Raw genomic sequence first — 60,948 nt, forward strand, 5'->3', positions numbered from 1 at the left:
CTGGCAGCGGAACCCAATCCTAAAATGATAAACAAAGCAAAGCACCCTTTCTGTGCTTAAAGTTCATGTCCCATAGGGTGGAACCCTACAGGGAATAAAGATCTTTTCCAGGTCCTTCCATAGTGTGATTATCCTTGTACTGCTCACTGGATCGTTAGGCTCTCTGTTGAGACCAGAGAATCTAATGGCATTGGGGTAGGGGCATTTTTTGCTGTGTAGGATCCCCAATTAAGGTCAATAGCAGACCTCTCCCCACCCCCATGAATCACTGTTTAAAAACAGACTTATAAACAGACGGATTATAATCATCAAACTTGCCAAGAGACTAAACTTCATTATTCCAATCACTAAAAAGAAATGATAATTACAAAACATGATAGAGGTGCTAAATATCGCTACAATGGCAATCATATTACAATATAGAAATACGTCAAATTAACATGTTATACGCCTTAAATTTACACAATGTTATATGTAAAATACAATTTAGAACAACAGAAAAAGTCTCTTCACATTTCCAAATGCTCCCTCGGTGCAGGATACCACCCTCAGCTGAGAACCACTGCTCCAGGCCAAGGGGACTGACCCACCCACTTTAGTTCTTTCTTTCTGAAGACGATTACTGGGCATGACCCATCCCATACCCACAAGGGTGTGATCTCACTATGTCACCCTAGGTGACACGAAGTAGTTCTTAACACAAGTTGTGAGAAGATCTTGCTGGGCGTGGGGGACTTGCCAGATTTGGTAAGATGGTCAGTCAGTGGAAACATAAGCAAAAGCTCGGACAGCAGAATCAGATGCATGTATTCTACTCCACAGTGCTCAACTATATACTTGCGTGAGAAAAAGAATCCACATCAAAACAAAGGGCAGAAACGACTGAAATACAATTGACATTTCAAACTGTATTTTCAAGAAATATCCTCCTTTCTCAAACATCACTGAAAAATAAGCCATAGTGGAAGAGTCGTTGAGCCAGGCAACTTCTCAAGTTTGTAAGTTTTCAAGTATTCTTACCTTTGCTGCAAAGTTAAAACAAACTGTGAATCCCTCATTCTAGATATACGTCTCAAGGTTAAAGAACTAATCTACCACAGAAGTCTTTTGAAGGGGCTTCTGAGAACAAAAGACATGCAAGCATTAGTAAAGTAGAAGAACCTTCTTTTCTTCAACACTGCATCTGGGTGCAAAAAATACACAACACTATTCCCGTATATCCTGGGCTGGGGTACTGTTTTATATATGCCAGACTTCATGCCGTCAGGCTGGTCTCCAGATTTCAGGATACCCTCGGCTTGGCCATTTTGTTTTTTCTCACCTGCTCAATGGTCATTGCCTGGCCCCCTCCTCTGCTCCTCCAGCTGGGTCTCCCATAATCCTTTGCATTTGGACCACACCCTAATGGGTATATCACACCAAGTAGAGGAAACTGTGAAAGCAGCTCTGGAAGAGCATCAGTTTTTTGTTTGTTTGTTTTTGGTTTGTTTTGTTTTTAAAATACTAGTTTCTTTCTTTCTTTCTTTCTTTCATTTAATTTTTTTTGCGGTATGCGGGCCTCTCACTGTTGTGGCCTCTCCTGTTGCGGAGCACAGGCTCTGGATGCGCAGGCTCAGCGGCCATGGCTCACGGGCCCAGCCGCTCCGCGGCATGTGGGATCTTCCCGGACCGGGGCACGAACCCGTGTCCCCTGCATCGGCAGGCAGACTCCTAACCACTGCGCCACCAGGGAAGCCCTATTTATTCATTTTTACATCTTTGTTGTAGGTGTCTCAACACATTCAGGCACCTTTCTACTGCTTTGCTCAGTATTGCTCAGGCTATTAAAAACTGATAATGTGTCCTTCTCAACTTCAAATCATATGAAGGTTCGTGACATTATGAGGCTATAATCACATTCTTTTACAGCCCCGGTCAATACAAGAAACTGAAAACAGTAATTCAAATGCCTAAAATTGTGAGGTATCTACTTAGAATAAAGATTATGTCTATCTTCCTTTGTACTACAACAACTGGTCTTTCAAAGGTTTCAGATGATCAATAAAAAACCTTCTTTCAACATAGGATTGCCAGACTTGGCAAAAGACAAAAACCCCCAAAACCGAGAAAACAGGATGCCAAGTTAAATTTGAATTTCAGTTAAACAACAATATATACACATATGGTATCAGACCCATGCAATATTTGGAACATACTTACACTAAAAATTTATTTGTTCTTTATCTACAATTCATATATATCTGACAACCCTATGCAGGTAACGAAAAGACTCTATGAGTTAGAATTCTTTGGGTTGCTTGTGACAGAAACCCAGCTCATAGTGGTTTAAGTAAAATGGGGAATTAATTGGCTGATGTAATTGAAAGTCCAGGGATAGGACTGGCTTTGGATATGGCTGGATACAGAAGATCAAATGATAGCAACATTAGATTTTGTCTTTGTCTTTTTCAACATGTTAAGCTGATGTCTCCACATGGAGGCCCCAAACAGCTCTAGGCTTATCTTTTCCTAGTATGGGTTGCCTTAGTGGCAAAAAGAGCTTCCCTTTCCCAGCAGCTCCAGCAAATGTCCTGTAATAGAGTCTCAATGCATTAACTGGGTCATGTGCCCATGTGTGAATCAATCACTACAACCCCTGGAATTGGACATTGTATTAATTTCCTGTGGCTGCCATAACAAATTACCAAAACTGGGTGGCTTACAACGACAGAAGTTTTATCCTGACATGGTAGTGAAGGTAAAGTTGTGCTCTCTCCAAAGACTCTAGGGAGGAGTCCATTGATTACCTCTTTCAGCTTCTGGTGGCTCCAGGCATTCCTTGGCTTGTGGCCACATCGTTCCAGTCTCTGCCTCGTGGTCACATAGCTTCCATCTCTCTTCTGTCCAAAACTCCCTCTGCCTTTCTCTTGTAAGGACACCTGTGACTGCATTTCGGACCCAGATGGATAATCCAGGATAAGCTCCTCCTCTCAAGATCTTTATTTAATCACATCCTTTGCCATATGGAGTAATATTCACAGATTATTGGGATTAGGACATTGAAATACATCTTTGGGGATAACTGCTCTGTTTACCACAGGCATTTAGGATTGAAAAGCCAGTGAGAAATACGTACCTGAGGAAGAGAAAAATGAATGCTACAAAGCACACACAGCAAGAGGTTTACAACAAGGACTTTCTGTTCTATTCCATTCCACTGATTTCATGTATTTAATACCTGGAGAGAGCCTCCAATGTCCTGGGCGCTGTGCTGCCCACAGGAGCTTGTAGTCCAGTCTGGAGTATTTATCTAGCACCTACTGTGTAAGTGCCAGGGAGGAAACCACGCTAACAAAGGACAGCCCCTCCCCTTGGGAACTTTACTGATTTTACATTGTGGGCAGACCGTGGTGGGTACTACGGGAGTTGGTTCTGACTGGGACTTTTGGGCTGAGTTGTGAGGAAAGGAAGGGGGAAGGGGGACCTTCTGGGCAGAATAGCAGAGCAAAGCTGGTCTGTGGCGAGCACAGGAGAGTGGCCTGGCTTGAGGAAGTTTGGACAGAGAGTCTAGGACGCTAAATTCTATATAGGCATGGAAAAGCCATGGAAAGTTATTAAGAGAGGAGTGATGTGACCAAAGTGGTATTTGGGGAAAATTACAATATTGTATAGAATGGTTTGTTGAGTCTGAGGTAGAACCCTTGGGTCTACCTTTCTATCTTACTGCATTTCTATCTTACCCTCCCATCTATAATGACTCCCCAATCCAAAGTAGTCCCCTTGCTGTTCTGTTTCACGCTTTTCTCTTTCTAGGCCTGTCATCATGCTGGTGTATTTCTCCACACTTCCAGGCCTGTGCCGAGCTCCTGCCGTGCACGCGGCTTCCCTAGCGCCCAGCTCTGCAGTGCCACGGTGACCGGCAGCAACCAGCAGCTTCTCCAGGCACCTGGAGCAGTTTTGTAAGAGAGCACCTCCCGTGAGAAACCAACCCATGAACAGCTTTCCTGGGCAGCTTAGAAGGTGATTTCTGGAAAGTTCTGGAGGGCAAATTTTCAGCAAGTTCTGCTGATGGCATAGCAACTTCTCTGCCACTCAGGGAGCCACAAGCCCTGTCCACGGAGGTCTCAATCTTATTCCTATGGCCTGTGGATAGAGAGGCAGCTCTTTCTCAGATGCTCTACCTCAGCCCCATGGGGTAGCAGCTGCTCAGAATACCTTCCGTTATTATATTCTTTAAGTTCTCTGCTTTTTACTAGCCAGGTGCTCATGAGTCCAATCTGCTGCTATGTTAACGATTCTTTGTATTTAAACTTACCCTGTTTAAATTACTGTGTGTTTTCTCTCTCTCTAGATTAGATCCAAGCAGATACACCATCCTTCTACACCTTTGTTGTTTAATGTTATAGCCACTAGCCACATGTGGCTATTGAGCATTTGAAATGTGGCTGGTGCCAAGAAGGAACTGAATTTTTAATTTAATTTAATTTTAAAAAACCTGGAGCAGTGTACTTTTTTTCTGTTAAATATTTTATTGCGTGTAAAATGTCCCATTCATATTTTATTAATAACATATTGAAATGATAATATATTACAGGGGTCCCCAACCCCCAGGCCATGGACCAGTACCGGTCTGTGTCCTGTTAGGAACCGGGCTGTACAGCAGGAGGTGAGTGGCGGGCGAGCGAGCGAGCGAAGCTTTATCTGTATTTACAGCCGCTCCCCATCACTCACAATACCACCTGAGCTCTGCCTCCTGTCAGCATTATGGTGAGATGTATAATTATTTCATTATATATTACAACGTAATAATAATAGAAATAAAGTGCACAATAAATGTAATGTGCTTGAATCATCTGGAAACCATCCCCACCCCCCAGTCCATGGAAAAATTGTCTTCCACGAAACCAGTCCCTGGTGCCAAAAAGATTGGGGACTACTGATATATTAGATATAGTGGGTTAAATAAAATACATTTACATTATTTTCACTTGTTTCTTTTTATTTTTATTTTTATTTTTTTTTGCTGTACGTGGGCCTCTCACTGTTGTGGCCTCTCCCGTTGCGGAGCACAGGCTCCGGACACGCAGGCTCAGCGGCCATGGCTCACGGGCCCAGCCGCTCCACGGCATGTGGGATCCTCCCAGACCGGGGCATGAACCCGCGTCCCCTGCATTGGCAGGTGGACTCTCAACCACTGCGCCACCAGGGAAGCCCTCTTTTTACTTTTTTAATGCAGTTACTGGAAATTTTTAAATTATATATGTGGCTTGAATTCTATTTCTATAGGACAGCCCTGTCCTACACCCATTTTCTGTTCAGTCTTTCCTGATTTTCCTAAACAGACATGACTTCTGCCTCCTCCACAGCTCTGTGAATTTCTCTTAGGATATTTGTGGGGGGCATTTGCTAGTTATTTGCCTCCTCTTTCTATAGGCATCTCAATCTCCTTTTGTGGAATTAGTGGCCACATCCAGCTACAGAAACCAGAGTTCTCCCTGCTAGCCTGGGAGATGGGCATAGAATCAAATTCCTCCAACTGGAAGCTCCCTCTGGACACTATGTATCTTGAGCAAGTGTTGCAAACAAGTGGGGTCAGTTGGAGGTCCAGTGATGCAGCAGTGTGGCATATATACTATACTCACTCTATCTGCTGTGTCACTTCTGCAGTGATTTCTGCTGCCTAGCCCTCTGCAGCATCTAGGTTTTCCAAATTGATTGGAATTCAATCAATATGATTTCGTGGATTCTCACCATTGACTCTCTGAGAACCTGACATTTGTCCAATCAATTCCTTTATTTCCTTAAGAGTTACAAAGGCTGTTTCTGTTGTTTGCAACCAAAAACTCTGATTGATTCTGTATTGTTGTTCTACTATGTATTACATTTATTTCTAGCAAGTTCTAGCTATGGGGAAAGTCTCAGAATTGCAGGATAAACTGAAAAGTCAGGCTTTGGGAAGCACAGGAACCAGCCCCACAGATCTACATGCCAAAAATGATGGGTGCCATCACTGAGATAAGTGCCCAATGATCTTTTTTAGTTCTTGGGTCATCACTTTGCTCATCCCAGAAATAGAGTGTAATGGATCAGCTGAGAGTAGGGGTCTGTAGTAGGCAGAATAATGGCCCCTCAAGATGTTCATGTCTTTTTTTTTTCTTTTCTTTATTTAGTTATTTGTTGGGTTTTCTTTTATTTATTTATTTATTTATTTTTGGCTGCATTGTGTCTTCGTTGCTGAGTGCAGGCTTTCTCTAGATGTGGTGAGCAGGGGCTACTCTTTGTTGCGGTGTGTGGACTTCTCATTGTGGTGGCTTCTCTTGTTGTGGAGCACGGGCTCTAGGGTGCGCAGGCTCAGTAGTTGTGGCTCGCAGGCTCTAGAGCACAGGCTCAGTAGTTGTAGTACATGGACTTAGTTGCTCCGCAACATATGGGATCTTCCCGGACCAGGGCTTGAACCCGTGTCCCCTGCATTGGCAGGTGGATTCTTACCCAATGCACCACCAGGGAAGTCCAAGATGTTCATGTCTTAATCCCTGAAACCTGTAAACATTACCTTAAGTGGCAAAAGGGACTTTGCAGATGTGAGTAAATTAAGGACCTTGAGCTCCAGAGATTATCTTGGATAACTGGGGTGGGATCAATGTAATCATAAGCATTCTTAGAAGTGAAGAAACTTTTCCAGCTGGATCTGAGAGATGTGACTATGGAAGCAGGATTAGAAAGATGTTACTGATTTTGAAGATTGCTGGTTTGGAACAGGAAGGAAGGGGGTTATGGGCTGAGGAATGCCAGCAGCCTTTAGAAGCTGGAAAAGGCAATGAAAGGGAACTTCTCGAGAGCCTCCAGAAAGGAATGCAGCCCTACTGACACCTTGGTTTTAGCCCAGTGAGATTTCTGACCAACAGAACTCTGTTGTTTTAACTCTAGGTTTGTGATAATTTGTTAGGGCAGCAAATAGAAAACTAATACAACAGTCTATCCCTTGAGCTGGAGAGGCCATCACTTTGATTGACAGTCTGACCAAGGCTGTATCCCTTGGAGAGTAGGAGGTAGGTTCCTGTATGAAAATCGGGTGCTATTACCTAGTGAGGGAAAGAATGCTGAACAGACAAAACCTGGGGGCCTGCTGCAACCAACCACCACAGCCCCTTGCACATTGTTTAATCAAAATCTATCCAGTTGAATTTTTAGGGCCAGCAACCGATTAGGTTAAATGTTCTGGGTGAGAAGCCTTGAGGAAACAGAAGAGAACTTTATAAGAAATGTAAACCCAAATTTACATATGCAACACTGCATATATAAATATTGCATCTTAAAAGAACTTTAAGAACTACATCTTAAAAATTCCAAATTTTGTCATAAAGATTCTTATGAAACTTGGAAAGGACTGATTCCCCCCTCAATAAAAATGTAGTTAACTCAGCAAGCTTCCCTAGTACCTAGACATATGGACCTCTTATATAAAGTGTTTAAGAATCACTGGCTTAGTCACTGACTAATTAGCTGTTGATAAATCACAGACACTAATGGGAACATACTTAGAGGCAAATGAGGTGGAAGTTATGGTCCACAGCCTAAGAAGGCAAAACATTGCTAGGAGAGCCAAAAGGAGCAATAAGGGAAGTTACCGTGCCTGTCCTAAAACCCTGACTGTGGTCACTGAAGGTGGGGAGAAGGTCAGAGCCAAGGGATACAAGTCAAGTCTATGGAAAAGCCAGGGCTGACAGCCAACACACGCTCAGCTTTTGAACACTTAGTCTGACCAGCTGGCAGTCTAACAATGGGTAATGAAAACAACATTTTGGAATATACTCCAATATCACTCTAAAGGGGTCATTATTGTCAGCTCATGATTCAGATAAAAGGTTTTGGCTCATGAAGATACTTTTCCTGCAGTTAACAAGATCCATGCTCAGGTGGTAGTAAGACATCTTGGTCACCTTTGTGAAGGGGAGTCTGTTCTGGTTGAAAACAGTTTTGGCTGTGAGCGTTCCCTCAGGAGTTTGCGTGTGTATCTGCTTGTTTTTTGGTGTTGCGGTTTGGGAGGGGTGAGCCAAGGGACTCTTTCCCCAGACACTAGAGCCAGGTAGGTTCAAAAAGAGATGGTTCTAGGAAAACTGTTCTCAATCCTGGCCACGTTACAACTATCTGGGAAGCTTTAAAACAAAAATACCAATGTTCGGGCTCAGAACTCCAGAGGTGGGACCGTGGTATCTGAATACTCTAAAAGCTCCCAGAGAATTCCAATGTCTGGCCAATACTGTCAGGGTTAAGAACCACTGTTTTAGAATTTCCTAGTATGGTTATCCTATAAGTCGCTAGTTTTGTGGCTTCTCAGGCAGGTGTGGCTCAACAGTGCTTCTCAAACTTCCATGTGCCCGAAGGCCACCTGGGCGCTGTTTAAAATTCAAATTCCCAAGCCCCATCCTTAGAAAGTCCTAGAGGATCCTGCTTGCGCAACACCCAGGAGTCTTCGTTTTCTGTTGCACGCCGCCCCAGGGTCGCAACCCGACAAATTAGCGGTGAGAGATAACAGCTGTGGGGAGATCAGGACCAACTGCGAAGGGCTGGTGGAAGAAAAAGGACAAATTCGTGAGCACAGATCCCGGGACTACTGCGAAGGAGACGTGAGTATGACCAGGAGTGTGGCGCCGGGTGTGGTCAGCTCTGGGTTCCGGAAAATTCCCTCGGGGCGGGGGCGGGGGTGCTGGGGGGCGTGTCCCGTGTCTCCCCGGGCCCCTTCGCTCCGCCGCTACTTCCCACCTTACGCGCCTCCTCCGAAAGCCTCTGGACCGCTCTGCTCTGCTCTCTGAGCCGCGACCAGAAGGCGCGCCGGGAGCCGCAGTGGGGAGGGGAGGGGCTGCTGGCGGCGGGGAGGGGGCGCGACGGGGGCTTCCCGGATCCAGCCACAGGTCGGCCGCGGGCCAGGGCGCGCGCACCGTGGGGCCGGGTGTCCGGGCGCGGCCACGGCCTCGCCTCCTCGCGCTCGCGAGGCCGCCTCCTCACCGCGCCGCCGGCGCTGCCCGGGGGCGGGGACTCGCCGCTGCTGAGGCCGCAGACGAGGCGGCGTTGGAGGCTGCGCGGGGCGCGGAGCCGGTGGGAGCGCGAGGCCGGCGGCGGTGGGAGAACGGCCCGGGCGGCCTGGGAGCCGGGCCTCGCAGCACCGAGCGGCCACCGGAGCCGCTGCAGGAGGTGAGTGGGCGGCGCGCGTGCTCGGCGCGCCCTCCGGCCGCTCTGGCCGCCTTACTTCTCCTTGTCCCTCCTCGGCCCCGGGCCCGCGCCCAGGGACCCCGCGCCGGGTCCCGGAAACACCCCCCGGTTTGCGCCCGGGCCTCAGCCTTTTATCGGAGTCGGCTCGGGGCCGGCCCCGCACCTCCCCGCGCCGTAGCCTCCTTCCCGGGGCCGCCCCGACCCGCCGGGTTCCGTCTCCCGGGCTGGGCTCCCCTGCGGAGGCCGGTCTGGGGCGATGCGGGGCCTTTCTTTTTGTTCTTAGCTGTGTCACGCGCGTCGGCATCCAAAGTCAAAAGCGAGCATTCTCCAAAGTCGCGCTAGTGCCAGCCGTGCGGGCGTGATTGGCACGCGGGGAGGGCGGGCTGGCCGCGCCGCTCATCTCTTTCCCCTCAGCCCCGCGCGCTCTCGGGCCGCCGCGGTGCCCAAGTTGGCAGCGGTCGCGTCCTGGCAGGTGACCGGGAGCTTGACGCCGGGTTCTCGGTCTGCGAGCCGCCAGAGCTCCTCTGTAGCCCGTCTCAGGGATGCTCCGGGTTCCCTCCTGTACCTGTATTTCCCATCTTTGGTGGCGTGGAGGATCCACAGAACTTTTGCTCTGCTGTAAAAATAGTCTCCTGGGTTTCCATACTCTTTATATGTCACACCCTATGTAGTATTTTTAATGATTGTTTTTTTGTAAAACAGAACAGGCAAAATGCCTATTTTGATGAGTGTTCTTTTTAGCGGAATTTAAGAATCATTGTATTCGGCAAGTAATGGTGGTGCTTAAGATACCCCGTTTACAAATTTGCAAAACCAGACTCGTGTGGCTTTCACGGTTTTGAGATTTCTTTTGTCTGGTTTGTGGTCTTCAAGGCCCAGTTGCCCTAAATTATGCAAATATTGAGGGACATTGCTAGGAGCAGAGTAAGATGTCCAGTAGCCTGCTTAAATATTTAACAGCTCTAGAGTGACTCTGTTTGATTCATGGCCATGAGATTGACTCATATTTGGCAGTTTTAGTATTTCTGAATTTTTTGTAACGTGAGACATGAGAAGTGGAATCTCTTGTTGGTCCTTGTGGGTCTCCTAGGGCATCCCTAGCTCCTTCTACTTGTGTTAGAGAAGATTAAGCCAAGCTCATGCTATCGTGAAGAATAGTTTTACCTTTATTTGTAAATAGAAACCAGTAACTTGCTAAGGCTTGCTGTTCTTAGGTCAGAATTCAATTTTTAAGGGGTCAGTGGTGAAAACATTGAGTTCATAGGATGTTTAAAGAAAACAGGTTAACTCTTCAAGACGTATTTTGTTCTCCTGTGAAGATACCACTTTTTTTTTTTTTTTTTTTGGTTTTTCTAAAAAATGAAAGACCAACGATGAGAGGAAGGAATGCTGGGGGCAGGGTGTCAGATTTTGGGGACGTTGCCATTAGGAGCTAAGGATGCCATCTGCTTTCTAATTGCTGGCCCTAGGTCCAGTTATTGATAGGGGAATGAAAAGATTTTTGCATTTATATAGTTGTTTTTTGAGGGGTGCGGCTGAAACAGCAGTGAGGATGGTTGACCATGTTAGGCCCAGGGCTGCCTTCAGTCCATTTATGTGGCGACCTTCCCCCAGCAGGGAGGGAATTGCTGACTGTGCTGAAGATCCTGTGAATGTTGCAAGCTGGCTTTCTGCATCTGAAGCACAAAGGATAGCCAGGCAGAGCCTGGGGAAACTGCCTCTGCCGGGAAGAGTTAGAAGGTGGCTGTCGCTTCAAGCCAGCTGTGCTGCGTGGGGAACAGGATCCCATCACGGGCAGTTTAGTGAAAGGGAGCTTGAAGGTAGTGTGGTCCCTGAAGACCAGCCCTACTTCTGAACAGGCTTGGGGTGGCCGGGAGAGAGGGAAGCAGGGACAGGGATGAGAGGCCCTGTGCCTGGGGCTTTAATTCAGTTGTATTATTGATGTTTTTATTTTTCTTTAGAAGAAAATAAGGTGCCTTAGGAAAAGATTAATTTCTTTTTTAATGACCTGGGAAATGGGAAATAACATCTGTAATTGGGATAAGAAAAAAAAAAGCACTTTTTTTTTTGTTAAAAAAAAAAAACTTGGGGGCTTCCCTGGTGGCGCAGTGGTTGAGAGTCTGCCTGCCGATGCAGGGGACACGGGTTCGTGCCCCGGTCTGGGAAGATCCCACATGCCGCGGAGCGACTGGGCCCGTGAGCCAAAATTACTGAGCCTGCGCGTCTGGAGCCTGTGCTCCGCAACAGGAGAGGTCGCGATAGTGAGAGGCCCGCGCACCGCGATGAAGAGTGGCCCCCGCTCGCCACAACTAGAGAAAGCCCTCGCACAGAAACGAAGACCCAACACAGCCAAAAATAAATAAATAAATAAAGCAAACTGTCAACAAGTAAAAATAAACACTATTAAAAAAAAAAAACTTGGTTAAAATTATTTTCTAAAAATTCACAGGAGTAAAAGGAATGGTCTTGATATGCTCTTGGCGTTCACCTTAACAAAGTGTGAATGTGATTTCACTTGCTCCCCCAAGATGGTCCTAGATTGTGGTTATTTTCTTTTCTAGACTTTTTCAAGTTACTGATGAAATTACATTGAAAGAGAGACTTGGCTTGAAGTTTAAGGATTATTTCCAAAATTCCCAGAGAGCCTACTTTGCTTCACAAAGAAATTTCCCCCATTTTCAGGAAAAAAAATGTATACCTTCTCAGATTTTTACAACATTTTGATCTTATTTTCCTTCAAGGCTGCATTAATAGAGCTTCCTCTCACTAAGGTTTTGAAGATTAATTAGTGCCTGACAGGAAGAATATATATGTAAAAATACTATATAATATGATTATAGTGATATATATTGTAGTTTGCTGTGGTTTCCAAGCTTTTTTGCTCATTCCTGTTAGTAAAAAAATTTTATTTAACACCTAAAACGAATACAGTGTAATATGTCAATTATATCTCAATTCAGACCAATTTTTAGCACTCCTCTTATGTGTGTTTGTTACTTAATTATAAATTATATACATGTGCTGTCATTGTTTTCTTGTATCTCAAGATTCAGTGTACACTTAGGGATGGATTCACTGTTAATCACAGTGGAGGTAAAACCCTTTTTCTTTTTTTTTTTTAAATTGGGATCTTCCCGGACGGGGGCACAAACCCGTGTCCCCCGCATCGGCAGGCGGACTCCCAACCACTGCACCACCAGGGAAGCCCAAACCATTTCTCGTATACTCCTTGAATTTTGAGTATTTTTGGCCTGGGTCTTGTCAGATCTGAGTACATCATCATTGTTTTTACTTTGTGATGTGGCTCAGGTGAAGCTGACTCAGGGCGGGAAGTGTGTTCCCAGCCTTGGGTTTGTGTTCACCTCTGCTTGCGTTTATTAGTGTAGCTTTAATTTGTGCTTTTTGTAGGAATCTTAAAGCTATTCATATCCTCTGTGGGGTTTAGTTTAGTTATAATTTGTCCATCTACCTCATTGTGTGCTTGTCCAAGTCAAAGGAGTGCTTCAGGCATCTCAGAGGGCTAGTGACAGGTGACCCTCAACAGAGGGTCTTTGTGAGGATGCAGTCAGTTCCTGCTTTTATTAGCACTATTAGTATTTCATGGTAGTATAATTAGTACGGTGTAACATAGTGTAAAATAATTAGTATATACATAATATATTTAACTTGTTTTATGTAATATTTATATTACTAAAACATAGTTGCTATTCTACTTTTTGGATAAAAAATAAATGTAACTTCTAGGATTTTTTCCCCAGCCAGGTGGAGCATCTTTTATACCTTCTGGGATGCATGCACCCTGCTGGTAGACAGTTGGTTCTCTCACTTAAGCCACACTCTCAATACCACAGCAGTTCCTTTCAGTGAAGTATTTACTTGGTGGCAAGTAAATGCTCCCATTTAATTTTCACACCAGCCTTAGAAGACGGACCCCAAGGTTATCCCTTTACAGATGAGCCCAGGAGGTTGGGAGGAGAAGAGGAACTGCCCCGTCACCAAGTCAGAAATGGGTCCTCACGCTGCCCTGCGTCTCCTCTCAGTTACCTGCCCAGGCTCAAGACAGGGACCTGGGTCTTCTTAGTGTCCCTGGTGGTGGGTTCCAGCACAGAAGGGAGCCTTGGAATGTATTTGAATGAGTTCAGTGTATTTCTCTACTTCATAATACATATGTATGTTGTCATTGTTTTGTTTTAGAAGAAGCTGTAAAATCCTGTGATTTAATCTGGGAATGCTACAAATACAGCTTCAAAACTTGCTAATGTTACCATTATACATCTTCCTAACATCTCAATTTTTTATTGTTACTGTTTGGCTTTTGTATTAAAGATATGCTCATTGATGGAAAAAAAATGGTATAAAGCAAAAAAATGAAAGCTTCATTCCTCTATACATTCTGCTCCCTTACTACAACTTGTATATATCCTTCCTTATAAACGTTCGCTATACATTTTCTATGGTGGAAAAATATATTGATTTATTGAGTGTAGTTTAAAAATTTTTTCAACAAAAGTAGGATATGATAATTACTATTTTGTAACTTTTTTCATGTAACAGTTTGTATTTTGATCATCCGTTGCTCCATAACAAATCATCTCCAAGCTTAAAACCATCATTTTATTATTGCTCCTGATTCTGTGGGTTGACTGGGCTGCAGTCTTTTGAGGCCCAGTTGGGCTGGAACTTCAAGATGGCTCATTCGCTATTACCAGTTTTTAAAGTATTGCCTTGGTGAATTCTTGGACAGAATTTTAATATACTAATGATTGATTTAGAAATTTTTTTTTAACTATTTCTCTGATTTCAGTGCTGTCAGAACTGGAGGGTCTAACCCATCAAAATGCTCTCTGTCATTTATATTTGTGTAGCAGATAGACGATTCCTTATCTTTCCTCTGTGTTTTCTGTATCAGTGAGGGAGGTCCTGTAGAAGCCATGTTGCTCTGGAATTAGTGATCACTTCATTCTGATTAAAGAAGAGGTACCTTGGGGCTTCCCTGGTGGCGCAGTGGTTGAGAGTCCGCCTGCCGATGCAGGGGACAAGGGTTAGTGCCCCGGTCTGGGAGGATCCCACATGCCGCGGAGTGGCTGGGCCCGTGAGCCATGGCTGCTGAGCCTGCGCGTCTGGAGCCTGTGCTCCGCAACGGGAGAGGCCACGACAGTGAGAGGCCTGCGTACCGCAAAAAAAAAAAAAAAAAAAAAAAAGAGGTACCTTTATCCACAGGTGAACAGTGACTTTGAGATGGCCAAAGGGAGAAAAGACCCTCGACGGAGAAGTTACTTTAAATGGAGTCCATTTGGGGTTACTCTTTACCTCTTAGGGAGGTAAACAGAAACCTTATTTCTCTAGGGCACACAGTAGTAGATAGGTTTAGGGACAGTGTTTGCAACTGCAGATGGGAGGTGTGAGAAGATAGTAGAATAAAATGGAAGGCCAAAGGCCATGAAAGAGCTGGGAGGAAAAAACTCAAACTCAACCTTTAAACAGTAGGGAAGTACAAGTATTTCTCCAAAGATAAACAACACACCCCCTCCAACATGTCTTTCCGCGTTTTGAAAATAAATGAGTGCAGCCAGAACAAGATTCACTTGTCAGACTTGTCCAGTGAGCTCTGGAGAGGACAGTGGTTCTCAACCTTGACCTGCATCAGCATCACGTGGAGGGCTTTTAAACACAGACCCCAAGTTGCTGACTTGGTAGGTCTGGGGTGGGCCAGAACATTTAAATTTCTAACATTCCAACATGATGCTGATGCTGCTGGTCCAGGGAACACACTTTGAGAACCACTGAACTACAGCAGGTGTCTAAAGGTACAGCAAACCTTTTCTGTAAAGGGCCAGATGGTATTTTAGGTTCTGCAGGCCCTGTGGGCTGTGTCACAGCTACTCACTTCTTGTAGCCTGACAGCGATAGACAATACGTAAATGAATGGGCATCGTTGTATCCCAATAAAACTTCATTTAGGGACACTGAAGTTTTAATTTCATATATTTCAGTACTTTTCATGTCATGAAATATTATTCTGATTTTTTCACTTAAAAAACTTAAAATCTGAGCTTTCAGGCAGTGTACAGAAACAGGTGGCTGGCAGGATTCGGCCCTTAGGCTGAAGTTTGCCAACTCCTGAACTAGACTAGGAGGAATTTGGGAACGCCTGCCAACGTGTAGTCTTGGCATCTCTAGGGAAGGTGGCCCTACTTCAGAAAATCAAGTGCTGGAAGAAGCACAGTGGAATTTGGTTCTCCTCATTCATTTTCACTCATTCACTTCAGTTTTTGGTATTTTCACTGCATAGTGCTAAACATGCACATTAATTTTTAGTTGTTCTTTTTAAAACATTTTATTGAGGATAATTGACATAGCATTAGTTTCAGGCCTACAACAAAATGATTCAGTATTTGTATATATTGTGAAATGCTCACCATGATGAGTCTAGTTAACATCTGTAACCACATAGTTACGAATTTTTTTTCTTGTGATGAGAACTTTTAAGATCTACTCTCTTAGCAGCTTTCAGATATGCAATACAGTATTATTAACTACATTTACCATGCTATTAAAGATTTTTCTTTCTAAACTGTTAGCTTCTAGAATTGGGGAAAAATTGGAGGTTGGGAAAGTGAGAGGAGGAGAATCTGTGCACTTCCTAGTAAGTTTTTTTTTTTTTTTTTTAGAAGATGTTGGGGGTAGGAGTTTAGTAATTTATTTATTTATTTTTGCTGTGTTGGGTCTTCGTTTCTGTGCAAGGGCTTTCTCTAGTTGCGGCGAGCGGGGGCCACTCTTCATCGCAGTGCGCGGGCCTCTCACTATCGCGGCCTCTCTTGTTGCAGAGCACAGGCTCCAGGCGCGCAGGCTCAGTAGTTGTGGCTCACGGGCCCAGTTGCTCCGCGGCATGTGGGATCCTCCCAGACCAGGGCTCGAACCCGTGTCCCCTGCATTAGCAGGCAGATTCTCAACGACTGCGCCACCAGGGAAGCCCCTAGTAAGTTTTTAAAGCAATTTAAGGAGAATACAATGGACTTGTCATTTAACCCTAATGGTTTAGAGCAGGAGTTGGCAAAGTTTCCAGAAGGGAGAGATAATAACCCTATGAGTAGATCCCCATCTCAACTTTTCAACTCTGCCTTGTAGCTAGAAAGCAGCTGTGGGCAGTACTTCAAGGGCTGGGCATGGCTGTGTTCAGCAAACCCTTATTTACAAAATGGGCCACCAATGGCCTGTGGGCCTTGGTATGCTAACCCCTGCCTTGGAGACATTCTTGGGTCAGAGTAGAATATCTCTAAACCCTCCAAAAGAATGCTGAGTGGGGCGTCCTCCAGTCTGTTTGCTTCACTATGGTGACTTCTGAACTCCGTGCAGGGCACCTCCGGCTCTGGCCCTCTGCCATCCCGGTGAAGCCATTTCTTCTGAAAAGTAATAAAGGTGCGGCTCCCCTGCTGTTTGGAGAAGCTGTGTTGTTTCTGCAGTGATGACATTGGTCAAACAAGCCAATCCGATTTGATTGCTCCCATATATTTGCCTATATGATTAAAAACCTCTGTGAAAATGAGGAAATGAAAAAATTATTTAACTAGGAGTTTCAAGGGGGTCATGCATTTGGCCAGTTGCCCATTTTCTTATGCTTTTTCTTTTTCTGAAAAAGGATTCAGAGGTCTCTGTTGGCTTATAAAAATTTTTCTTACAAGCAAACAATAATTTTAACCAGTAGATTGAATTTTTTAAATTAAGCCAGTAGAAAGAATCTGCAGGGTTTTTTTTTTTTTTAATGACTCTTTCAACTTACCAAGAAACTTTTAGTGCAGACACACACCACTTTCTTTCATTCCAGGGAAACCTGGAATTTCACAGAGTTCGGCTGATTTAGGTTAATCTTTTTCAGTATGTCAGGTGACTGTAATCAAATATGAGACAAAACACATTCTGAAGCCTAAATTATAACTATTAATCTGTCTGACACAGTCTGTCTCCCACCCACTTCCATCACCCTCCAGTCTACATAAATTCTAAGGTGGAGAGAGGAAGGCGTTTGAAATGTTTGACAGCTGTAAACTCGGGCTCTGAGTTCCTGCCCTCAGTCTTCATCAGGCTTTGTCATTTACCACCTGTGTTTGTCCCTTTGTCTTCAGCAGCAGGGTTCCTGCAGTCCTGGAAGTCCATGGTGAGGCATGTTGCAGGCCCAAAGGCTCACTGTTGGCCGTCCCTTCCTCATGGTCATCTTACCTGGGCAGCCCTGTGTCCATTGGGAAGTGCAGGGCTCTCCTAACCGTCCCTCTGGGTGGCTGCACACCGTCCGGCTGGCCAAGTGCTGGGTCACAGTGACGGGCTTCTGAGACTGTACTCAACTTCCTGGAATCTCTCTTTTACATAATGTGGTCCTGGTCTGGGATGTCTACTGCTGCAGCGGCATCCGGAGTCAGTCCCAGGAGATGGCAGTTACTGCTGCTTCAGTTGACAGCAGAGTCAAGGGAAGAATGCAGATGGCTGGTTTCTTATAAAACAAGAAAAAGACCAGATCTGGAAATGATTTGTTATTCATCTTTCCATCTCTAATAATGATAGTCAGCATTTATCGAGCAATTGACACTATGTGCCAGTTGTGGTTCTAAGCAATTCTCATATCTTTACTCATCTGTTACTCATTTAACCCTCTGAGGAAGACGATGAGGCACAGATGGGTCCTGTGACTCCGAAGAGGTGGAACCAGGATCCGACTCTGGCCATCAGGTTCCAGAGTTTGTTCTCTTAACACTGCCCTGAGCTTCCTGGTGCTAGCACAGCACCTGTCTCCTAGTAGTTGCTCATAAAATTTTTTACTGACTGGCTAAAGGAAGGAGAATGTTAAATGATCATCTGTACACTTCCTTGAAGTGAGAGTTGAGTTATATTGTTTTCAGAGTTATAGTATACCCACCCTGACTTACATCTGCAGGAATAACGAAAGGTCAAGTGAGTGTCCCAGCTAAAAGTTTATTTTTAGGGAATTAAGCATATGACAAAGATGGCCTTTCAAAGAACTAAGTAAAAATAGTTTATTCTATAAAAGATGCCCAAGGAACTGGCCAGCCATTACAAAAAAAAAAAAAAGAGTTGTTTTCTTTGTATTTCTTTACTCCTTACATCAAAAAGGAATTCCAAGTGGATGAAACATTTACATATAAATATGACAACGTAGATATGTTGAGAGGAGATATGGGTAAATGTATATATAAACTTAAAGTAGGAAATGTCTTTCTAAACATAAGCAAGATCTAGAAGCAATAAAAGAAAAGAGTGATAAGATTAGGTTATTTTAAAAACACCACCAACAACCAAAAATTCTGGGCAAAAAATTTTACGGAGAAAGGAGGAGTGGGCCCAGTTGTTGGTAATTTAAGAAGCGTCCCAGGCAATTCTGATGCTCTCTGAGGGTTAAGAGCAGCTGGAATAGAAGGATACAGCCAGTGGAGTGGGAAGAGGAGGACTTTTAATTTTACACTTCGTGTGATTTTTCTCCCCAATTGTATTTGTCTTCTTATATTTTAAAAACTTAATGAGTAAAAAAAAAAAACGAACAAAAAACTGTGCTCAAAATCAAACAGGATGAGGCAGTGGAGACATTTTTAGCAGATCTATAAAATTTTCTAGAACTTTAGTATTTCTGAGCATTAGTCTCTGTTAGTATGTACAATGTTTGCTGATATCAGCTGTCAGTTGAATTTAAAACTTTTTTCCCTCTTTTGTCCCAAGAGACCAGAAGCTGGTGAATAAGCCATCAGCCAGTGGAGGCTGGACTCAGCCCTCAATTCATGGGAATTCTGGGGGTGCTTTGTTTTAGGTGATTCAACTAGATTGCTCATTCAGAGAGAGAGGATGTCTCCCAGGGACACACTTAGCTACAGGTACCACGGGGGAGAGCCAGCTTTGTCAGCTCTTCTGTGTTCTCACCTGCAGGAACTTCACCTCAAAGCTGAGTCCCTGGTCGTCTCCCTTCCCCCTCCTCCCTCACCTCCTTTTCCTCTTCCTCCGTTGCTGGCCACACCTGGCATAAAAGCATATCTGTTCTGAGGGAGGCTGTTTATTGTGTGTGCTGCCCTCCCTCTGATGAGGTCCTTTGATCTGGCTCAGCGAAAGCCATTTGGAAAAGTCAGTTTCCCTTGTCCTTGCTGACCAGGACCAGGATCCAGCCAGACCTGGCTTGGGGTTGAAGCCCGTGAGTGAAACATAGCTCCTTTCTTCTCAGCTGTATTTGTGTTCCTTTTAAGAAGATCCATGCTCCCTGCAGCCCTTGAAGTCTCCTAACTCAGCTGTGCTGCACAGATACGGCTTCAAAGGGAGAGAGAACAGTGCTCAAAGGAAGCAGAGCATAAATGCCTGTTTCTGCTGCAGGCGGGGCACCTCCGGTCCTGGCTTCACACACCTCTAGAAGGCTTTCCGGCTTTGCTCAGGAAACACTTTAACTGGGTATCTTTGGCAATTCTGTCACAGGGTAAGAAACCCTCCCTGGTTAGGAATCAGATCAAAAAGGCTTTGGGGAATAATGAGAAATGGAGTCTTTCTAGTGTGACGCAGAAGCACTAATATTTGCTATTGCTGCTTAAAGAAATGATGATTTCTCAGATTGTACTGGGAGGTAGGAACTATAATTATAGATGAGAAAACTGAAGCGTAAGAGAAATTGTTACCTGCCCGAGGTGTTGAGCCCGTGTGTGATGGGTTTCTAGGACGGTGCTTGCTCCCACAAGCCTGTCCCAGGGGTCTGGCCGCACTGCCCAGGGCACACACCACTGGCTCTGGGTGGGCTACTTACACGGTCTTCTCCACCGACAGCTTTGCATTTCAAGGAGAAGATGCCGCCAGCCCGTGTTTCGGGGCAGGACACCTTCGTGTTGGTTGTGATGACGGATGTGGCGTGCCTGGGGCATGGTAATACTGGTACTGAGGCCTGTGTATTTGTTTTAATTTGGCAGATTCTCAGCCTGGTCTGTGAGATGATGGGATTGGGAAACGGGCGTCGGAGCATGAAGTCGCCGCCCCTCGTGCTAGCTGCCCTGGTGGCCTGTATCATTGTCCTGGGCTTCAACTACTGGATTGCGAGCTCCCGGAGCGTGGATCTCCAGGTGTTCTGTTTGTGTGGATGTCATAGAGTATTTAAAGCTGCTGGGCGGTGGGGTCCCAGGGGTTTGCTGTTTATCACCACCTAAGGTGTTGCATGCTGTAATGCTCGCTGGGGGGCCCTGCATGTCCCCCCACCCAGCCCCCGGGCCTGACTCCACGCCAGCTCTGCTCTTGGGTGGGAGAGGACCCCCTTGTGACTTCTTAGGATTGCTGCCAGGACATGCCTCTCTGCTTTTCCTGTGACTTAACAATTTTCAGTCAAGCCTTTTGGGCTGGTTCTGGGAAGACAACTTACGTTAAGTACCCTGCCCACAGCCCGTTCTGGTCCTCCAGTCCACAGTCAGAATCTAAGAGTGGTGTTGGTAACGCACGTGGAGAACAGGCATGAGAAATATGTTTTTAGAGGTACCAGTCTTTATCAGCATCATTTACTGATAACAATAACTTTATCTTTCCCATTCATTGCTGCCCATCGTGGGTCAGGCAGTGCTGAGCAGTGACAGAGACTCTCATTGACTGCAGTTTAGTCAACCTCTGAGGAGCCCCCTTCGTGACTAGGCCTCCATCTTGGTCCCCCATCCTGTTTTTGGCCTGCCCAGCCCAGGCTTAGCAAAGAATCCCGCTAACTCATCCCTCCACCCCTGGTACCTGAGCAAGGTCCCCATCCCTTATCTTTGATGTCTAGCCCTGGGCCTGCCTTTAGCAATACTCCTGTTAGGCCAGTTTAGCAAGAATCTCCCCACCCTTTTAGTGCTTTTCCACCCACTGACCCCCTCACTCTGTTCGTTGGCTATAAATCCTCTGCTGTCCTTGCTGTGCTCAGCGTCGAGAACAATTTCTCTCCTGGCTGCAATAGTCATGACCCCTGTTGCAGTAGCCTTGAACAAAGTTTCCCTTATCATTTTAGCAAGCGTCAGAATAATTTTTCTTTAAGGATATATTGCATACATTGCCTTCTTTTGTACACAGACTCTCTCAGGTTGGGATTTTATGTTCCCCATTTCACAGGTGGGCAAACTAAGGCTCGGAGAGGTTAAGGACAAGGGGAGCCAGGATGCCAACCCAGTCTTTCTGATGGCAGAGCTTGAGTTCTTAGCCATGGAAATTCATCCCATGGGGTGTTTTGTCCTCCTCTCATGCTTACCTCCCCACGGTTGTAGTGCTTTTGTCTGAGCTTCCACTGGACCCCTGTTCTCTGGGTAGATGGGGTCTTGGTGTCCAGAGAATTGAATCTGTTTTCAGAGATTGTGTATTATAAAGAGTGTTTAAATGCTCTGTTTAGTGAGGAAAAGGAACTAAATATTTGAGCACCAGCTCACGCCAGGTAAAGCATAAGCCATTTTATGTACAGGCAGACCTTGGCAATATCCCGAATTCAGTTCCAGACTGCCACAATAAAGCCAATAGCACAATAAAACAAGTCATGTGAGTTTTTGTTTTCCCAGTGCATAAAGAGTTATATTTATACTATATGGTAGTCTGTTAAGTGTTCAATAGTGTTATGTCTAAAAAAAGTACATACTTAATTTAAAAATACTGCTGGGACTTCCCTGGCAGTCCAGTGGTTAAGACTTCTCGCTTCCAATGCATGGGGTGTGGGTTCGATTCCTGGTCAGGGAACTAAGATCCCACATGCTTCGAGGCACGGCCAAAAAATAAAAAAATAAAAATACTTTACTGCTAAAAAATGGTAACCATCATCTGAGCCTTCAGGGAGTCATAGTAGTAAGTTCAATGATCATGACTGCAGATCATCATAACAAATATAATGTCCTTGCAGACGCGCATCGTGGAGCTGGAAGGCAGGGTCCGCAGGGCGGCAGCGGAGCGAGGGGCCGTGGAGATGAAAAAGAACGAGTTCCAGGGGGAGCTGGAAAAGCAGCGGGAACAGCTGGACAAAATTCAGTCCAGCCACAACTTTCAGATGGAGAGCGTCAACAAGTTATACCAGGATGAAAAGGCAAGACCTGCTTGGTTTTCCTCTTAATTCTGTTCTAAGTACCATATATATATACCCTGTCGAATTCTCCTCAATGGGAGGATAAGCCGCTGTGTGTGTATGTAATGTAGTTATGTGGAATGAGCCTCTTGATCAAGCTTTGGGTGTCTCCTCATATCACCATTAGGCCCTGGGTGGGTTTGTTGGGAAAACTTTTACAATGCTGATAAATGAGAGAAATGCAAAAGAACTGTCTTAGCAGCACGTTCATCCTCCTGTTACCTTTTTTCCTTACTTTCTACAAGTATGCATTAAGTACCTGCTCTGTGCCAGGCCTGTGCCGGATGCTTGTATCTCACAGAGGAATAGCATTTGTGCCCTTGAGTATCTCACAGTGAGAGGAGATGTAGACCTCCTAATATATACTAACAGAGAAAGTAGGGGACCCAAGAGTGCTGGTTTTTAAATTTAAAAAATACCAGATCCTGCACAGATTAAAAAAGGGGCTTCCCATTAGTGAGCGTATCTAAGCTTTATGTGTCTTGCTTTTTCTGGTTTTCTTGGGACTGTGTGACTCCACTTTCCTGTTTGTTAAATTGTATAATGGTGTGAGTTACTAATATCTTCCTTTCTAAAGTGCATCAAACTCATGACTATTTATTTCCTCGCAAGATTTGACTATTTCCTACTAAAACCAAGTCCACATTCAAGATAATGGATCTCAGGATATGACCTCTTTCCAATAAATCAAGCATTTCACAGAGAGAGGCACACGGGTTAGTAAGAGCCAAATCTGTAAAGTGCTACTAGTTACCAGATAATGAATCATTTCTAGATGGGGCCTCAGACTTTTCCTATGTAACTGGTTTAAAAGGTGAGAAATGCTTTTTTTTTTTTTTTTTATTTGCGGAGTACTTTCTCATAGTCACAAATGTGTATTTCTTCCTTGGGAATTGTTCCAGTTTTAATGCTGTTATAGGAAAGTGCTCCCTATAACTTTATAATAAAGTGCTTTCCTATAGGAAAGGTCTCCCTTTTTCTCATGTGTGGGTGACGCTATTTGTGCTGAAATCCCCTTTAACTGAATAGAATGGGACCTTACCATTTCTCACAGTGTGTACACATGCTTAAGCTCCTGAAGCACACTTTGGGAGGCTGCAGAGTTTATTCTCAAGGGATAGAGTTGGCAGAAACTCCATCTGGGATTTGCAGGACGTGCCAAGAAGGTCTCTGGCACCCTGGCCCTCTGCCCAGTTAGGAAGGAGGCCTGTGATGGGACCTGGGGAGTGTTGGGCTGGGAAAGGGGACCCAGCAGAGACCAGCAGCCTTGCCCCATTAGGCCTGGGCTGGACAGGGCAAAGTGGGAAGGACCGTATGTGCTAAGGTCTGGGACCAGCCAGAGCAGGGTTTCCCCATCTGCAGGGAGGGAGGAAAAAGGAGGATGTTTTGTGTACCTGTCTGCCTGCCTCTCCACCCCTGTGTGTATGTGTGTCATTACCTGAAAATCTGACTCTTTCTTCTGTAGGAAGAATTGTCTTTTGTTGATACTCTGATTCTCTGGCCTTCTACATATTGTTTTTAACTTTTTTTTTTTTAAATGGTAGTGATAGAAGATAGAAGGGCTGTTCGTGTCTGCATGTGGTGTTTGGTTATTGCTTTTAACTGTCCTTGTTTTCTTAACTTCATCAGTCTCCCAAATGCCTCTGAAATTTTACTGTTTCATGAAATCCAAAATTCTGGGAATGACTAATCTCTCTTTTCATACTCCTCCACGCTTCTGGATATTTTTGTGCATTGCACAAAGTGTGGGTGCCTGTTTGGGGTGGGGAGAAGCAAGAACGATTGCAGGGTAATTTCTGCTCATGGGACCTTCTGCCTTGGCCTTGGTATGCCGAGGGGCTCCAGAGTCCTGTAAAACAGGTTGCAGGCAGCCGGGCTTTCCGTATTGTATGGGCGGAGTCCTCAGAGACTGCGCTGCCCAGAACCATTTGTTGTAGCGAATTCATAGTAACACAGTCAGTGAAGCTTCATCACCACAGGTAAGCCCTAGATAATAGAAATGCTGGTTTATTGAGTGTAAACTTTGGTGGGGATAAGACTTCATACTTGGAATTCTTTGAAATGTGATTGACCGACTGTTTCCTAAAAACATCTGCCTCTATAGGAGGAAATGAGAGGGAACGTCTCCCAGCCAGAAACCAGGTGACTGTTACACCTCGCTTCTGAACACTTCAGTTTTACGGCTTCTTTTTAAACAGGGGGACATAATGCGGGATCTTAGCACTCCTGCCCCACCCCCAAGTTCAAGAACTGTTTGAGCATCCAAGGGGAGGGAGGCTCTTGTAGCCACAGTAAACATCTAACAGTGGACATTGAAAGTCGAGGAGCCCCAGTACAGAAGGTAAAGTACACATGTGAGAGAGAGTCAGATAGCCGCTGGGAAAGGGTGAGAGTCTTTTCATTTGGAGTTTTAAGCTTTTAGGAGATGTGATACAAAGTTCTTTTCATTTTGGGGGTGGGGATGGGGGCTCGTTTCTTAGCTCCAGGAGGATTTTTACCATAGTTTGGGGTGGCGGTGAATGGCATGGGGCTCCCGGCCAGGCAGCCCTGGGTTCGAATCCTTGTTTTCCTTAACTGTATGATTTCAGGCAAGTCAGTTAAGTTCTCTGGACCTGTTTTCTCAGCCGCCAAGTGGAAATAACAGAATCCCTTTTGCAGCGTGGCTGCAATGATTCAGTGTAATATTTGTGAAGGGTTTATCACAGTGCCTGACATGGAGCAGAAGCCTGAAACGCGGTAGCTAGTAGTATTACAACTAGTCATCGTGGTAGTAATGGTGATAGCATAGGGGTAGAGGTAGTAGTAAACCACAGCATCTGGAGTGAGAATATTATTATTATTATTATTATTATTTTTTGGTATGGACTCTTCTTTTTTCTTCTAAATTAAAACCATGAAAACAGATTGTCCTGGCTTTCAGAAGAGATGAAGGAGGTGCTGGGGTGTCTGTTAGAGCCAAGCGCGAACAGCGCAGCTGAGCCGTGGAAAGAGCACCAACAACAGCTGTCACACCAGCGACCAGAGCGCGTGTTTTTCAGATCTCTGCCGAGCCAGGGTTACGTTCAGCATTACACAGGAATTGTCTACTGTCTTCCTCTCAGTAGCCTCATGAAGTTGGTGCTCAATGTACAGGGAGGGATCTGAGGTCCAAAGGGAGTTAGTAACTGTCACCTAGGATGTGACCTAGACCCTGGGTGGCCGCCAGAGGGGCCTCCATCTGTGCCCCTGGCCTCCTTCTGCTCTGTGTAGACCCCGCTTCTCTGGGCCACAGGGGCCTCTCCAGAGCTCTCCATCACCTAAATCATGCAGGGGGCCTGGGTGTGGCCACAGAAGAAACCAGGTTGGCCTGAGTTGATAGTTGTTAAAGCTGGGCGATGGGATCACTTTTCTGTCTCCTTGCTTCGAAAGACTACTGTATTCCCGCTAGTTCTCCTTTGTCCCCAATTCCAAATTCTGAGGTGAAAAATACCTGATTGTTTCAATCTGACTGGGAAGTCCCCAGAGAAGTTGGGCTGGTCTGTCACCCCCAGTACATGACTCTGTGTTATCTATATTTTTTAATCTTAGGAAGTTAGCACTCGTGCTTTGAATTGGAATGAGGCTCTTTTTCAGAATTTTCAAGACCCTACTGGTAGACTAATAGTGATTCTCAGCTGTGGGAGGAGTTGGCTTGCTGGCACGTATGGGTGCAAATCTTATGTGACCTAGGGAGTTCCAACCTTGGCCAGCATCCCTGCCTCAGGCTGGCATTGCTATTCTGCATGGGCATAAAAGTCCCCACGTGGGGGGCTGGGTAGAAGCTTGACAGCCGAACCTGTCAGGGACAGTGTGGTAATGAAATTCATGCCTCGTTCGGGTCAACACTGTCTAACAGAATTCCCTGTGACGGTGGAAATGTTCCCTTTTTTTGCTCTGTGGTACAGTAGCAGCTGGCCCCATGTAGCTGTTGAATGCCTAAAATGTGGCTAGTGGGACTAAGGAACTGAATTTTGAATTTTATTTAATTTTAGCTAATTTAAAATTAGATAGCCATATATTGGGCAGCACAGGTTTGGACAGTAGAGACAGACCAAAAGCAAAACTAAACAAATGGGGCCGTCTCAAACTAAAAAAGCTTTTGCACAGCAAAGGAAATTATCAACAAGACCAAAGGCTGCCAGATGAATGGGAAAAGATATTTGCAAACTATGTATCTGATACATGTTAGTATCTAAAATATGCAGAGAACTCATACAACTCGACATCAGAAAAACAAAGAACCCGATTAAAAAATGGGCAGAGGATCCGAATAGACTTTTTTTTTCAAGGAAGACATACAGATGGCCAACAGGCACATGAAAAGGTGCTCAACATCACTAATCATCAGGGAAATGGAAATCAAAACCACAGTGAAATATCACCTCACACCTGTCAAAATGGCTATTATCAATAAGACAACAAATAACAAGTGTTGGCAAGGATGTGGAGAAAAGGGAACCCTCTTGCACTGTTGGTGGGAATGTAAATTGGTGCAGCCGCTATGGAGAACAGTATGGAGGTTCCTCAAAAAAATTAAAAATAGAACTACCATGTGATCCAGCAGTTCCACTCCTGGGTGTTTATCCTAAGAAAACAAAACCACTGATTTGAAAAGATATATGCACCCCTGTGTTCATTGCAGCATTATTCACAATAGTCAAGATATGGAAGCAACCTAAGTGCCCATCAGTAGATGAATGGATAATGAAGATGTGGTGTATACATACAGTGGAATACTATTCAGCCGTAAAAAAGAATGAAGTCGGGCTTCCCTGGTGGCGCGGTAGTTGAGAGTCCGCCTGCCGATGCAGAGGACACGGGTTCCTGCCCTGACATGGGCACGAGCCCGTGTCCCCTGCATTGGCAGGAGGACTCTCAACCACTGCGCCACCAGGGAAGCCCCTTGAGGGGATATTTTTAAACCACCACGTTTGTGTGGGTACAAATAATCCTCACATAAGCACCCAGTGAAATACTATTTTCTTTGTACAGGTGTATAGGTATATACCTATAAAACAGGTTTTTAAGAGTCCTCAGTGGAAACAGAGCCCCAGGTTGTTGTTAGTTTTGGCAAAAGCGAATGGAGGGTCTCTTGTACAGGTCTACATCGACTCCTGAGGATCGCACAGAGTGGTTGAATTCATTCTTTTACTCTTGGCAGAATGCCAGTTAATGTTTGTAGGTCTGAAGACTTACCAAGACCTTGGGTAGCCTCCTGACTAGTTGCTGCCCTGTAGCCACGTGGTGGCCCTAAAGGCATTTGACGGACTGATTACCTAATATCTGAGATGGTTGGGGGAGAAGACTGGGAGACCCTGAATTACTGAGTAGCACTTTGTCCAGGGAAGGCTGAACGTCCTGCTGTTGTGTTCATTTTCACTTGCCAGAAGTGAGAGTCAGAAATAGCTTCATTTGCCATAGTTTTGTTTGGGACATTCTTTCTAGGATGTTTTCTTGCAGCCATTTGTCTGCTCTGGCATATTGAGACTTCACTTATTTGTTAAAATATGTAAATTAACACTGAGTAGTACAAAGAAAATCGTTTAAGTAACATTTCATTTGTGGTGGAAATACGGTTCCTGTGTCGTTCCTGACCTAAAAGAAGAGAGATGGTGAAGCGGAAGGGTGGAAGAGGGGACGCTGGCGATACGTTAACTGTTTTGGGTCCAGGAAGAGGAAATCTTAAATAGAAGAGGCAGCTGGGAAGGTGGAGGGAGGACGGGCCCCCATTGCACTTGCCTCGGCCCCCCGCTGTCACTCACCTGTGTGACCTGCGCCCCCATCGAGGTGGCCTATCAGCTGCCGGTTTGTCCTCTCTTGCACGGTGACGCAGGGCACGAAGGGGCTCTGGAAGGCATTATTTCAGGTGTGTGGTGGGAAAATATCCTACGTTTCTGGGGCTTTCCTGTTAGTGACGGGTAGTGGTGGTGGGGGCCAGGAGAACCCCAGGTGTGTGCCTCCTGGTTCCTGTGTGGTGTTTGGACCTGGGCTGGGGCTGCTTCCCTCGGTCGCAGCAGTGTTGGTTCCTATGTGTGACTTCCTCTGTAAGATTCTGCCTCTTGAAAAGGAAACTACGAGCATTAAGAAGTCTGGCCATTTGTCCCGCTTTAGAGTTCCCCAAATGCTTTCACACATGTGAACACATGTCATTTCTCAACGTGCCAGCCTGGAAGACAGGCACTGTCACCTCTGAGATGGAGGTAAGCACTGACCCCCTGAGAGGTAACCCGGCTCGGGGGCCTGCAGAGCGGCCGGCGGGGGGCAGGGCTGGGCCTGGGCCTGGGCCTGGTTTTCTCCATCCCTTTGGCCTCACCACACTGAATTTTCAAACAGCAGAACACAGTTCTGAGTGTTCCAGTTTCTTCTTTCTGGGCCAGCCTTTCTTCCGTAGCTGGGAACAGTGATGATTTTCTTCCAGACAGTGGGTTTTCTTAGGGAATCAGAGTGGACTTGTGCAGATAAAAGTAGTTTTTTTGATTTTTATCACCTTTTACCCCTGTGGTTGACTGAAGAATCAAGGGTTCTAAAATAGCTTTTCTGTTTTTATTCCCATTAATTCTCCATGTCCATTTCTATCCATCTGTTTAGTATTTATTATGCCAGGTGCTGGCCTTGAACCCTGTGGTGGACCAGGCCGGGCCCTTTGTCTGTGCACTTCCTGTCGAATGCAGCAGAAAGACGAGTTAATAGGTCTATGGGGTCGATTTTTAAGCAGAAAGGATTTAGTACAGGGAAGCAGGTGACTATAGAAAGGTGGGAAGGTCTGGAGGAGCAGCCCCGGGCCAGGGACGGCTCCTGGGGCACCAGGCGGGACTGGCCCCAAAGGTGCGCTCTCCATGCCCGACCTAGAGCTGGACGGAAGGCTGCTGCTGCACCTCTAGCTCAGAGCCAGGGTCCCCATGCCTTGCTGCATTCTGCGCCTCCAGCCCCCTCACCCTGTTCAGCATTCCAGTCGCAAGTGAACACCTCTGATCTGAATATAAATCCTGCTGGGAACGAATCTGAAAAACGTGCATTAGCCTTTGCCATTCAGGAGGGCACAGTAAGTAAGAGCTGCATGCTTCAGACGTCTAGTGCATCTTCCACGAGGCAGGTGGAGCGGGGTGTCTGCACGCTGTGTGAGTCACTTTGCCAGGAGAGCCATCTCAGGTGTCACCTGGAAGCGACAGGTGAATGTGTCCCTCCCGGGGTGCGGGGACAGCACCTGGTGGCTGGGCATAGAGAGAGTGGGGTTGGACGCAGAGTAGAGAGGGGTGCAGGGGTCCTAAGAAGAGGATCTTTTTTAAATCACTAGGGTGTTTGGACTTGAGTTCGAGGACAGGGGAACCATAACAGGGTTCAAGCTGTAGATCAAGGCTGTCAGATCAGATCTGGGGGTTTAAAAGGCAGACCCAGGCCCCTGGGGATTGTGCTTAGGGTAGGGAGCTGGGCAGAGAGGCGGCAGACCACTCAGGCAGCTCTTGAAATATCTGAGTCAAACATGTTGCTGAGCTGAACTGAGGTAGGAGTGGAATGAATTCTGTAAAGTGAGCATGGTTGAGAGACGGCCAGGAGGAAGAGTGGACAGGCCTGGGTGGCAGGTGGCATGGTGAGAGGTGAGGGACAGGTCTGTATAGAGGCAGAAAGGGGAAGCAGGTAAAAGCAATCCACCAAAAATCTGTTTCCTGAGAAAAAGTGTTTCAGAAGACTCTCAGTCTTTTCAGGTTGTAAATACTCTAGTTTGCTGCTTGAATGTAGCCTTCAAAGACAGCTTTGTGATTAAACTCAAGTAATTTACCCCCCAACATTAAAAAGAAAAAAGAGTGTTTGTTAGGAGAAACAGCAAAACACATTTTCTGCACCGTCCCTGCTTTGCAGGGAAGGCACCTGGGGTCTGTTGTGGTTGGTGCTGGACGTCAGGAGAAACTAAGGGAGAAGCTTACTTGGTTCAAGACCCAGTTAGGTGTCACAGTACGTCCTGGGTTTGCACCACGGGGAGGGCGGTATCTTGCCTTCCTGTTTGTGAATTGCCCCTGACCGTCTCGGTTGAGCAGGCGGGCGCGTGTTTTCTGTGCTCTGCTCTCCTGTGTCCACAGGCAGGGGAACAAGCTCTGCAGAGGTGCTCGCTCTTCGCTCGGCTTCTTCCTACAGGGAAGAGCCTTTCCGTCAGCATCTCCTTGCTCCTCGAGAGCCAGGGGCGCCTCTGGGTGGCTTTTGTCTGGTTCTCCCCTCCTCACACTTCCCCGACCCTCTGTTCTTCTAACCCAGCACTGCAGGATGGTGTTTGATGTGAAATACAAAAAGGGAATTTGACCTAGCTGTCTTTTCATGTATTTCCCTTTGGTGCTGATGAGTGAGATCTGCTGTTTCTTGTTTAAAACAGTGTGGGATGTGTTAGGAGCGCTGGCTGCAGCCCTGGCTCCATACACTTAGTTCAGTTTTCTCTTTAGTCCCCAAGCGTCTGTGTACACCCTGTTTGCAGAAAGTCAGAACTTCCCAAACTGTGGCCTCTCCCACAGGGGAGGGCAAGCTGTTGGGATTCCCATTTGGGAACAGGAAAACTGGCGCCCACGGAAGGGGCTGAGCCCAGCTCCTCCTGCGGCCTGTGCGGCGGGTGGGTCCGGAGGAGGCTGGGCCCATGCTGCTGGCATCAGGGGCGATTCCAGGCCAGTTAAGGACAGCCAGGGAGCTTTGGATTGCTGATGCTGTACGTGCTGCCATCAGTGCTTTTCTTCCTATGAAATCAGGGATGAAGATTTTCCAGCTCCAGCCCCTGTGTGGGCAGCTTTCCAGTTGTGCCTGTCCTGGTGAGGGCTAGGGCGTGGTGCCGAGCAGGGGCACCCCAAGTGGGCTGCTCCAGGGGAAGGGCTCCAAGTCCCCTGGCAGCTGACGACAGACCATCAGGGTCTGCGCGCTGAGAAGGAGGCCGTTCTGCCTGAGAGCCAGCTGCTAGAGAGGCAGCAAAGAACCATCTGGGGTTCCCACTGCCTGCCCTGTTTGGGTCCTCTTGGCAGTTCTCTGTGACCCAGGTCACGGTGGGCTAGAGGCTGGGCTGCGTGTGACCTGGGAGACGGTTAACGCAGGTTCTCAATCACGGCAGTCTTGGTTTGCTCACACCCCTCCTTCTCCCTTCCCCTGCTCCTCCCTTCCCCTCCGCCTCCCCTCCCACTCCCCTCCTCTCCCCTCCCCTCCCGTCCCCTCCCATCCCCTCCCCTCCCCTCCTCCTCCCCTCCCCTGCTCTCCCCTCCTCTCCCCTCCACCACCCCTCCTCTCCCCTACTCCTCCCCCCCTCCTCTCCTGTCCCCTCCGCTCCTCCTCCCCTCCCCTCCACTCCCCTCCCCTCCCATCCGCTCCGCCTCCCCTCCCCTCCTCCTCCCCTCCCCTCCACTCCCCTCCCCTCCTCTCTGCCTCCCCTCCTCCTCCCCTCCCCTCCACTCCCCTCCCCTCCTCTCTGCCTCCCCTCCTGCTCCCCTCCCCTCCACTCCCCTCCCCCTCCCCTCCCCTCCCCTCTCCCACTCTCTTCCTCCTCCACCCCTCCTCTCCCCTCCCCTCCTCCTCCTCCTCCCCTGCTCTCCCCTCCCTTCCTCCTCCCCTCCCCTCCCCTCCTCTCCCCTCCCCTCCCCTCCTCCTCCTCCCCTGCTCTCCCCTCCCCTCCCCTCCCCTCCTCCTCCCCTCCTCTCCCCTCCCCTCCCCACCCCTCCTCACTCCTCCTCCTCCTACTCCCCTCCCCTCGCCTCCTCTCCCCTCCTCCTCCCATCCTTCTCCCCTCCTCTCCCCTCCTCTCCCTTCCTCTTCCCTCCGCTCCCCTCCTCTACCCTCCTCCTCCCCTCCTCTACCCTCCTCCCCTCCCCTCCCCTCCTCTCCCCTCCTCCTCCTCCCCTGCTCTCCCTTCCCCTCCCATCCTCTCCCCTCCCCACCCCTCCTCCTCCTCCTCCCCTCCTCTCCCCTCTTTCCCCCTCTTCCCCTTTCTTCCCCTCCTTCCCTCCCTTCATCTTCCATTCCCTACCCTCCCTTCCTCCCCTCTCCCTCCATCTGTCCTCCCTCCTTTAATCATTGTGCCCCTTCATGGGGAGCTGGGCATGGGTGTGAACCAGTCTTGGTCCAAGGCTCCCTCCCTGTCGGCCTCGTTCTCATCCCCATGGTGGAAACCACCCTCCCCATGGACCTTGCTCTGCAGAGCTATGGGTGCGCGTGACCTTCCCGGGCAAGCCCAGGCTCAGTCCGCCCTCCCAGCAAGTTTCAGGCGGTGCTCTCCCAGTCAGCTGGGCACGGGGACCTCTGGCAGGAGCTCTTTTGGGGCGCGTAGAGTAATCATGCCTGTATGTACTGCGTGTTCTCCTGGAGAGGTGGTGTTCCATTTTTTAAGGTTTGTGTAGAGTTGTGATTAATACAACCTTCCATTAAAACTCCATGACTCGAGCCCGTTGTGCAGTCACAGCCCGGGCGCCGCTTCCTGTGCACCTGGTAGCGCCTGCCCGTTAGGCACCTGGGCTCCCTCTGACCAGGCTGCTCATGCTGAGGGCGGCCTCTGTCCCTGCGCATGCGCTCAAGCCCACTCACCTCCCCTTCACATTCTCACCCTTGCACCTGCTCACTCACTCTCACGCCCTCACACACTGATTCACAGACTCACCCACACTCACAGCCTCTGTGTTTGGGGGTATATTTTACTGTGGTAAAACGTACATAATATAAAATGACCATTTTAACGATTTGCAGTTCATTGGCATTAAGTACATGCACGTCGTTGTGTGACCGTCACCACCACCCATCTCCAGAGCTTTCTCGTCTTCCCACCTGAAGCTCTGTCCCAGTGAAACACTGACTCTGCATCCTTCCTCCCCAGTCTGGCCCCCGCGGTTCTGCTTTCTGTCTCTGCGGGTTTGGCTATTCGCCGCACCTCACTAAGTGGGGTCACACAGTCTTTGTGCCTTTGTGTCTGGCTTGTTTCACTCAGCATACATTCTTACATCAGTTCTCTCTTGCACACGCACATGCACACATACACACTCACTTTCCTGTTACTCCTGTGCCCCTACCATTTCTGGACCTTGAATAACCCAAGTTCTTGTACTGTATAGTGTCCTGGGTTTCTTGAACTCCCAGGAGTAGGTCTTGACCTTAGCACTTAGGCCCGTCTTTCTCTCTCTGAGCTCCTCCCTGTGGGCTGGACTGAGCAGCTTTCTGATGCCAGCACCCGCCCCTGCACACCTCTCCCTCCCTCTCTCCCTCATGTTTTTGTTGGGGGCCCTGCCTGGCCTTCTCCCCACCAGTGGGGGAGCCGGGGGCAGCAGTGTACAGACCGCATGATGCACAGGCGGTACGGGTTTGCTGAGTCCTGGGGCCCTGCAGTGGCCCCTGGGCTGGAGGGCAGCCTGCTTTTCAGCGGCCCTGCCTCCTTGTGGACTCGCTTGAGCTGTGGATGAATATTCTTCTCCTTTACATAATCAGCAGTTTCTCTGGGCAGGTTCTCTTTCTGCCTCGCTCACAGGGAAGTGTGTCCTCCTGCTGGTGCTTCCTTCCCGCCACCCAGTGTCATTCAGCCTCTCTGGGTTTAGGATTAAGGCATTTTAGGGATTGGAGGGATGCTTGTGGACATCAGGACCAGTGGTTTCCAGTTGGAGGCATGTGGTAGAGAGGTTGGGGTCCGGCCAGGCTGAGGCAGAGCCTGGACCTCTCCCCTGCTCCCTTTTATGTGGATGTGGCTGTAGAGGATTTCTTCTGGAGAGCAGAATGGCCTCACTGATGAAACTTCCAGCCTCCACTCTGGGCCATTTGGAAATGTAGGGGATGGGCTCCCTTTTGTCTTCGTGACACACATTGCATGGGTGAGGGTGCTGCTGGCATTGGAAGGGGTGAGGGGAGCAGGGTGGCCATGTGGAGACGGTAGGCAAATAAAGAGTTATCCCTTGGGCTTCCCTGGTGGCGCAGTGGTTGAGAGTCCGCCTGCCGATGCAGGGGACACGGGTTCGTGCCTCGGTCCGGGAAGATCCCACATGCCATGGAGCGGCTGGTCCCGTGAGCCATGGCCGCTGAGCCTGCGCGTCCGGAGCCTGTGCTCCGCAATGGGAGAGGCCACAACAGTGAGAGGCCCGCGTACCACAAAAAAAATAATAATAATAAAAAAATAAAGAGTTGTCCCACCTGAAATGCCCGTAGTGCACCCCCATTAAACATCACAGGCCTGCCCTTTAGGTTCCAGTTGGGGGAACTGAGGCTGGGAGAAGTTAAGTGAGGTGTCCAGAGGCAAGGAGCAATTCGTAGCAGACCGGGAATCAGAATCCACAGAACCTTCCGTCTCCTTTCAAGTCTTTTTATTTTCTTCAAGAAAATCACCACCCTCCCCCATCTTTTTTCTGATACTCTCAACCTCTCTATTTATTTCCTTCTTTCTTGCTCCTCCCTTTTATCCCTTAATGAGCCTCAAAAGCCCTTATAGCTGATAAATTGTTGACGGAGCTGTATATACTGTGATAAGACAACTGCTCAGTTTGGGGAGTGAAATTGGAGTCGTCCCTGGGTATCCTCAGGGGATTGGTTCCCGGACACCCCGTGGTTGCCAGCCTCCGTGATGCTCAGGCCCCACGTATGACTGGTGGAGTGCAGCCTGCCCTTTGTCCGTGGCTTCAACCGACGGCGGGTGTGAAATCCGTGATACAGAGGGCCAACTGTGTAAGTGAGAAGTAACACATGGGAAGGATCTGCGCCTCTAAGAGGTCTTGAGCCTCCCAAAATTGCCTTCAGAAAACAAAAGTTTAGGGATTCCCTGGCGGTCCAGTGGTTAGGACCCAGTGCTTTCACTGCCATGGCCTGGGTTCGATCCCTGGTCGGGGGACTAGGTAAGATCTTGCAAGCTGTGTGGCACGGCCAAAAATATAAATATATTCCCCCTACAGGGGGATCATATTGTGCCCCCTCACACAGCTGGTGTGAAGAGTCATGGGGCCATGGATGTGGGGCGCCCAGAGCGGCACCTGGCCCCACACTCACTTTTCTTACTTTTTACTGTTTTTCACTGTTATCCCGAGGCCTGTGTTGCTTCTTCCTCCTCTGTTGTCAGCATTCCCAGCTTTGTGTAACTAACTGGGGGTGACCTCTTCATCCTTTGAGCTCGCAGGGTCTGGATAGAAGGAAGAATGTCAGAAGTTAAAATGGATCAGGAAGCTTTGCAGGCGGAGCGGTTGCTGAACCCCCGTTTCTTTTCCCCATCAGCCAGGCTGGAATTCAGTTTGCCTTCTGACTGAGACAGGGCTGTACCTGGGCTCCCCAGAGAAAGGCCGTAGTTGCTACTTCATCCGGCACAGAGCTGAAACAGGGCCGGGGAGCCTCCCGCCCCTTGCTGGTGCTGGGACACTGGCGCTGCTCCTCCCCAGGCCGCAGGGGCTCACAGCCCAGCGTGGGAGGGGGCTGCTCCCCACTCTTTCTTCCACAGGCGCATCTTGTCAGAACTCTTCTGAGCTGTCAGGTTGCCAGTGTTTCATTATGTGATTATCTTCCTTGCAGGCAGTTTTAGTGAATAACATCACCACCAGCGAGAGGCTCATCAGAACCTTGCAAGGTGAGTTCCACTCCCCCCAAACATCAGGCCTGTTAGGAAAAACCCACCTTTCCTCTGTCCTTTTCTAGGGTCTCTTAGTGAAACCTAATGGTGGGTGGTATTACAAGTCATTGGGTAATCTTTACTCTTTTTGCCTAACTGTGTTTCCTTAAAGAGCTTTTCCTTTTATAAGTTTACTGAACACATTGCAAGCTGTTACGTAGAGAATTCAGATTCTCATTTTGTGATACATTAAGAAATATATGTGTGTGTGATCTGTTTTATATATATATATATATGGTATATGTATGCTCTCTTTTCATTAGGTCACCCAGAAATCAGATTTCCTTCATGAAATTTATATAAAAATTATCCAGCCTAGTTTAATTCCATTTCCTAGCTACTCTTATTCAGTTTGGCAGCCAAGGTTTTTCTTTGGGCCCTTCTGAAGCCACCGGGGAAGGCAGGGATGGGGTGAAGCCCCTCTGTGAGGTGTGACCGGAGGGGTCACAGGGTCCAGTGTAGCCTTAGAACCTGATGAAAGGAGCACTGGGGCCTCTGATCCCTGACCTGACCCTAGTCTCACCTTTGCCCCTAGTTAAACTCCATCAGTGCTCTCAGCCTCAGTTTCCACCTCTAAGGTGGGAAGTTCAGTCTAGAACTGGGCTGTCCAGAATTGTAGCCACAGCCCCCTGTAGCCAGCGAACATTTGAAATGTGGCTCATGGGACAGAAGCACTGGATTTTTAATTTTTGTTTAATTTTAGGCAATTTAAATTTAAAACTGATACTTGACTCAGTTATTGGGAAACTTAAGTATCTTTGGGACAACTTGGGTATACCAATATCCTTTTTAACTGTAAATTTTATGAATTCTAAATTCAGATCAAGAATTCCCAATTCATATTTAACATCTGAATTGAGATGTGCTATAACTGTAAAATACACACCAGGCTTCAAAGACTTAGTATGAAAAAATAATATAAAATGTCTCATTCATAATTTCTTACATTAATTCTGTGTTGCCATGGTAATATTTTGGATCTGTTGGGTTAAATGAAATATATTATTAAAATTAATTTCACCTGGTTTTACTTTTTAAAAATGTGGTTGCTAGTGAATTTTAAATGACCTGTGTGGTTCAAAATATTATAGTTCTGTTTGGCAGTGCTGGTCTAGAATTCTAGTTCCAGATCAGCTTCTAAGAATATTAATAGGGGAAACTCAGAGTTTCACTAAGTTTAAATGGGTTGCTTGACTGCCAGGGGCTTCTCAGAGCTGATGATCTGCTGGACAGTCCTCAAGTAGGGCACAAAAGCCTGCAGCCTTTGCTGTATTTAGTTTTTTTTTTTTTTTTTTTTTTTTTTGCGGTACACGGGCCTGTCACTGCTGTGGCCTCTCCCATTGCGGAGCACAGGCTCCGGATGCGCAGGCTCAGCGGCCATGGCTCACGGGCCCAGCCGCTCCGCGGCATGTGGGATCTTCCCAGATGGGGGCACGAACCCGTGTCCCCTGCATCAGCAGGCGGACTCTCAACCACTGCGCCACCAGGGAAGCCCTGTACTTAGTATTTTTTTTTTTTTTTTTTTTTTGCGGTACGCGGGCCTCTCACTGTTGTGGCCTCTCCTGTTGCGGAGCACAGGCTCCGGACACGCAGGCTCAGCGGCCATGGCTCACGGGCCCAGCCGCTCCACCGCATGTGGGATCTTCCCGGACCGGGGCACGAACCCGTGTCCCCTGCATCAGCAGGCAGACTCTCAACCACTGCGCCACCAGGGAAGCCCCTACTTAGTATTTTAAAACAGTTTTAATCAGGTATAATTGACGTACAGTAAACTACACATATTTAAATTGCACAGTGTGACATAAGTTTTGACGTAAATGTACAGTTGAAGAAACCACCACAAAATCAACACAGTGAACAGATCCATCACTCCAAGAAGTTTCTTTGTGCCCCTTGGTAATCCTCCCCAGGCCCCCCTCATCTGCTTTCCATCCCTCTAGATGAGTTTGTAATTTTTATAATTTTGTATACATGGAATCAGATGGCATTATACCCTTTTCCGTCTGGCTTCTTTGACGCGGCATAATTATTTTGAAATTCATCCGTTCTGTTATGGCTGCCATAGCTCATTCCTTTTTATTGCTGAGTAGTATTCCATCGCCCCATGCTCGGTTTGATTATAGAATTTTTTTTTTAAGTTAGGTCTGTTGAAGTATAATTTACACATGATGAAGTTTACCCATTTGCAGTATACCTTTCTGTGTGTTTTGACATATGCACTGTCCCCTGGATACCAGAGTCTAGACACAGCTCGTGTCCGTCACTCCAGGAAGCCCCACCCACACCTGCCCTCACCTCAGCCTCAGGCACCCAGCGACCAGTTGTCCACCCCTGTAGTTTTGTCTTTTCGAGCATGGCATATAAATAAGTGCTTTTGAGATGAATCCCTGTTGCTGTGTGTATCAGCAGTTCATTGAATCCTTCACTTTTATTTAATTTGATCCCCCACCTCCTGCCCCCCAGAGAGCCTTGTAGGTCTAGGGTTGTGAGGACAGACCTTGGGGAAACTCAGGTGTCTGTCCAGGGCTGTGTTTCAGGCCCTCGTTGCTGCCCTCGGCCCGTTCTAGTGTCCCCTTTGTGGCAGCTTTTCCTTCTACCCCCCAGCTTGGCTCTTGGTCAGCGAGCTGCTGCTTTTTTTCTACAGAGCTTTTCCGAGCCAAGTCATCAGGGCAGCGGTGATGCGGCTGATGGATTTCCTCAAAGAAAGCTCTTGTTTCCCAAATAGGAGGGTCAGGTGACTAAGTGTACATGGGGCCTCAGAGAATAACTGGGCTGTGACCAAATGACAGGATGCTGGCAGGTAGCCTGGTAGCTGAGAACAGGGGGTGCAGCAGGAGTGGCTGCTTATCTGACTGGATGTCGAAATTAGTGTTTCACAGATTGAGGGATACGTCTTCTGGGGGCAGGAGACACAGTGGCGTGTGTGCCCTTGTGGGACAGTTCAGGGTTTATGATGTCTAGGAGAGAAATAGGTGGATAGAACCTCCTGGTGCATTGTAAGGGTCGCAGGTCAAAAAGATTTAGGAGAGATGTGTGAAAAGGAATCAAGGTGCTGGTTCCCATAGGATCGCACATCTTCTGGGCCGCCTCCAGGGCTGGGGTGGGGAGGTTCCTGGGGAGGGGCCATGCTCTCATCCCTTCCTCTTTCCCCTCCTTATTCTGTTGGTGCCACGGCCCATTGTGTTCCCGTGGTGGGTTTTGGTGTGTCTGCTGTTGTCAGGATGGCCATGCCAGTGCCCTGTGTGATTTCGTGTCCTCCTCTCGGTTTAGACCAGTTAAAGGCCCTGCAGAAGAATTATGGCAGGCTGCAGCAGGATGTCCTTCAGTTTCAGAAGAACCAGACCAACCTGGAGAGGAAGTTCTCCTACGACCTGTAAGTGTGTCCACATCAAGTGTGTGCCACTCGGGGGGCTGACGTGTTTTAAGCGGAGGGTGGTGGACGGGGTGCAGCATAGTCTCCACTGGCCTTTTCTGTTATAGAGCATATAGGTCTCTGAGGAAAAGGTTCAGTCCCTTCTAGGAGTCATGTCCTTTAGACATAATGCATTTTATTTTTTAAGTGTCAGCAGTGCTTCGGAAAGCCCTGGAGAAGTGTTAGCCAGTGGGCTCCTCATACAAGAGGGCAGTTCTCCTTAGCAAGAAATGACTTAACTCAATATACCTTAAAATATGTAACTGAGAACTCTATAGAGCGCAGGTGTGCTGGTTAAATCAATCATCTAAAGCCTTTAAAAATGTGTTCCAAAAGTGCTCAGAAGTGACCTAAGTCAAACTCATAGACTAAAAGGAGTTTGGTATAATATTAATATAATTTATCACTGGGTGTTGGCATTGTGGGCATTTTGTTTTCTTGAGACGTTTAAGTGTCTTTCCAAATTTTTTTTTTTTTTTTTTTTTTTTTTTTTTTTTTTTGCGGTACGCGGGCCTCTCACTGTTGTGGCCTCTCCCGTTGCGGAGCACAGGCTCCGGATGCGCAGGCTCAGCGGCCATGGCTCACGGGCCCAGCCGCTCCGCGGCATATGGGATCCTCCCAGACCGGGACACGAACCCGTATCCCCTGCATCGGCAGGCGGACTCTCAACCACTGCGCCACCAGGGAGGCCCCTTTCCAAATTTTTGCAGTGAGAATGGAGTACGTTTATTTTTTTTTAGCTTTATTGAAGTATGACTGACAAATAATCATTGCATGTATTTAAGGCATAAAAACATGATGTTTTGATATACCTATACATTGTGAAATGATACCCCCAATCAAGCTAATTAACCATCCATAGTTTCCCATCTTTACCTTTTTGTATGTCTATGGTGAGAACACTTGAGATCCACTCTCTTAGCAAATTGCAGGTATAAAACACATTATTCTTAACTGTAGTCACCATGCTGTACATTAGATCTCTAGTGTATGGTTAGGACAATCTGTTTTAAGCTGATGACTTTAGTCACATACAAAAACTCTACGCTTTACATATCAGAGTCCTTCTGTGGTCAAAACAAAGCAATAAACTTTTTTAAAGTTTGGCTAAACCCATTAGTAAGATAGTAAAAACCAGTTTAGAGGGTAGCGAATAAAGTTGTAGTCTATGTATTTTTCTCCCGTTTTCTTCATAGCAACAGTATAACTCAAGCACAGGAACTTTGGGATTCTGAGACAACCAGCTCCCCTAACTCCACCCTCTTTTTTCTTTGACTTACTTCTATTTAGTCCATGCCCAAGTTCATACAGAGTTTTTACATAATTGCTGTTGCCATTAAATTTTTTAATCATTTTTTTACTTTCTTGCATTATGTGTATATAAAAATCCATTTTGTTTCCACATATTAAATACTCCATAATGTGGAGATAGCAAATTCAATTCACCATTTCCCAGTTGGATATTTAGGTTAATTCTAAGTTTTGGTTATTATACATGGGCCTGACATCAATACATATAACTTTTAAAGTTATTATTTTGGATTATTTCCTTCTAAAAAAGACTGGATTGTAGGTTTAGTGTGTCAGTTGGTATAAATCACCAAATTGCCTTCTGAAAGGATTTTAGCCATCTGGTCAACAGCAGTGTAGGTGACCTCACACCCACTCATAAGGATTCTGATGGCCTTCCACTCACCATAATATCTTTCTGATCACTTTAAAACTAAATACTACTAAAACCAGGAAGCCTCAAATACATAAATATGTGTAGGACACGTGCAAACAATGCAAAGGAAATGTCATTAGAAAACATGCATATGGAACCTTCTTCAGCTAGGCCAGTGGCTCTCAGTGGGTGGCAGTTTTGCTACCAGGAGACCTTGGGCAATGTCCCAAGACATTTTTGGTTGTCACAACTCAGAGGAGGTGTTACTGGCATATCGTGGGCAGAGGACAGAGATGCTACATCCTGCAAAGCACAGGGCTGCTCCCACAACAGAGTGTTTATCTGGCCCAGGGCACCAACGGTGCCGAGTTGAGAAACGCTGAGTTAGGCTGGTAGTCACTGGAAAGCATTCAGACCAAAGTGAAGTGCTGCAGTCTTCTTATTCATCCTTGAAAGATACCTTAACACACATATTTCCCTTCCATTGATTGAAATACAAGAAGCCGTTAATGGCCTCACTTGATAAATGCTGACCCAGAAGATTTTGACCTAGCTGGAAATCGGCCAGGGCCCAGTGACAAGGAGGGCAGCTCTGCTTCCGTGTGGGAGTGTTCAGACAGGCAGGGAGCAGAATACTCAAACCTGGTGGCCATGCGTGCAGGATGCACTCTTTTTCTCTCAGGAAGTTGATAGGTAAATTGAAAAAGCTGACTGACTGCATCTATTTTACTAGTTGTGCCCCAAACCTTGTACCAGATATAGGATGCTTCCCATCCTATATCTAATGTGTATAAAATGTTGAAAGCTGGAATGACTTAGGTTTTCTTAACTTTCTGTGGTTATACAGACCCTTTTTGAGAATTCGATGAAAGGTGTAGACTCCTTGTTAGCAATTTTATAAATGGATATATACACAAAGTTGCATGTTCAATTTGAGGGACCGCTAAAGCATACCTGCATGCCCTCTTCATTGTTTCCTTAGGCTCCTCTTGGCTGCGATAGTTTCTCAAGCTTTACTTACTTTTTATGGTTTGGATTATTTTTTATTAGTTTTGAGGAGTACCGGTCAGGTATTTTGTAGAATGTCCTTCAGTTGGGATTTATCAGATGTTTTTCTCGTGAAACTGGGGCAACACATTTTTGAGAGGAAGGTCACAGAGGTAAAGTGCCATTCTCATGGCTTCACATCAAGGGTACGTGCTATCAGGATGACTTACACTGTTGATCACCTGATTGAAGTAATGTTTATCAGGTTGTTTCACTATAAAGTTACTCTGTTTTTTTCTCCCTTTATGCTATAATCTTTGGAAGAAATTCACTATGCTTAGGCTACACTTAAAGATTGGGAAGTTATGCTCCACTTCCCCAAGGATGGAGTGTCTACACAGATGATTTGGAATTTTCCTGCACAGGAGATTTGACCCTTCTTCTTATCTATCTGTCTAATTATTTATATCAGTATGGATTCATGAATATTTTGGGTTATAATCTAATACTATCTTATTTATTTTTTCTTTTGCTTACATTTTTTCCAGCTTTTGCCAGTGGGAACTCTTTCAGTTGATTCCTTTATGCAATTGACATATCCCTGATATTGTGGATTTGGTCCCCCGCTGCTTTTAAAATTACTTGTTTATACTCTGGCACCAAAAGATGCTCCAGACTCATTTTCATATATTTCCTGTCCCAGTCCTAGAATCAACCAATCAACCATTTCTCCAAGGAGCCCTTGTTCTTTTTATTGGAGAATGGTATTAGAAACCAAGATCTGGGTACTAGGTGTGTTTGTTGCTACTAGGGTGTCATTGCTGCTAGGCTCTCTCAGATGACAGAGCAAAGAGATATATGTGTGTGTATACTAACTTGTGTTATATATAGATACTGATAAATATTTCTATATGTATTCATCTGTATCTAAATTAAACTAAACATGAATTTGTACTGCTGTCCCCAACTCTAATCCATTTACATGAACATAATAGTATGTAATTGGTTATGTTCTCAACCTGGGACGCTATTCAATTATTTTATCAATGTTTTGTGACTCAAAATATTTTTTAAAATTTATTTTCTTTTACTTTTTTGGCTGCGTTGGTTCTTAGTTGCAGCATGCGGGATCTTCATTGAGGCATGTGGGATCTTCCATTGCAGCGTGGGCTCTTTGTTGCGGTGCGCAGGCTTCTCTACAGTTGTGGCATGTGGATTTTCTCTCTCTAGTTGTGGCGCGCGGGCTCCAGGGCGCGGGGGCTCTGTCATTTGTGGCACGTGGGCTCTCTTGTTGAGGCGCGTGGGCTTAGTTGCCCTATGGCATGTGGGATCTTAGTCCCTGACCAGGGATCGAACCTGCGTCCCCTGCATTGGAAGGTGGATTCTTTACCACCAGGGAAGTCACAGTGACTCAAAACATTTTGAAACTGCCTGTGGCACAGACCGGTCAGTGCTTATCCAAATCCATTCATCTTTTTGCCCAGCAAAAATACTGGGCAAATTCCTTGCAGTTAGGTATGGCCTGGTGACTAAGTTCTGGCCAGTGGGGAAAGGAAATCGTGGGGTGGGACTTACAGGAAGGCTTCTGAGAATAAGGACAGGCCACTGCACATCCCTTTCCTTTACCTTTTCTCCTCCCTCCTTCCTGCTGCCTGGGCTTCACACAAGATGGCTGGACCACTCGCAGCTATGCTGGATCATGAGGTAATCATGGGGATAGAAACCAGTGTTAGGATATTGAAACAGCAAGAGAAGCCTGAATTTTTGATGACTCAGAGCTGCCATACCCTGGATTTCTTTTATGTGAGGAAAAAATAAACTGCTACTTTTTGGCCTTTTTGTTTCACCTAGCCAAACCCGATGCTAACTTACATACTTTTTGAAAGTGCCTTTAAATATTGTTGTTTCTTAAACTAGATCATTTTCATCAATGCTCATCTATTACCCCCAAAAAAGACTTCTTAGGAAAGGCCATTTAGAATTGAGTCCTAAACAATAAGGAGTAGAGAAAGGAGATTAGGAGATGTTAGGAAAAGAGAACCTGGGGAGCCCAGAGTGATCTGGGCAAGGCAGATAGTATCATGCGGTCATGGAGGGGAGTGAGTAAGAGTAGTATCTTGAGGATGGGCGTGAAAGTGACTAGTTATGTGGACCTGGCTGGGAAAATCTTCTCTTTCACAGATTCTGTTGATGTGAATGTTAGGTCTTTTGTAATCGTCACACAGGTCCATGAAGCTGTGTCCTTTCTCTTTCCCCAGTCTGTTTTCTCTCTGTGTTTAGATTGGGTAATGTCTATTGTTCTGTCTTCCAGTTCATTGATTCTTTCCCTTTCTGAGTTTAAAAATTTTGGTTATTGCATTAAATTTCCATTTGGTTCTTCTTTATATCTTCCCTTTCTTTGCTAAGACTTGCTGTTTCTTTGCTGAGACTATTTAGTTTTTCTGTCAAGCATGTTTTAATTACTCATTGAAACATTTTTCTGGTGGCTGCTTTAAAGTCTTTGTCAGATCATCTTAACTTCTCTGTCATGTTGATTTGGTATCTGTTGATTGTCTCTTTTTGTTCAATTTAAGATCTTCTTGGTTCTTCATATGATGAATGATCTTCAATTGAAACCTCCGGGCAGTGGTGGTGAGAGCCCTGGCTCTTCATTGACGTCCTCTGACACCACCACCTGGGGGGAGGGAGGGGGACCTCTTTAGTGTCAGATGGGGATGGAAATGCAGGCTTCCCATGTAATCTCCAATGACACCACTGCGTTGTTCTAGATCCTAAGGTCCCTAGCCAGTCTGCCTTCGTCTCTCCATCTTTTAGAGTCTTCTTATGTTTGTTTTATTTATTTATTGTTTTAAATGTTTAATTCTCATGGCAGACAATGTTAGTCACGTACCCCACCCTACTTCCTCTTTTTTTTTTTTTGGCTGCACCATACGGCATGTGGGATCTTAGATCCCGGACCAGGGATTGTTCCTGCGCCCCCTGCATTGGAAGTGCGGAGTCTTAACCACTGGACCACCAGGGAAGTCCCTGTTGGTTTTAAATGTAATGTCCAGAGTTCTAGTTGTGCTTAGTGGAGGAAGAGTGAAAAATACATCTATCCCATCTTCCCGGAGTAGAAGTCCAATTCAGATTGGACACTACCCAGAGGTAGCACAAACCCCACATGTTATGGGGCTCAGTCCCACAAGACTGCCCCTACTTTGGACGCTAGTCATAAGTTCTTGGTGGCCCACCTGTTCTTTTTGCCTGGTAGCTACAAATTCAGGCCTTCCCCAACCCCCTCAGGAGCAGTAATTCTCTAGAACTCAGGAAAGTTCTAAACTTACAATTGCAGTTTTATTATAAAGGATACAACTCAGGAATAGCTAAATGGTAGAGACTCATAAGGCAAGGTCTGGGGTGGAGGTAGGGGGCAGCAGGAACTTCTGTTGGAGTTGGGGTGCCACCTTTCTGCTTCACAGGTATGTTCACCAAACAGGAAGCTCGCCAAGCCTCATAGTCCAGGGTGTTTATCTGAGGTTTTATTACATAGGTGTGACTGATTGAGTCATTGGCCACGTGTTTGAACTCAATCTCTAGTCTCTCCCTGCTTCCTGAAAAATGGGGCTGTAAGTTCCAGCCCTCTAATCATATGGTTGGTTCCCCTGGCCGCCAGCCCCCATCCTAAAGCTATGTTGGCTCCTCCCAGTAAGTCAGCTCATTAGCATAAACTCAGGTATGGTCTACAGGGGCCCATTATATATAACAGAAGACACTCCTGTTACTCAGGAAATTCCAAGTGTTTTAGGAGCTCTGTGCAATAGTTGGGGACAGAGACCACATTTTTTTTTTTTATTATGCTACAGATTATATTTTAAAAATTTGTTTTTTCTAACCAGTGAAGTTCACTTATTTTACAACAGTATGACATATTTTTTTGTAACTTTCAATTAACTCCAGTTTTCTTGTCATTTAATAACTGAAAACACATTTGTTGCCCTGCCTGTGTCCTCTTCAGATAAAGTGCGGGAAGCAGGAAAAAGATGAACTGTGTCTCATTGGGAATTGGATTTCACTGTCAGAGCAGGGACAGACTTGCTATATAGACGCATCTCTAAATAGCTGTCCTTTCATTTGCTTGCTTTCACCTTCACAGGAACCAGTGCATCAATCAGATGAAAGAGGTGAAGGAGCAGTGTGAAGAGCGAATAGAAGAAGTCACCAAAAAGGGAAATGAGGCTGTAGCTTCCAGAGACCTGAGTGAACAAAAGGACCAAAGCCAGCAGGTAATCCTGGCTTTTTTCTGCCGAGGATCCCCCAAAGGTCTTCCTACCCTCTCTTCAGGCATTTTCTTCCTTCATCTGCTCTCTGACTTGCTCTAGTTCCCTGACACACAACAGCCTGGTCCCGGGATGCAGGGTCTCTGGCGGAGCATGCTGGCCTCCAGGCCTGGTCCCTGTGCTCCGGGCCATAAGGCGATTGCTTCATTTAAAGCTCACAGCCACCCTGGGAGAGAGTTGTTGTTGTTGTTTTCTTGTTTGGAGGGCTCTGAGGCCCATGGAGGCGGTTCGAAACTGTCGCAAGGTCACAGTACCCGGTCAGTGATGGAGCTGATCAGAGCCCGTGCTATCAGGCTGCTTCTTGTGAAAGCACAGCCCATGAAAACGCTGCTCACAGCCTTCTGGGGATCTTGGTTTGTTTTAAATACAGCACTTTTATTGAGGTATAATTCACCTACCATATAGTTCACCTATATAGTATTTATAATTCAGTGGGGTTTAGTATATTCACAAAGTTGTGCAGTCATCATCACAGTCAATTTTAGAACATTTTCATTACCCCAAAAGAAATCCCATACCCATTAGCTCACTCCCCTTTTACCCCCAGTCTCTGGAGCCTGAGACAATCTCCGATCTATTTTCTCTGCAGATTTGCCTTAATCTGGATATTTCATATCAATGGAATCATACTGGTTTTCACATAGCATAATGCTTTCAGGATTCATCCATGTTGTAGCATGTATGAGTACCTCCTTTTTATGGCTGAGTAATATTCCATTGTGTGACTATACCACATTTTATTTATTCATTGGTCAGTTGATGGGCATTTGGGTTATTTCCACTTTTTGGCTACTGTGAATAATGCTGCTGTGAACATTCATGCACACATTTTTGTGTGAACGTAAGCTTTCATTTCTCTTAGGTATACTGTATACCTAGGAGTAGCATTGCTGGGTCGTATGGTAACTCAACTCTCCTTAATGTATTGAGAAACTGCCATACTGTTTCTGAAAGTGATCATACTCTTTTACATTCCTACCAGCAGTTTATGAGGGTACCAGTTTCTTTACATCCTTGCCAACTCTTGTTATTATCTGTCTTTTTCACTATAACCATCCTAGTAGGTGTGCAGTGGTATCTCATTGTGGTTTTGATTTGCATTTCCCTAATAACTGATGATTTTGAGCATCTTTTCATATGCTGTATTGGCTCTTGGTGTATCCTCTTTGGAGGAATGTCTGTTTATATCCTTTGTCCATTTTGAAATTGAGTTATTTTTATTATTTAGTTGTAAGAGCTCTTTATATATTCATATAAAGATATTGGATGTATGATTTGCACATATTTTTCCCATTCTTTGAGTTGTCTTTTCACTTTCTTGATAGTGTTCATTGAAGCACAAAAAAGTTTTTTGGGCTTCCCTGGTGGCACAGTGGTTGAGAGTCCGCCTGCCGATGCAGGGGACGTGGGTTCGTGCCCCGGTCCGGGAGGATCCCGCATGTCGCGGAGCGGCTGGGCCCGTGAGCCATGGCTGCTGGGCCTGCGTGTCCAGAGCCTGTGCTTCGCAGCGGGAGAGGCCACGGCAGTGAGAGGCCCGCGTAGCGCAAAATAAATAAATAAATAAGTAAGTAAATAAATAAATAAATTTAAAATTTTCATTATGTCTAGTTTAATTTTTCTTTTGTTGCTTGTTCTGTTGGTATCATGTCTAAAACCACTTTGCCTAATCCAGCATCCTGAAGATTTATTCCTGTATTTTCTTCTGAGACTTCTATAGTCATTAGTATTTAGTTCTTACATTTAGTCCTATGATTCATTTTGAGTTAATTTAATTTTTGTATATGGTGTGAGCTAATGGTCCAACTTTATTATTTTGCATGTGGATATCCAGTTGTCTCAACACCATTTGTTGAAAAAAAAAAACTATTCTTTTCCCCACTGAGTTGCCTTGGCATCCTTGTCAAAAAATCAGTTTACTGTAAATATGAGGGTTTATTTTTAGACTCTCGGTTCTGTTCCATTGATCTCTTTTTTCTGTCCTTATGTCCATACTACACAGTCCTGATTACTGTATCTTTGTAGTAAACTTTGAAATCAGCAGCTTTAACTGCTCCAACTTTGTTCTTCTTTTTCAAGATTATTTTGGCTATTCTGCACTGGTTGACTTTCTGTATGAATTTTTGGATCCACTTGTCAATGTCTTCAACAAAGCCAGGTGGGATTTTGACAGAGATTACATTGTCTGTACGTCAGTTTGGGAAATGTTGCCCTCTTAACAACATCCAGTCTTCTGTTGTGTGAATGTGGGATGTCTTTCCACTTAAGTCCTTTAAAAGTCTTTTTCAGTAATATTTTGTAATTTTCAGAAGTCTTGCACTTCTTTTGTACAATTCATTTCTAAGTATTTTTTGATGCTATTATAAATGGAATTGTTTTCTTAATTTCATTTTCGAACTGCTTATTGCTAGTGTGTAGAAATACAATTCATTTTTTATATTGATCTTGTATCTTTCAACCTTGCTGAACTTGTTTATTAGTTTGAATAGTATTTTTTTTGATTCCTTAGGATTCTCTGTATTACGATTATGTCATCTAAAAATAGTTTACATCTTCCTTTCTGATCTGGATGCCTTTTATTTCTTCTTATTGCTTAATATCCCTGGCTAGAACCTCCAGTATAATGTTAAATAGAAGTGGTGAGGGTAGACATCTTTGTCTTGTTCTTGATCACAGAGGGAAAGCATTAAGTCTTTCACCATTAAGTCTGATGTTAGCTTGCAGGCATACCTCGTTTTATTGTACTTCACAGATATTTGTGTTGTTAACAAATTGAAGGATTGTGGTAACCCTGTGTTGAGCAAATAATTTTGGCTCCATGTTTTCCAGTTTGCTCACTTCATGTTTCTGTGTCACATTTTGGTAATTCTCACAATATTTCAACCTTTTTCATTATTACGTTTGTTACAGTAATCTGTGATCAGGGGTCTTTGATGTTACTATTGTAATTGTTTTGGCCTTTTTTAAGCAATAAAGTATTTTTTAATTAAGGTAGTACATTTTTTGGACATAATGCTATTGCATACTTAATAGACTACAGTATAGTGTAAACATAACTTTTATATGCACTGGGAAACCAAAAAATTGGTGTTACTCGCTTTATTGCGATGTTCACTTTATTGTAGTGGTCTGGAACCAAACCTGTGATGTCTTCAGGGTATGCCTATATATTTTTCATAGATGCACATTATCAAGCTGAGGTAGTTCCCCCCTATTCTTAATTTGTTGAGTGTTTTTATCAAGAAGAGCTGTTGGATTTTGCCAGTGTTTTTTCTGCATTGAGATGATCATGTGTTTTTGTCCTTTATGCTATTGACATGGTATTACATTAATTGATTTTTAGATGTTAAACTAACCTTGCATTGCTGGGAGAAATCCTACTTGGCCATGGTGTATAATCCTTTTGTATGTTGCTTGATTTGATTTGCTAGAATTTTGTTGATGATTTGGGGGTCTGTATTCATATTAGGTCTATAGTTTTATTTTCTTATAATGTCTTTCTGGCTTTGGTGTCAGGGTAATTACTGGGCTCATAGAATGAGTTGGGAAGTATTCTTTCCTCTTCTGTTTCTTGGAAGAGTTTGTGAAGATTTAGAATTAAATGTTTGGTAGAATTCACCAGTGAAGCCATCTGGAACTGGGCTTTTGGGGGGCGGGGATTTTTAAATTACTGCTTCAGTCTCTTGCTGTAAGTCTGCTCAGATTTTCTACTTCTTCTTGAATCAGTTTTGGTAGTGTGTGTCCTCCTAGGAACTTGTCTGTTTCAGCTAAGTTATCAAACTTGTTGGCAAACAATTGTTCTTAGTATTTCCTTATAATAAAACTTTTTTATTTTTGTAAGGTTGGTAGTGTTATCCTCTTTCATTTTTGATTTTAGTAGTTTGAGTTTTTTTTATTCTCAGTTCATCTAGCTAAAGCATTGTCAATTTTTTTCATCTTTCAAAGAACTAACTTTTGGTTTCATTGATTTTATTTTCTTTTCCATATGTCATTAATTCCTGATCTAATCTTTATTATGTCCTTCCTTGCTTTAGGTTTAGTTTGCTCTCCTTTTTCAGGTATCTTAAGGTGAGAGATTAGGTTATTAATTTGAGATATATCTTTTTCCTTGAGATAGGCCTGTAAATGTCCCTCTTAGTACTGCTTTAACTGCCTTCCAGAAGTTTGATGTGTTGTGTTTTTAATTTTTCTCAAGGTATTTTCTAATTTTCCTTGTGATTTCTTTGGCCCATTGGTTATTTAGGAGTATGTTATCTAATTGCCACATATTTGTGAATTTCTCAAAAAATTTCATTCCTCTTATTGATTTATAATTTCATTCCATTGTGACTGGAGACCATACATTGTATGATTTCAACATTTAAAATCTGTTGCGGTTTGTTTTGTGGCCTAGCATCTTTCTGTCCTGGAGAAGAATGTATTTTGCTCTAGTTGGGTTGGGTGCTCTGTAGGTGACTGTTCAGGTGGTTTTTCATGTTGTTCAAGTCCTCTCTTTCCTCATTGATCTTCTGCTTACTTGTTAATACATATCAAAAGGTTTTTCTGGGAGATGTGAACCCAGCCTCAGATCTTCTGCTTTATGCCAGGTGGTAGGGCATGACCGGGGTAGAGTATGGCATTTCTCAGGGTTTCCATGTTCTTATTCATCAGAAGGACGTAGTGGTCCATTGCATTGCTTAGCGTTGTTGAAGGTTTATGGTCATCGAGCCCCTGGCTGCCTGTGCTCCTGTTTCAGCTCCAAGCCCCCAATGAGCCCCAGCCCAGGCCGCAGGAAGCAGGCCTGCCCCAGGCAGAGGTGCCACAAGCAAGAGGGAACACGCCCAGCAACAGCGAGCCCCAGACACCAGTCCCCAGTTCTGAGGCGGCTTTGGATTTGAAGAAACAAGGCGAGAAAGGTAAGTGAAGCTTGGTAATGACACTTTTAAGTCCTCTTCAGGGTCCCATGCCAATAGAAAGCATAGCAACGGGTCATGCCCTCCAGTCCACACAGATACACAGGGCAGAGTGTGCTGCTGGCGGCCGGTGGGGACTCGGTAACGGGGCTGCAGGTGGCAGGTGAGTGTCTCTCTGGCACCTGGACTTGGAGCCATGGGCTCTTTCTCTGCCTTACTGATGTCTCACATTGTAAACTAAGTGCCTAGTTCTTTGGCAGCTCTGTAAAGGAAGGTCCAGGCAGAGCCTTTATTCAGGACAGTGGTGGGACTGTGGGATTAAGGGGACGTGGCTGAGTCCTAGGCAGCTGTCACTGGCTCCCAAGCACTCGTCTTAAATAGGACGATCAGGTAGCCTCAGCAGTGCAGCCTCCTCCACTTGCAGGGTGTCTCTGTGAGCCAGATAACTTAGTCTGAATTTTTTTTCTAAGCCATTTCCTCTTCCTGGTGGTTCTGAAGATGAGCTGCGGGCATAGAGAGGCCTGGAGTCTGCTGAGGCCACAAAAGAAATGATCCACCTGCCCCATCAGTCCACAGTCCTTGGGAAGGCTCTGGGAATTGGGTGGTATGAGGGTTTCTGGTTTTGTCTTAATTAATTGCTAGTGAGGTCACAGCTAACTGTGTTCTGTGCACAGAGGGAACCAAGGAGATTCAGGTTGTCAGCAAGGAGGAGCTTCAGAGGGACGGCGCGGGGCTGTCGAAGGAGCTGGGGCGAGAGCAGAATGCGGAAGAAGACAGACGTGTGGGTGGAAAAGGCCGTGGAGAACCCGGAGAACTGGGCCAAACCCCACAGGTGCCAGCTGCCCTGTTGGCAAGCCAGGAGAATCAGGAGATGGAGGAGGGCCCTGAGCGGGACCAGCTCGTCATCCCCGACGGGCAAGAGGAGGAGCGGGATGCCGACGAGGAAGGTGGGTGAGATTGTCCACCCGGCACCAGCGTCCTCAGTCTCCTTCCTGACGCGGGATGGGCAGCCATGAAGATTCCCAAACAGCAGGTCACCGTTTGGTGGTTGGTTTTGTCTGTTTTGTATGTGCTGTCCAGCAGGAGGCAGGACAGAAGAGCCATCACTCCCGGCACTTGGAACTTTTAGAAATAATATTCACAGGGAGCCTAGGGGGCTTTCCAGGTGGAAGACCTTGGGATGGGAGCTGAGCATCGAGCACACATAGGTCTCCTGCCAGGTGGACCCCGCGCCTCACCTTTGTTGCTGCACTTCCTCATGCGGCATCACCAGCAGTGCCTGGCGAGCAGATGGAGGAAGGAGGGACGGAAGGATTGGCTAGACGGAGTTTCACGCACGTTTGAGCCTTGCAGAAAAGTGACGTGGGAATCCCACCTTTCTGGTTTGGTTGAATTTTCTCTTTCTTAAAGAAAAGTGTGGGAAACTGAGATTAGCAGAATATTCTGGGATGTATTTTGGTCCCTGAAAGATGGGGAAAATTTCAATCCTAGCTAAGCCAGGAGTGCTTAGACAGAAGACACCTGTGTTCTGAGCCTGATCAAGTGACAGAAGTTGGGGAATGTACTTATTTGCAGAAGTTACCGATTCCATTTAAATCTTAACTTTCACTCAAGCTTCTGACGAGTGTGTTCTCACAAGTTTTTAGTTAAAGAATTGGGGGAAAAAAAGAAAAAGGGAAACTCTGCTGGCTGGTCAGATTGGCACTCAAGTTTCAGACCATTCAGTAGTTGGTCATCAAGTGCAACCGCTACCAGTAGGCCTGAGATACTGCTGGGGCTGTGTGTCACACCTCGTCCTAGGTCAGCTGTAATGGTCTGATCAGTAGAATAAAGCTACAGGGCACGCAGGCCTGGGCTTTGTTTCCACTTCAGGCAGTGAGTGCAGGGAAATAGAACTAGAGCTGCCTTTTCCAGGCACACTTTTTTTTTTTTTTGCGGTACGTGGGCCTCTCACTGCTGTGGCCTCTCCCGTCGCGGAGCACAGGCTCCGGACGCGCAGGCTCAGCGGCCATGGCTCACGGGCCCAGCCGCTCCACGGCATGTGGGATCTTCCCGGACCGGGGCACGAACCCGTGTCCTCTGCATCAGCAGGCGGACTCTCAACCACTGCGCCACCAGGGAAGCCCTCCAGGCACACTTTTTTAACAAAAGATTTTATTTACCTACCTATATACAGATATAAAATGTTTACATTAAATCCTATGTTTCTTGATTGCATTCCATCCCGATCTTCTTTTCTGGTTGCTCCTCTCCAGGGATGAATGCAGTGATGAATGATCTAATTCTGTGAAAATTTTATCCTTTGGCTCACAGTAGCCACTCCATTTCCTTCTCTCGGGGCAGTGAACCATTCTAAGGAGATGGCTGCCATTAACCAGCAACCCATAGTTTCCGAAAACAGTGGTGCCTTCCTTTAACCTTGAGTTGATTGTCTCTTTAAAAAGCTGGGATTTTGGTTTGGTGAGCTAGTTACCCTGTTTCCAGCCTGGAATATAGCCCTTTATTTAGGGCCATATTTTGTATAGATTAAGAATTGGAGTGGGGCATACATAAGTAGAGAACTCCTGCATGGTATTCGCACTGGAAGCAAGCACATGCGTCCCTGTCATTTCCTGAGAGTAAGCAAAAAGATCTGATTGTTAAACCAGGATTGGGATAACCCCAGTACCTGGGCTCTGGTGTTCCTATGGCATCGAGAGAGAAATGATGTAGCTTATGTTTTATGGCTCTGCTACTTTTATAGGGAGAAACCAGCAAAAACTGGGAGCAGATGATGACTACAACATGGATGAAAATGAGGCAGAATCTGAAACAGACAAGCAGGCAGCCCTTGCGGGGAACGACAGAAACGGAAATGGTAATTAACGGTGGTGGGGGGGTCACCTTTCATTTCTGCTCTGTGGCCCTTCACTTTTGCAGTGACTATACACCTAATCCCAACAATAATAGTGTAAATAATCCATCATTACAAGACTTTGTTTTCTTCAGAAGCCTTCGAGTGTAGGGGCAGCGGAGGGAGGTGAAGGGTTGAAAAGGCCACGACGAAGACCTGTCAGAAAGTCTGCATATATGATGTGGGGCTCAAGCCCACAGGAATCAGTGAGGATTTGTCTTCAGTGACATTTAGGGATTTCCCAACAAAATGATAGTTCACTGCTTCATTACTCCACAGCACCAGTTGAAAAGCCCTGATACACACACAGAGCTTCCAGGCAGCTGTTTAGAGTAGCACTTTGTGTTATTGTTATTTTGAATTTTTGAGGAGTCCAGGCCAGCAGGATGATCAGATTCTGGATCTGTCTGCCTCTTGTGACTGGATTCAGGTTGAACATTTTATAGGTGCAGTTGTGTTCCTCTGGCTTCCCACCAGGAGGCACGGAATGGCAGGTTGATCCTTGGTTAAGGTGGTGCCCACCAGGTCTTTCCGTTGCAAAGGTCCATATTCCGTGTGTAATACATTGTCTAGAGGGGGATGCTTTGAAATAGTGTGGCTTTACCGTCCATTGAACACCGTTGTCTAATAACTCCTCACATTTATTAACTGCCGTTAAGGGCCCCCTCACCCCTGACGTGTACACATGTGAGTGTGCACGCGCGCGCACACACACACACACTGTCTTCCCCCCTTGTTTTAGTATCACTGTGGACTCAAGGTTTCCTTTTTTGAAATTCGTTTTTCCATCAGACTCTTGGTGTTTCTTTCTGTTTCTAAGAGCTCTTTATATGCTGGGGACGTTGGCCTTTATCTGTGACTTAAGTTGCAAATACTGCCTGGGAGTGTGTCTTGGTTTTGCTTATGGTTTTTTGCCATGTGTTTTGTCTTTTCTTGTATTGCCTCTAGATTTTGAGTCATAGTTTTCTCATCTAGACTTGAAAGGAATTCACCCATGTTTTTGTTCAGTATGCTTTCAAATTTTTCTTTTGGTTCCATTGTGAAATAAAACAGATTCACAAAACCACACATAACAAGTGAGTTTTTAGAAGGTAAACACATTGTAACTGCCCCCCTGCCTCCCTGGTCAAGAAATAGAACTTGGGGGGTCCTCCTGAGGCTCCTTCTCTGTTGCTTGTCCTGTCCCAGCACCTTTCCTCCCTGTACTAGAAATGCCTATCCTGACCTTTCCATTCGGCATTTTCTTGAATTTCTTTATGGGTTTATCACTCAAGTGGGCATCCCTGGACACCACAGTTTAGTCTTGCCCGTTTTCTTAAATTTGCTATGTCTTTAAGTCTCTGAGTCTCCAGGTTCCCCCTCCATTCCTTTCTCTTTGTTTACAGTCTGTTAAAGAGCCATAGCTGTTTGACCTGGAATTTCCCACAATCTGGATAGTGTTGATTGTGTATTCATGGTTCGGTGTGGTGTATTCTTCTTTTCTCCCTATTTCCTGCAGATCACCAGCTGATATCTAGGTGGTATTTTAATTCAACTGTTCCTATTTCATTTGTTAATTGGAATATTTTATAAATAGATGTCAGTGGTATTCATATAGCATAGGCAGGATAAATGCTTCTCCTAAGCATTGGTAATTTACTGTGAAATTCACCAATTTTCACAGTAAGGAATTACTTCATCTCATCTTCTGAAGGTGACCATTTAAGAAATATAAACTTGAGGATTTAAACCTTTTTGACAGGTTTCACTCAGTTGCATTTATTATCCTTTTTGAAGTTCACATTGTCCCATCTTCTTTGGCCAGTGGGGTCTTCCCCACTTTCACCTGAACTTTTTGGTTCTTTTGTCCCTGTCCTGCTCAGCTACTGCTTCACTCTACACAGTGCTTTTTCTCTATGAGGGGCTCTACCTAGGAAGGACCCAGAAAGGAGCCAGTTTCAGAGGGAGCCTCCACCAGCTCCTTTGTCTTTACCATGGACACTCTGTGGTCACTTGCTATGGGAGTAGCAGAAACACTGCCACTTCCAGCTGCAGTTCTCCCACTGGCCCAGGTACTTTCTGGTGTAAACCTGTTGGCTGTTAGGGCTTCTATTGTTCTCAGGTCCATCTGATGCTCCATTGCTTCCCTGTTTTCTTTCGATGCCCCTATCCTATGGGTCGCTGTCCATGGTTTGTTTTTAACCGCTTGTGTTCTGGAGGTCTGCAGGACTCCTTGTCATCTAGTTTTGTTCTAAATGTTCTCCAGTTTTTGAGTTTTTAAATTTAGTTGCTTTATGTAGGGACTCTGAGAGATTCAAAAACTACACCACTGTTTCTACCATCTTTCCAGAATCCTCCTCTGCTTTCATATTTTACATTTAGATCTCTTGATTCATTTGAATCATTTCAGATGTATTCAGGTGAATGGCACAAGGTGTGGGTCCAATTTTCATTTTCCAAAGGTGTTTCCAATTAGCTCAACACCATCTTAATTCACCGTCTCAAAGTTAGTGATTTGAAGTGCTACCGTCATCAAACACTAAATTTTTATATGTACTTGGTCCTGATTTTTGGATTTTCTATTTTTGTTCCATTGGTTTGTCTCTTGATTTGCAGTGTACCACATTACTCTTAACAGCTTTTTAAAAAAACATATGTGGCAAGTTGAGTTCCTCTGGAAAATCCCAGCCAACATCTCTTTGAATGCTTCTTTCATTTTTGATTCCTTCTTGAATTCAGATTAGAAGTATATTAGATCTTCTCAGTCTATTTGTGTCTCTTACCCTCTTTTTCATATTTTGCATTTCTGCCTTTCTGATCTGTGTTGAGAATTATTTCCTCAGAATATCTTCCAGTTCAAAAATTTTTCCTTCAGCTATGCCTTAACTGTTCTTTTTCATTTCTAAACTTTCTACTTGGCCATTCTTTATGGGCCCTTATTCCTTGCTCATATTTTCAAACATCTTTTATTTCTCTATCAGGGTTGTTTCATATTTCATATTTTCCAATTGCAATATCTGAAAACTTTGTGGGTGTCTCTATTTTGTTTCTGCAGGCTCTCCTCGATCCCTTGTTTCCTTATTGTGTTTTGTGCTTCTTAACTGTGAGCTACTGCTTTCCTTGGAACTTTATCTGTGGGAAGTCTTTGAGGACTGAGTCACAGTTGTATTGGATTAGAGAAGGTCGTTTGCCTCTGCCAGTCTCAAGGAGGGTACTACAAACTCACAACCCCTTCAATAAAGTAGATTGTTGTCTTCAGGGTTTTTTTTTTTTGGACCACATGGAAAAATGTGAGTTCAAAGTATATTCCTGTACAATCATCTCATGCAGTTAAGAATCCCTCACTCCACACACTAGGCTTTCTTGCTGTCCCCCTTTCATTGCAAGTTTATTTCCTATTACCTTTAAGCCAAGGATGTGAACCTTTGGGGTTTCAGCTTTATATAGGCATCCCCTTCTTGACTCCCCACCTTGAGGGGAGCCCTTGTCTTTAGGGCCTGTCCTCCTGCACCTTTTGAAGCTGTGAAGGGAGAAGCCCAGAGTCTTCAGGCTTCAGCAGAAGTCCTCAGGGCAAAAGCTGGCATTGATGCTTATTACCTTCAGGAGTTCCACTTCAGTTTTGGCCTCAGATTCCTCCTTTTAGTGTCATTCATAGGCAATGCATTTTAATGTTTAATTAAATTTTTTTTTCACTTTTCATTTTGAAATAATTTAGAGATAAAAAAAACTAGTAAGAATTTCCATATATCCTCCATCCAGGTCCCCCAAATGTTAACATCTTATGTAACCACAGTACAATTATCAAAATGAAGAAATTAATACTGATAAAATGCTGTATCTATAGACATTATTCAAATTTCTTGAATTGTCCAACTAATATCCCTTTTCTGGTCCAAGATCTAATCCAGGATCATACACTGCATTTAGCATTGTACTTAGTGTCTTTTAACCTGGAACCTTCTGTCTTTATCATTTATATCATTGATAATTTTTGAAGTGTTCTGGCCAGTTGTTTGGTAGAAAGCTGTTTGATTCAACAATGCATCCTTAAAAACTATCTTTCATATTTTATCCAGCATGTCACTCACTACAGTTGGTTGTTTGGGGTTTCTAAAATTGGAAGTCTTAAGCTGATTTTTAAATTATTTTCATAGACTCTTTAGGTAATTTCTTTTTTTAATGCAAAAGATGAACACATTAGGAGTCAGAATTTTAAACAGATACAAGTTAGATGTGTGACTGTGCAGTGAAGCCTTGGGATCATTCATCCCTTACACCCAGGTGTCCTTGTAAGGATGTGACCTTGTACCTGCTAAGACTTTAAGCAAATTGAGGAGTTTGGCAAAGGAAAGAAGCTAAATGTTCTGTCAGCTCTTTTAAGAAAGAATTTTAAGTTGAAATCATTTTAAAATTATGTCATCAAGATAGTTTAAGACCTTGCTTGCTCCAGGGAGAATTAGAAGAGGCATTAGCTCCAACTTTATTAGAGAACTTAAGGCAGTCGTTTATTTAATAAAATTGTCAGCCATTTAACGTGCAGTAGTTGTAAATGAGGATCTTGGTTTTAGGTTTTATTTGTGATGTGTCTTTTTACGTCCTTTGTGTATCAAAGGATAGAGTAAGGAGGCTGGAAGCCAGGTCTAGACATCAGCTCTGTAATGAGAGCTTTGGCGTCATGAAAGCTGACCTAAGTTGCAAATGGCTTTTAGGAGGCAGTGTGCTTACGGCTAGAGGTGCAGGAACAGAGATTCAGGCAACCCACAAGGTTCACGATCATGTCAAAAGTTCCATGAGAGTACGTTTCATATTGTCCATTTGACAGGACGTTATTTCACTCTTTCACACAATTACGGAGTTTTTAGATGGTTTAGCTACCTTGTCCTTGATTAGCAGTGCAATTCCACATTGTAATGTTACCGTGGGAGATACAGTCCTCTTTATGACACGGCTTCTAGACATTTATGTCCAATGGGACCTGCCTGGGCTGGGTTTCTCAAAATGTTTAATACTAGAACATTATGTTGTTGTTGTTTTCCTTTTTTAGTTCTTAACGCTGAAAATCAGAAAGGAGGCACAATACATTTACTAGAACAGCGAGAAAAGAGGAATCACACACTCTGAATCAAACTGGAATCACACACTTTGTGTCAGAATTGAACAGAGATCACTACAAAATATTCATGAGGGATTGAATACTGTGAAATGTACTAAGTAAAATATCTAAAGATGATTACTGTGGAGTTTTAGTTTGTATTTACTATGTAGGAAAATGAGATTGTCTTTGAGACACTTTTGAAGTGTCTGTATTGAGATGTCAAAATTGTCGAAATGTGTTGGCTAATAGGTATTTCATGAGAAGATCAACACCAGAAATAGAACACAGGTTCTCCTTCAAGGACGGCAGCAGTAGGATTCTACTGTGGAAGTAACTTCTGACGTGAAGGAGACCCACCGCACTTACAGAGCTCCTTGTCCTCAGTCCCCTCTGGAGTCATTCTCTTCTCCACATGCTGTGCTGAGTGACGGGTACCAGCCCCTGTTATTTCTCCTCGGTGGGCACTGAATGATTTTTGGTTTATCTTCTTGTACCCACCTCTGGTTCTGACAATCAGTGGCCTAGAGCACTGAGTGTTAACACAAATATCACTAGCAACAGTGTTAAACAAGTCTAAACACAAAGGTGTTTTGTGCGATAATTTTTTTAAAAGATTACTTGTATAATAACCCTTGTCATTAATGTACAAAATGCTTTTAAGTGACTTGTAATTTGAATACTTGTGATGTATACTTGCTTTGCTTAATATGTGTGGGCAAAGCAAAATCTTGCATAACAAGTCCTTAGACTTTTGTGGATTAGACTTTTGACACAGCAGGGGCCAAAGCAGAGCTGACCCTGGCTGCCTGCGGCAGAACAGTGAGGGCAGCACAGTACTGTGGGGAGAACTGCCTACTTCGCTACTAGAAGAAAAGAAGAGAAAGCTGATGTTGAAGGATACATTACAAATTTGGAAAGATTAGAAAGTCAAGAGAAATGCAATAGTTGTGTCAGTTTACATTTAGCCTGTGGTAAAGGACTATCACAAAACTGATTTAAAAATCAAAAGTTAATCTGAAAACGACTAATCATAATTTACATGAATAGTGATGTCAGGTTTGACTTGAGTTGGTTCTTAACATTTTAAGGTAAATAGGCTCTTGCCGAGCTTGTGAATGACTGGCAATGTCACACTAATGACCTTTAGTGAGGCTCTCTAAAGGGTAGGTGGGTGGTGATGCTTTACTAAAATACATTTTGAGTCATGGGATTTGAGATGCAGGGGCCTCAGGTCATTGGACATAACTAACTCCCTTGTTTACAGAGAAGAAACTGGGGCCCGGAGGAGTTCTGAAGCTTCTCCAGGCCAGCAGCCCGTGAGCTGGAGTGCCTGCATCCTGGCCAGCTGTGGACTCCGGGTGCCACTGGCAGTCACTGAGGGCAGGTCCTGGTTTGCATTCAGGTTAAGATCTCCAACTCGAATGCTGTGTGATATTCTCCTACCTAATCACTAAGATTAAACTTTCTACCCAGAAAAGGCAACTGAAGAAGGGTATGAAAGTAGCTTTATAAATCTAAGTCCTTGTCCAGCCTCCCTCTGTGTCTTAGTCTTAGGGTTGATATTCTCTCTTGCTTAGCCTTTATTCATCTCATGTTTAATCAGTGTGCCTAGAGTTGCTGAGAAATAAAATACTGTTAGTTCAACTTTTAAAACTGCTTTCAGTTTTCCCTTCATCCCCTGCTGGATCCCTAAGGAATCAGCTTGTAAACTGTGATTAAGCATGGTGGTTTGCCTTATAAATTCAACCTTTTGTGGAATGAGATGTCATTGTAAATTTAAAAAATCATGATTTCATCTCCTGTACAGAGGCACCAAAAGGCCATTTGTTCAG

At 45.3% G+C, this 60,948-nt stretch overlaps 1 protein-coding gene across 1 annotated transcript; it reads left to right on the plus strand.

Moving 5' to 3' along the window:
* Nucleotides 1-20,153: 20,153 nt before the first annotated feature.
* GOLM1 (golgi membrane protein 1) lies at nucleotides 20,154-59,149 on the plus strand (the record flags this gene model as incomplete). The annotated part of the gene is made up of 9 exons (XM_079706647.1): nucleotides 20,154-20,282; nucleotides 22,061-22,240; nucleotides 35,780-35,834; nucleotides 39,147-39,249; nucleotides 46,077-46,206; nucleotides 50,993-51,152; nucleotides 51,824-52,096; nucleotides 53,893-54,006; nucleotides 59,066-59,149. The coding sequence occupies 9 exons, from the start codon at nucleotides 20,154-20,156 to the stop codon at nucleotides 59,140-59,142; spliced, it is 1,221 nt and encodes a 406-aa protein (XP_079562773.1). The 3' UTR covers nucleotides 59,143-59,149.
* Nucleotides 59,150-60,948: the final 1,799 nt, after the last annotated feature.

Source organism: Hyperoodon ampullatus (assembly GCF_949752795.1).
Source record: "Hyperoodon ampullatus genome assembly, chromosome: 6".
NCBI classification, from domain to species: Eukaryota; Metazoa; Chordata; class Mammalia; order Artiodactyla; family Ziphiidae; genus Hyperoodon; species Hyperoodon ampullatus.